The 72,089-nt window shown below is 36.7% G+C and overlaps 2 protein-coding genes and 1 pseudogene across 5 annotated transcripts; 1 reads left to right on the top strand and 2 right to left on the bottom strand.

Annotated features, from left to right (window-relative positions):
* Positions 1-5,198: 5,198 nt before the first annotated feature.
* On the bottom strand, positions 5,199-17,617 carry LOC104598676 (protein argonaute 10-like). 4 transcript variants are annotated; one of them, XM_019197973.2, is made up of 23 exons: positions 17,539-17,617; positions 16,219-16,256; positions 15,461-16,047; positions 14,928-15,136; positions 14,530-14,679; positions 14,297-14,430; positions 14,067-14,176; positions 13,278-13,384; positions 12,757-12,895; positions 12,524-12,640; positions 11,446-11,553; positions 11,278-11,349; positions 10,624-10,746; positions 10,330-10,489; positions 10,073-10,194; positions 9,847-9,984; positions 9,609-9,751; positions 9,459-9,521; positions 7,278-7,341; positions 7,070-7,205; positions 6,850-6,923; positions 6,054-6,180; positions 5,199-5,650 (listed from the first exon to the last, which is right to left on the bottom strand). In XM_019197973.2, exons 3-23 carry the CDS (start codon positions 15,950-15,952, stop codon positions 5,454-5,456), a joined length of 2,985 nt encoding a protein of 994 aa, XP_019053518.1. In that variant the 5' UTR covers positions 15,953-16,047; positions 16,219-16,256; positions 17,539-17,617; the 3' UTR covers positions 5,199-5,453. The 4 variants fall into 4 exon arrangements, with proteins under 4 accessions (XP_019053518.1, XP_010259156.1, XP_019053516.1 ...); XM_010260854.3 differs by lacking the exon at positions 17,539-17,617 and adding an exon at positions 16,993-17,243; XM_019197971.2 differs by lacking the exon at positions 17,539-17,617 and adding an exon at positions 16,340-16,459.
* Positions 17,618-52,606: 34,989 nt separating this feature from the next.
* On the top strand, positions 52,607-56,430 carry LOC104598677 (ATP sulfurylase 1, chloroplastic-like). Its single transcript, XM_010260857.3, has 6 exons — positions 52,607-53,349; positions 54,923-55,328; positions 55,453-55,713; positions 55,814-55,900; positions 56,036-56,189; positions 56,282-56,430. Exons 1-5 carry the CDS (start codon positions 52,835-52,837, stop codon positions 56,171-56,173), a joined length of 1,407 nt encoding a protein of 468 aa, XP_010259159.1. The 5' UTR covers positions 52,607-52,834; the 3' UTR covers positions 56,174-56,189; positions 56,282-56,430.
* Positions 56,431-60,429: 3,999 nt separating this feature from the next.
* On the bottom strand, positions 60,430-63,411 carry LOC104598724 (calcium-transporting ATPase 12, plasma membrane-type pseudogene; annotated as a pseudogene).
* Positions 63,412-72,089: the final 8,678 nt, after the last annotated feature.

The following is a 72,089-nucleotide window of genomic DNA, read 5'->3' as shown; positions in this document are numbered from 1 at the left end:
TATTAAGTATATTATGGAGAAAACAACACCGTTATAGATTATTTACGCGATCACCTGTAAAAACAGAAAAGGATCTTTCTTATAGAAAATTTAAATTCCATCTGATCTATTTATCCAGCTTTGTGAGGTCAATGACAATCATCCGTCCTAGTTTAAGTTATTAACAACTGTATTGTTGTTGTTGCAACCAGGCCCGTGTTTTAGATTATTTCCGTGGGAACTAGGCGTGATATAAAAACTAGGAAAAGAAAATGATAGGAGGTTGGACTGTATGAAACTGCTGTTTACCTTCTGAGAGCTGCAATGGCTGTTGGGAGCGTTTGTTGGAACTAGATCTGAACTAGGTCCGATTAGCTCACCACTCCCCAAGTTAACTTATAAGCCTGATTGGACTTGGGGCTTGAGCTCGCAAACTTTGCTTTCTCGGTGTGACCGACTGACCGGAGTGGAAAGGTTTGAGCCAATCAGCCGAGTTTGTTTGAGCAATACCAAACTGTACTTAATTCGGTTGACAATCTTTAGTTTTAGCTTATGTATTTGACAGGTTAGATGGTAAACTGTGGGCCTGTGGCTGTGGCTAAGCTCACCAAGCCTACTCAAATATGATACTAACTGGCCTATTCTGCTATTGTATAAGTCTAATTTTGATTTTCTGTCCAGCTTAAGGAAAATTTTATGGGCCTATTAAAGCCTACCGTCTCAGGTCCATAGTCCATGGTCTATAAGGGGTGTAATTGAGTCGAGTTGAGCCCAATATCAGGCTGCTCAAATTTGATAGAGTTTCACATTTCTAGCTCCAATTTAACTCAAATCAATATTCGCAAGAAATTTGAGCTCAGCTTGACTCGAGCCAATTATAAATGCTATAAATAAAATTTTATTTTTAAATCAATTATAAATTTATTTCTTTATATTATAAATAAGCTAATGTAAAAACTTAATACTTATTTATATTATAAATATAAATATATTGTAAAAAATATTATTATATCATGAGTTTAATTAGGCTCGCAAGCCACTCAAGTCGGATATTGTGAAGCTCAAATCCGGTTCGACCAACTACTTGGCTCGAGTCAAATTCGACTAAAACTTTATTACTTCAACCTGAGCCTGAGTAATTCCCAAGTAGGCTCAATTCACTTACACCCCTAATCTAGATTTTAGAGTACCGCTATTCGAACCCTTGATGAGTAGGGTAATAGGTTAACAGAACCTTTCTGCCACTCTTGCTAACCTCAAAGACAATTTCTTTCAATATCTACTGTATTAGTATACCAGTCACTTAATTATACTGCAAGATAAAATTTTATTTTCCTCGTATCTTAATGGATTAATCACTGAAAACATACTTAGATTAATTTATGAACTAGTCCATCTTAAACCTAACCAAACCCACACTAAAAACATACTAGATTAATTAATTGACACCCTAGCCCAAGACCACTTATGTAACATAAGTACTTGGTAGCTCGGGTATAAAACTGTCAAGGTTCAAAATATCGATATGCCCGATACATCAGTATGGACGTATCGGGCAAATTGATACAGCTTTTCATGTTTTTTATTTATATATTTTTTACAATCGGTTCAAGAGAGTTGGTTTAAGGCTCCTCCACCCCCTAAACCAATCAAATCTCAATACACCCACTGTAGGGCTATATCGGAGGGGTCCCAGAACAAAACGTATCGATACTTTGAACCTTACTTTAAACATGATTGATGGCACCAAAGAAAACCCGTTTGAGAGGGTTTCGGAGTTTGGGGTGTATTGTGTAAATTGAGCTGCATGGTTGAATACTGGTATTCGGAGAAGCTATTCAGGGTAGCTTCATATTTGAGCAGTAGTTTGGGCGTCAGCCAAATTGGTTAATTTCCAAAAAAAAAAAAAAAAAAAAAAGTTAAGAAAATTGATTAAGTATACATGGAGCCGCGTGAGGACTGGAAGAAGTTCAGGATAAGATGTCTGGTGATCATGAAAAGAAGCTTAATTCTGCAGGTTAGCATTAGAGGCATAGATAATCGATTAGAATGGTCACCCAAGGAGTGGTCAATCTATGATTATCGGTTCGGTTCTTGGGCATTGAACGGGTAGAATCAACCCGTTGATCAATTGCCATTATCCTTGTTACAGAATACAGATACTGAGATACATGACCAACTCATACTTAATCCAGGTCCACATTCTCATTTGAAACATCACTCCTTTAACCTATTGCAAGACAGCAAATATCATTTTGAAGGAAGAGCATCTCTTACCCAAGCTTTTTCATTACACTCAATTTGGGTGCAATTCGGGTTATCATGCATGACTATTCTAGAGCCTATCCAAAGACATCCTTGATGGACAACCAAATTCAAAAGTATTTAGTATGAGAAAGGGAGGGAAAATATCAAGAAAAAGAATGCCCGGAAAAATGAGACGATTATATCTCTAAAATGATTGGATGAATGGCAATAATTGAAAAGACTAACAAATGTTTACATGTTTTGTATATGGCAATTTTAGATAATGATGATAATATGTTTTCATTTTTTTACAATTTTATTATATTTCTATGTATAAAAATTGTTCTTTTTTATCAACTATCATGCTTATTATTGTTTAATATGATGACTATATGATATTAGAAATTCCACTTTAATACCCTGAACTTTGGGGGTAGTGTCAACTTAGTACCCAAACTTTCAAACGTGTCACTGCATTACCTAAACTTTCAAAAAGTGTTAAGTTGGTCCTTGCCGTTAACTAACCACCAATTATCCGTTGAAAATATCAAAACTACCCTTTAAAAGAAGACACCGTTCATTGTCTTCTACCCTGATACTGAAATGGTTATCTTCAAAGAAAAAGAGAAAAAAATATATATATGAAATATGACAGAGGGAAACAATAACCAAAAGCAAAGAAATAACTAGACAAGAATGTGTTTTAGATCTGAAGGTAGAAGACAATGAATTCACTAGTCTAAATTTTCAAACACCTCAACCTGTTTAGTCTCAAGGAAGAAGACAATGAATAGTGTCTTCTTTTGAATGGTAATTTTGACATTTTTCAACAAATAACTGACAATCGATTAACACTAGGGACCAACTTGACACTTTTTGAAAGTCTAGATAATGTAGTGATACATTTGAAAGTTTGGATATTAACTTGACACTATCTCCAAAGTTCAGGATACTAAAGTGAAAATTTCCTTTACTTTTATTATATAATCATAACATGAAGTTTGAACTATTGACCCAAGTCCAACAACAAATAGAAAAATAATTTAATTTTTGAGTTGATTTTAGATTTTAGATTTTGTCCGTTATCAATAAAAACAATCCCTTGTAATGGTTTATTTAGATGGTGAAAAATGGAGGCACAAATTTTTACCAAGGATATGTTTGTAGAAAATAATAGTGGAAAAGTACTTACCCTGAGATTAAGAGGCGGTGTGGCAAAGGTATAGGGCACATTGGATAATATGAATGATTCCGATAATTAATTACAGAATAATTGAAACCAAACCAAAATGGCAAAAAGCAACTTACATGTCCATTTTCTTAAAACATTTTAAAATTTGACTGTTCATTAATTCCTAGAATATTCTTCTTCTTAAAAACTACTTTTAGTGATTTTCAAATTGATTCCTGTTGCTCTATTTTGCTGATTAATGTGTCAAGCCCAATTTCAAAAGAAAAAAAAATAGAACAAAAATCTGAATCACTGTGACCCAATTTCTTGAAAAACACCCCAAAGGAAATGACCACATTGGCTAATACCCTTTAATCAAATAAGATTTAGGCCATGTTTGGAAGTGTTTACGTTAAAAATAAGTGTTTGTTCAAATAAGCACTTATTTGCATTTGGCACCTAACTTCTTCAAGTGCTTATCTTAAAAAATGATCACTTATTTCATATTGGACGTTTGATAGCTTTTTTCTCCAATAAGCACTTATATAAGCATTTACGACTATTTTGTCCTTCATTTTCTTTCAAATTTTCAAAATACACCCTTATGAAAGTACTTTTATTAAATTACTTTTATAAAATTCAACTAGGGATAAATTTGGAAGAAAACATTGAATAAGTGCTTATACAATAAGCACTTAAAAAACTGAAATTTGTGCTTAAAAAATAAGTCCTTATTTTTAAAATAAACACTTATTTTGGGCTTATTTCCCAAACACCAATAAGTGCTTAATGGTGTGGTCCCAGCCCAAATAAGCACTTATTTTTAAGCACTCCCAAACATGGCCTAAGATTTTCTTCATCAAGCTTTCCATGATAATCCTTTAGGCTGTGTTTGGTTTGAAAGAAAAGGCCCTTCCCTTTGTTTGCTTACCTTTTCTTTCAAACCAAACGCAGAGTTGGTGATTTTGACATATTGTAACTAGTATTTATTATTGCATAATAAACCAATTTAAAATTGGGATAACATGCTCAGTACGGCATGAACTATAAAATCAATGTTTCCCCATAGAAAGGCCTATGAAGTATGAATCTGATCAATCAATCATTCTTTGTGCTTAGAAAGCAGAAATGAGTATGTGTTTAAGCATAAGCATATACTTCTCTACCTGGGTCATATTTGTCATTTTTTTGCATGCATGTTCCCAGCAATTAATGGTAGGTCCAAATTCTCCCAATTCATTATCTGCCATATGATCTGTTATATAAGTAGGCAAAGACTCATAGCAATTATAGCTAACCAGTGTGGGTATAATGGTAGATGTCTGAGACCAAAATACTATTATTTCCTTTTCCAATCTCATGTGGAGATTCTCATTTTTCTTAAGAAATGCTTATAGCTAGAAGAGGATTTCTTTTTCCACCCCCCAGGAGGCCAGGACTATAACCAAGCATCCAGTTCCAATGCAAACAAAACTCAACCTTAAGCATTGTGTTTAGCCTGAAGAAGATGGCCAGTCTAAATCAAGATCAACTTGGGCTCATTTGGGTTGAGTGTGATGTGCACTTATTATTCTGGATGATGAAATGTTGCAGTCAGTGGCAGTGATAAAATCTTGGACTGTTAAGTGTGAGTAGCCCGCCCCATGTTCAAGTTTGAGAACAGCCACTTCATGCAAGAAAATGTGGAAGGTTAATTTTATAAAAATTCCACTTCTTAAGCTTGGGTTATGGCCCTGATTTAGTATCCAAGGCCTTGTGTGTTTCAGCAATACAACAACATTGTATATTCAGCCTTACCTTCTTTTAGTTACTTCATTTTCTTTCTTTTTCTTAATCTTCTTTTCAACTTCCTAATACAATTTTTTCAGCCCTGTAAATCTACATTTTGGCTTCCCATATTTTGATTTCACTAGATCACTAATTTAAAATTAGGGCCTTTTAACTAGACATCAATCATAATACATACAAGGAATTAGAGAGATGCAAGAGTGGAAATGGCTGCAGCACACAAACCACTCTTTTCCCTCTAGACCACATTACCTTTCTTTCCTTCCTCTCAACAATAGAACATTACCCTCTTAACATTCTCCTTGAGGGCTGGCAATTGCCGCACACTTGGCTCCCCTGTTGCCAGGATAGTGCAGGTTGATGCTTGACCAACACTACCAGCTGATGCACCTTTCTCCTGCACATTTGGCTCCATGTAGAATCGTGCTCGAAATGCTGCTAAATGTGCATAATAGGCAGGAGGAACTGCAGAAACACAGACAATGCCACTTAGTAACTTAGACTGGATAAGAAGAATTCTGATAGCCAAATGCTTATGGTTAATAGTCTTGCATCCATATATTGTATAAGCTAGAATATGTATGCAACTAATTATTACAAACATTTAATTTGCACTAGCAAAAAGATTGGCATATGGCCAATCTAGAGAAAATATAACGTTAGGATGAAATTGTCATGAAAATGATTACACCAGCACCATCAGTTTGTCCCCTCTTTCATCAAGGACAGTACAACATTTTCTAGCAGTCTTAAAACTTCTATGCTACTGGCTAGAATAATAATAACCAGAATAAAAGTGATGCAGAGTATACCAACTGGCAAAAGAAGAAGAAGAGAATAAAAAAACCAAAATTGTAGAAGAGTTTACCAACTGATACAGAGCGTGTACATCTTGCATATGTGTAACATAAATTATTTGTCAATGACTGAATTCCATCTGCTGTAAAATTGTTCTCATCCCATAGAACATGGTAATGAGCTGGTCGGCTTGTTCCCTGTTAGATATCCATGAAAGTAACTCATGAATGTGAAGATACAGGAGAGCTAGTAGAATGCGCTACTGTAGCAAACCACTTTAATGAGGTAAAGCGCAAAAAATCAGATTAACAATGGGATATTAACTTCTGATCTGGAGACTACTTGCACAAAAATCATCCATAAGAAAGGTATTGAAGATTGAAACATAAAATCAGTAGGCAGTCAGGTTCCAATTTGATTTTGAAGCTCTCAATTCTCATACAAGAAGGGCCTGCCAAATGAACATTCAGCTACATGCAGGACAGCACACCTAATCAGGTCTATTGCCAGAATACATTAGACCAATTGCATCAGAACCTATTGAACAGTCTTGAAATTTATTTACCCCAGTTGTATATTTAATATTTCCAACTCAAGAAACTGTTAGAGATCAGACATCATCCTAGGAGCTTAACTATGGATCAGGCATCAGACCAACCAAGACATCTAAACCATTTTTATAGCTACATTCTATCTTTTTTATGAGAGAACTTTCATAAGGTCCTTTGGTTGTGTCCACAAAAACTACTATTTGAAAATTCATGATTTGTTTTTCCTTTCTTCACTTTACCAACCTGGAACAACATACCTTGTTATGAAGAATGCTTTGTCAAATTGACGAAAGAATAAATCAAATAAATAAATACCTGAATCCCAGCATGGCTGCAGAGATAAAAATCAAATTCTGTAGGGTGACAAATTTTAGAATCAACCACTGTGCCTGATTAAAAAAATAAAAGAGAATGTTGTTAGACAGATGAGCACCAACATGATCCTTATTTCCTTTTCTCTTGTTGATACATACTTCCTTCTAACTTGTTGATATATGGGTATGTACATATAGTCATTGAAAAACTTGAACTTTACCAGGTAAAATGTTCCCACTCTTGTCTGTGCTACTCCGGTCCCTGTGGTTGTTAGCAAATAGTCTTGTGTGATGCCGTTTTTGGACTACAACAAAAGTCACTGGTGGTTGGTAGTTTGGTTCTAGTGAAGCACAAGCCTGTATGGACCAATTAGTAGTGTCATTTCAAATAATATGAATGAGAAAAATATGAGATTAAACAAGGCTGACCTTCCGGATTGCATCTAACTCATAGAGTAGAACTTGATAAAATTGCCCTTCACTCACACCATCCCTGCTCAAAATATTCCCATGTAAATAATGCAAACACGTTTATATGAAAACGAATGCATGTATATATATATGAAAATACATGCAAGCTATGATGCCTGAATACTGGTGTGGAGATGATATGGACCTGATACAACACCAGATACTGTATACCATTTGTAGAGCATGTACTACATGAAAACACATGCATATATGGTCTGAACGATTTATCCACATGGATAATTTACATGACAAAATCAGACTATCCAGCTGATGGGGGATCTGTGCATCTGCAACTTTAAATATCCTTTGTCAAAATGTGCTATTGAAGTGTTCACTTTCTTTACAATACATTACAGAACGAAGAAATCCCTTTCAGCAAAGCAGCACATGACCATTGGACAGAAACTTTCCAGCTTGCCACATGCCTAGAGGGTAAGCCAACAACCATATAGGGAGATTTTAGTTCACCACCTAATTTGTAACATTGGGAATATCTAGGCCATGAGAACTTTTTGGCCCTAGATATGCAGTTTAAAATTTGCTTCCTGTTATACTAATTACTAATCAAACTATTCTATGCATAATATTTTCAGTTTTTTTTTTAATTTGCAAATGTTTATCTAGATACATAATTTGCTTTATTCATGCTTATATCAGACAGTTAATATGCCTCTGTTTGGGAAGAGTGCAAATACAAACATGTAGAGTGCATTCCAGTTCATGCAAATGCAAAGTTGGTTTAGTTTTGCATTGACAAATTTACTTTCTTGCCAAATGATTTTTAGTTGTAATGGGCGCAAACATGAATTCCTAGATTGGAATCTACCTTTTTTTACATTGACCACCTTTGAGTGCAAAGTTTGCATCCGATTTGCTCTCATTGTGGATGCAAACATACCTTGAAATTTGTGAAATTTGTCACTTTTTAGTACATAAATGCATTCTTGACAAACACCAGCAAAACTGAACCAGTGTATATATGCATTGAACTGGCATTTGCACTCTTCCCAAACAAAGCCTATGGCTCAGTTTGAAAAGAGTACAAATACAAATATGTACAGTGAAAAATACATACACTCCTTCCAAACTGAGTCTATATAATGATTCATAATGATCCATACTTTAGGGTCCATTTCGTTCCCTAGAATAGTGCTTGGAATTGGTTGGAGTGGAGATTTCAACTACCATTCTTGGCAAAATGGGATTCCCATTCCATAGCCTATCAAGAAGTAAAGAACTCTTGACAGATAAAAAAAACCCAAACCCTAATATTAATAAAATATTATTAAAGTAATAATAAGATAATAATAAAACAATAATATATTAATAATTAAATATTAATAAAATATAATAATAAAGTACAAATGAAATATGGAATAATATAATTAAGGTAATAATAAAATAACAAAATGTTATTAAAATAGTAATACAATAATAGTACTATAATAAAATATTAATAAATTAATAATAAAAACCAAGATATTAATTATTAAAAAATAACAATAAATTAATATTAAAACAATAAAACAAAAAAATAATAGAATATTAATTAACTGGTAATAAAATATTAATAAAGTAATAACAAAATAATTATGTATTCATAAAATAATTAATAAAATACTAATAAAAACAATAATAATAAAATATTGATAAACTAATAGAAAATTGAAAATTTTCAGTTGCTTCCAATTCCGACTCCAAATGAACCAAATAGCAAAAATTGGAATGCGACTCCGATTCCTATATGGATCAAACAGGTATTGGGAATGGATGACTCCAACTCCAGTTCCAGGGGATTTTGATTCTGATTCAATTCCAATCCTGACCGTGAACCAAATGGACCCTTAATATGTTGAAACACTTGTGCTGGTTATGAGAGTTAATAGTAGCAATAGATCCAACATGAGTGACAATTTGTAAATTTGAAACATCATTTGATTTTTCTAACTAGATTCCAAAGATGCTTGTTAGTTTGAAATCCTTATTCGACAGTGAATAGTCCACTCTTATTAGGAGAATTAGGCTGAAGTATTCTATATTGATATTAGAGTGGAAAGGGTGAGATTAATTGTTTGTTTCTGCAGAGCATTAAAAAATATGGTATGACAAAATTACAATATGATGACAAAGTTTATTGACCTGTAGAATATAATCCTTAGTGGCTTTTGTCCAGTTGCTTTTCGAAAGGAAATTAGTAGATCCCTACATCAAAAGGGAGGGTGTATAATCAGAAAAATATGGTTTAGATTATGGAAGTTAAAACAATGCAATCTGAGACTGTCCCCATACCGAATCATGCCACCACTAACAGTACCATGCACTGGATCATGCCAAGTTTTGTACAAATCTTGAATGAGTTCCTGTCTATGAGCTTGGGCACAAACTAGACCAGCATATTTTGAAACTTCAGGCCAGTCCTGAGAAGCTACTACCTACAGTTAAAATGAAATCCATCAGCATTCAAGACCTTGTCCAATGCTGAAGAGAAAAACTTTGAGAACCATGAGTGTAAATTGACTGATCTTACAGCAGCAATTGAAGGGCTAGAGTCTTCTCCATTTTCTGGATGGGTCACATCTGCCCCAAATATTATGGTTGGTATGTCACTAACCAATGGTATTCTCCAGCTGATAGCATCCAAGAGTACAGTATTTCTTCCTCCCATCTGCAAAAAAAAAGTGCATAGGTCTATGTATGTAAAACAATATATATTCATCTTCACGAATTGATATGAATTTAGGAGTTGCTCACACCTTAACGTTGATTTTCAGGGCTACATTAGCCAGATACTGTTTGTTAATCTTGAAAACATGCTTTGTCAGACAGCATTGTGATATTAAACCTAGATCTGTTTCACATATCCGCTTAAGATCACCTAAAAAAAAAAACAGAATTCTGGAAACTTTTAAATGATACAAAAAAACTTGGCCTTGTTTTAGTTATGAAAATCAATCCCAAACCTTAGTTCAGTGAAGTATAGCCAATAAATACACTATAGCATATAGAATACCATATAGGGAACCATTGTTGTCAGGCAGAATGACTAAGAGTAGCTCCAACTCTTTCCCTTTGAGTTTGTTCATAGCTGCATGATAAACATGCTTCAGAGCCTTCTCTACTTGTTCAGGCCTTGTTGTGTATATTGGGATCACAGGTTCTGGATTGAATTCCTACATAAGAACATAAAACAAAATATGTTTAAATTTATACGTAAATCAAGAAGTTGAGTATTCTATGAAAAGATGCACAAGAAGCACCACAAAACACTTCTCAAAACATGAAAGCTAAGAAGTGAGAGTACTACCATGCCAGATATTTGACACATTTGAGCCAGCCCATTACAAAATCCACGAGCAACACTCTCTTGAACACTTCTTGAGAAATTGATACATGCCCACCGGCTTACAGTGCTCCCATTGATCATTTTCTATTTTACATAGGCAGGAGGTCAAACTTGTGCTATGTGTGGAAGTGGAGACTAGGAAAAGCTAAAAATGAACTTGAAATTGAAAATAAATTAAATATAATAATTGAATCATAACCTTTCAAGTTTATTTATGCTGGTTCAATAGGATACATACAAAACCAAGAATAATATAATTTCAAGGGAGTAAATTTGAGGGGTAAAAAAGGAGCAATTCAACTCAACTAAGCCTTGTCCCAAACTATATGGGGTCGGGTACGTGAACCCTGTTCTGCTCTATTCAATGTCATGTCCATTGTTAAATTAGAATAATATAATTTGATATGTAGAAACTATGTAACTATTCTGATGGAAAATTTGAACCACTATATGAGACTGAACTCTAGTGACTGGGTAATGAAGAAAAAGTGCTACATGGGAGGGGGTGAGCTCTTGAAAAGAGTTACTGATTCCTACAGTTGTCAGACATGAAAACTTGAGGAAAATGTGGACTTACATGAGATAAAAAAACAATCAAAGTGCAAAGAGATATACCTTGTTCATCATATTCCACTGACCAACATGAGGCAAACAATCTTTTTCCTTCCCAGTATCATGATATTTCAGCTGCAGAAATAGGTAGATTCATACTGTGATTACAAAGTAAAAAATCTCTATCTTTACTTAAACCTAGAAATGATGTTTTATAAGCTGCACTATTACCCAAGGAGCAGGCAGAATCCGAGCCTCAACAGAAGCTAGCTTTTCACTGATTTTGATCCCAAACTCCTTTGCATATGGATCTTGGCCATAAGAATTATGTTGAACTGTCTGTGGAAGCATTTGAGAGGTTATGAAAGGTAAAGCATGCTATTTTCTCAACATTTAGATTGCATCACGACAGAATAGTGCAGCTAAAGTGTCACCTAGGAAACAAGAAATGCCTAGGCAATCAACTTACCTACTCAAGTAGACTCCATTAGAGGCCAAGACTGTTGATAGCTACTAGAAATCTATGCTAGCTAGATATAATCAAATACCATCAGTACTAGTACTTAGATTTTATTTAGATGTGAAAGAATATCCCACATTTGACATTCCCCATAGATAGGGATGTGGAACCAGTACAAGAACACAGCTACAGGCTGGTCTATGCCCATGATACCTAACAAAGAGTCTGTATACTGAAGTAGATTCTAGACAACCATTTGGTCCCCATGATAGATGTAGAAATTCTTAAAGGAAAATGGTTCTGCTAGGATGAGCCTTATTTGTGGGATTAGGATGGGAGCTTCAGGGACCATTAGCAACTTGTAGAGATTCATCCAAATCCAACTCCATTGTCTCAGTTAGCTACCATAATTTGGTCCAAGCTAGTGGATTTCATGTAGGTGCTAGTTCAAACAGATAAAGCATGTAGGCCCAACACATTATGACCCCCCCCTCTAGCAAACGTGCATATATACACAGAGGTTTAGATGCTCCATGGGATTCTTTCCCTATTTAAGTTTGGTTCTTAATCACAGATAACATTGATTTGAGAAGCATAATGTTTCAGCATAAAGGACTTGGGGGAAAATGTAATAGTGCAGATCTCCTTTTTTATCAATATGCAGATCTCCATTTTCTCTTCATAAATTTAAATATGACAACTTATTTCATATTATAAACTTCCCATCATTAACCATGATAGCCTATTTATTAAAAATAATTATGTCACACATCTAAGTTGCAAAAAAAAAAGAATTGAAAGATATTAAAAAAAAAAAGAAACAGAAGAGAGAAGTTAGACAAGAAATACCTGCAAGATGTCATTTTCCCGATTCCTAGGTCTTTGGCATGTAACTTTAAGAAGAGCAGTTATCTGCCTCTCATTCAGTCTTTTTGTATATCGTTGTCCCTCAACAATTTTGCATGCCTAGAAAACCACAATCATGTAAATAGGGTATTAAATATGGTTCTGGATTTGTAAGCATTCTCTCACAAAGTAAATATGTAACACGGATATATCCATAAAAGAACACTACTCCTTACTTCCATTGGCAAATAATTTGCCTTCTTATCGTTTCCAACTTGAAGGCAAGGAAGATGTGAATGCTGAATTGTGAAGCTATACATTTCTTGAAAATATTCAACAACTGACTTCATTGTTGATTTGTCATCAACAGGAAACCTGCCAGATTTCACATAATCATGAACAGAATCACCATGGAGTCAGGTTGCTTGTTCTTGGAGATTGACATGCATATATCCTTGAATGAAAAGGAGAAAAAAACAAACTAATGAAGTTCATTTACAACTGAGGCCCTACAAACCAACCCAAATTATAAAATGTCCATATTTATGAGTACAAAGTCAAATCTTGATAAAATAATTGGTTTCTCACTAGTTTTCCCCTTATCCTCTTTCCATGATGCAAATTTCATCTCAATATCCCTCTGCCAAATGACAAAAAGAGCTAGTTCCTCGGATCTTTTCTTATTTGAAAATAGTAGATAGTATTATAGTTTATATCAGATAGGTAAGAATGTGCGTGAGAGATAGAAGCATCTTACACCAGTTCTCTTGTAGGTTGTGTCGTTAATCCTGATACTCGATATTTTCTTCGCACATTTCCTCTATGAGTCACTTCAACTTTCACTCCCCTAAGGGTTTTCTTGATCTGGTATATATTTTCCAAATGAAAAGTTACAAGTTCATTAAAAAAGGTTATGAATGATCAATTCCTAAGAATTTGTTGCAACATAAAATGGACAGAAAATTTTTCAAGCTGAGACATTTAAGTATATTTTTACTCCTTTTACAATCAAAATTTTGTTTTCCTTGTATTTACATAAAATCAAATTAAAGGGGCTGAAAACAAAGTTTCATGGAAAAAGAGGTGGAAATGATAGCTCCAATGTTTCAGTTTACAATTTTCTCCATCTGTTTTATAGAGAAACAAACACAAAGTTTTAGCTGTAAAAATTACAGAAATAATAGCTGAAATATTTCAATTTGAAGAAAAAATTACATTCATTTTGTGGAGAAAAAATGCAGCTGCATTTTCATAAAAGATGAAATAGCTGTGTTTATTTCTCCATAAAATGAATGAAAATTTTCTCAGACTGAAATGTTTCAACTATCATTTCTGCGTCTTTTGCACAAAAAACAGTCTTTGGCCCTTTTATTTTTCATGCAAGTGAATGACAAAGACGAATGAAGTTTTTTATCATAAAAGAGGTAAAAATAAAGCTTAATATTTCAGCATGAAAAAACCTGTCCATTTTACATTGAAACAAAGGAAACCTAAAATGAAAATGAAATATGGAATTCAGTACCCATTGGTGAAAAAAAAGCAGTACCTTTACACAATCAGAATCAGATAAGGGCCTTGACAGCACATTCTTGCCTAGAAGTTGAGCAATAAACTCAACTACAGGCAGAGGTTCAATAAATGCTGCTGAAGACATATCTATATAAAAGGAATGGTATAAAAAACATAATCAGGAACAGGAGTAAAACAATGATGGAAAAGAAAAGACAAGTTTATCGTGCTTTAACCAATGATACTAACTAATTAAAGTTCACTGACCAATATTTAGGGACAAACCCATCTGTGTAGGTCTTATACTCTGGTAGAATCCACACCATGACTCCAGCCCTTCACCAAGCTGCTGTGGATTTCTTATATTAGGAGAAAAGAATGATCTCCCAACAGGGCAGTACCTTAAAATGAAGGAATCGTAGGACTTATTAGGACTCAGTTGGTAGTTTTCATTGAATGTGCACAAATTGATAGAGATAGTAAGTTGCAATAAATAATACCTTCTGGTTGAGAGTTCTCTTAATACAATGTCAAGAATCTGAAGAGCTTCCTGTGAAGAATCAGCACGTTTACCGGCTAAAAACTGACCCAAGTGGTGCAAGTCTACTTGAGCAACAAACTTGATTGCCACGTTATATTCTCTCTCCCTTCTAAAATGACAAAAGGTATATAATTTGAAATGTGAATGAAAACACCTCTAGAGAGAACAAACAAATGGAAGTAACACAAAGTCCAAATCGGGATAACAGTCAAAAGAGGGGACAATTCTTCATTTTCTTTATTTATTTCGAGTAAAATCACATTATAGTTGAGAAGCTTTAAACAGATAGCAGGAAGACCACTGAGAGAAAAGAAAAACAAAGCAAGGGAAAAGCGATGGATAATAATGAATCCTTACTTAGGACCACTGATTCCATCATCTTCATCCACAAGTTTGATCTTGAACTCCTTGGCAGTGAAGGGGAGCTCTCCCGCTGTGTATAGACTCTTTCGGCCATCATATGCAGGCAGTCTCATTCCCAAGCCCGACTCTCTGTAGAGCTTCACAAGCTCTGCCATGATAGCTCTATTTATGGTTTTTGAAACCACTTCAGGAGTAATAGTAACCTGCAAGAAACATGTAAATATAATAAAATAACAAGGGCAAACAAAGAACAAGAAGAACAAGATTTGAGCCAATATTAAATATATCATAATGCTAGCACAGGAAAGACAAGAAGAGTAGTAAATAGGAAATCTCCAATTTAGGTGCCTCTACAATTCAGTTTGCAGTAGACTGTAAGAAGAAACTCACGTGAAAGAAGAAAAATAAATAAAGGCCAGAAAAGAGACCCCAGTTATGGTGCCAGAGAAGAAAAACCATAGCCCATTTCTTCCGCAATTCAATTAACAGACTTGTGAGAAGGAAACCCAACAAGACAGATAACTTACATCATACTGGATTAAGTCCTTATCTGGTAACTCCGCCAAGAAATGGTTGGCCTTCACGATGCACTTCGTCCCTACTTGCCCATACCCAGGCCTTGGAGCAAACCTCAAAGCTTTGCTTGAAGAAGGGAAACCCATATCCATTTCATGTACATGACCTCCATCGGAAGACACACTGGCAATTTCAGATGACAGAGTTTCAACAGAGTGGCCTGCAATCGGCTTATCGGCAATGGTACAGGGCCTGGAAGTTGGTCGCATAACAACATCACCTTGGTCGGACTTTCGGCCACCTCTTCCTCTCCTCCTACCTCTGTTCCTTGAAAGAGGTGAAGGGTGCTGTTCACCATTAGTAATCTGAGGTTCTTCACGAGGTGGACCTCTCTCACTCTGAACAGTTTTTGGGACCTCCAGAACCGGATTCACGGATCCCTGTATTTGGGGTTTGATCACAAGATGCTGCTCTGAGCTCTCTTTCATTTGTCTCATGGGCATGGCGGCACAAACTAATGTACTTAGCGTCCTTCAGGCAAAAACGCTTCACCAAATACACAACTCTGCCTTACCTTATCTCACAGATTTCAAACAATCTGTACTCAGAATCCAAAAACAGAGTGAAGAAAGACATGTTAGCGAGATTATTTCAATTGAAAAATAAGTAAATAAATGGAAATTATGATGATAATGCATCAAAGTTTTTAGCAAAGAGGAAAAGAGGGAATGGAGAGAACGTAATCTTTGTTGCAGACTGCGAGCATTACCATTCCCTTGCAAAACTCGATACCCAAAACTTGCACCTCTGTTTCAGCCAAAAAAAATAATAATAATTAAATTAAAATCCAAAACAGAAAAATTTACTCAAAGTTTCTATGTGGTGATTACTGAAACATGAAAGAGGAAGGCGAAAGATGCTCAAAACATAAATAGTGGACTTGATGACCAGCCGGGTGGCCAGGTATCGCCCCCAAAACTCAAATACCCATAAAAAACGAAGTCCTAAAACACAAAACCCATAACACAGAGTTGTAGCTTGGTTTCAATCCTGAGACTCGAGAATCATAACACTGGGTCTAATGCAATGCCAACTGTTGTATAAGATTTACAACTTCTCCCTTCTCTCGGTGAGCAAAGTGAACGTGGTCTAGAAGGAAAGAAAATCAAGGCAGGAGAATAGCCATGAGCTAGCCATTCTTTGAACGCAATTTTCAGCGTATTATATTGTAAAGATCAACAAAGTATAAAATTTCAGTCTCCCTCCTAAAACCGAACAGAAGGCCAGATAGCAGAAAAATGAAAGTCCAATCTTTGACCCAATTTCTAACTTTAACGTCTCAAAAGCCATAGTAGAAAACACACACGAGGAAAAGAAAAAAGCTGAAGTGATGAACAGATAAAGGGAAAAGTGACGAAGAAAATTTGAAAAAAAAAAAAAATCCAGTAATCTAAACTACTTAAAGTTGCTAGTAATCCAACAAAAGAAAGACCCAGTAAAAGAACTGCAAGAAACTCAGAAGAAGAGAAACATTGGGACTTACCGCACCAACCCAACAAGTATGAGAGGCGCAGAAAATGCAGTAGTTTTCGTTTCGTTCGCTAAAGCCAACGGCCTCTTCAATAAAAAAACCGCGAAACTTGAAAGAGAGCTGCGAAAGAGATAGAAACTGAAGCAAAAGTGGAAAGAAACAAGAGTTGCGGGGGATTCAGAGAAAGAAAAAGAGAGCGCGCGTTAATGAAACTCATAGACGGATGACGCATGCAATTGATTTTGGCTTTTCTTTATCACGTTAAAAGGCTTGAGGGGGCCTGGTTTGCCTTTTAATGCTCTCTCTCTCTCCTCCCTGTTTTGGTTTGGTCTGACCGCGCAGCCTCGTGGACGTAACATGGATTCATGGAGATAAAAAAAAATAAAGAAAAACTATTTTTAAAATTAAAAACGAAACAGAAAGATAGTCCAAAAGAACTACCAAGGATGAAAAACAATGTTCATACATCGAACAAGAAAAATTCGAACTTGCAGTGTCCAGAGTCCAGACCTCCTCCCCATCCCCATTCATCATACTGCCAAGACTCTACCTACTCACCTTGACAAATGATGTAACGGTAGATTCTGATAGAGATATGAAATGAAATCCTCTGTTTTGTCGGAGTTTGCTGTGTCGGAGTTTGCTAAGCCAGCTAGGCTGTGTTTCATCTATCTATTATCACTATCAATTTATCACAGCTCACAGCTCACAGCTCACAACCATTGTTGGACCCATCGGGGAATATGTTAAAAAGAGAGGTTCTGATCTGATCAGCCTCCACCCTCTAAAGGTACCTTTGAAGATTCAACACCATGGGCCCCACATCCTGAGCTAAGATGTTCAATCTCTGCAAAGGTAAATTACATGTGAGTGCAGAGTGCTGACTGTCTGCTAGAGGTGTATTATAATGCATAGAGTGCATGAAGATGAGGAGTGAAGACATGTATCGACTAATAAATACATAAAATCATTACTTCTGGAAAAAATTGAGGTGAGAGAGAGGGAGGGTAGAGAGTATGGGCTCGTTTTGTTTTGATTTGGGTTTTGTAATTTTTATTTATAAACAAAAAAAAAGAGAAAGGTTACGTGGGCTTGTTTTGTTTTGATTTGATTTGGTTTAAGCTTTGTATTAATATATAGAGATAATGGACAAGAGAGGGGGATACTGGAAGGGAATTTCAAGAAGAGACTCGTTTTCCCAAATGATGAGAGTGCTTGTAGTGGAACCCCACATACCTATTTTCAATGGCATTGTTTTATTGAAAAAAAAAAGAAGAAAACAGGAAAAAAGAGGGGATTTTGAAAAGAATCCCCTTTCTCAAAATTCTGATGGAGGCCCATCACAAGGCCCATCTCATCAGTAGGGGCGTTAACTCATAGGATAAGGATAAGAGTCCAAGATAAGTCAAGAAAGGATAATTCAAGATCCGTCAAGACTTAATCCAAGATTTCAAGATTTATCAAGAATTCCAGACTTCAAGAATCATCAAGAATTCTAGAGTCAAGATAACCTAGATTTCCGAGACTTCCAAGATTCATGCATAGATGAGTTCCAGGGAGATCGGACGGTGGAAGATCAAGCCCAAGAATGTTCGATCTTATCAAGGTCAAGATCAAGAATAGATTAGGATCTATCACAATTCTCTTTCCTAATTACTTTACAATTTCCAGATGTATTATAAATACTGTTATTGTTTTCAGTAATAGACACTTCAGAATTTCTTCAGATTTCCTCTTCAATTTTCGCCACATTTTCTCTCTCCTAGAGAAATCGTGTAGTTTCGCTAGCAACTAGTGTTCGCCCGGTGCTTGCATAGCTAGCTCTGGTTTTCCATTACTTCCACGCTGCATCAGGTGGTATTAGAGTAGGGAGTTCGCCCAGTCAGATGGCCAACCAAGACGGTAGCAGTCGCATCCCGCCCGGTGACGGTGATCAGGAGTTACAAGCTGTTTGGAGAGCAATCGAAGAGCAGCGCACGGCCACACGTAACATCGAACAGCAGTTGGCAGAGGTGACTGAACAACTGCGAACCTTGTTACGGGAGGTTGTTCCACGGAACCGGGAACATCCACATCAGATCGAAGGAGATGACCATGACAGACCACCCGTCAATACTGCGTCCCGACGTCCAATTCTTGACGACGATAGTGATGATGATTTAGAATTTGGTGGTGCTCCAGTTCTTCCTGGCAACGACATAAACGACAGAAATTGGCACAATCAAGGTAATTTCAATCCCCGTAGGAATATTGATGAATTTAAACTCAAGGTAGATATTCCTACTTTTAGTGGAGATCTTGGCATAGAGGGACTTCTAGATTGGATCACAGAAGTCGATCGATTCTTTGAGTACATGGAGATACCAGAGGAACGAAGGGTAAAACTAGTAGCTTTTCGGCTAAAGGGAGGTGCATCTGTTTGGTGGGAACGCCTAAGAGAGACCGGGATCAGAGAAGGAATGGGTCTTGTTCGAACTTGGAGGTGCATGAAACAGCTTATAAGAGGTAGATTTTTACCCCCAAATTATGAACAGTACATGTTTGAATCTTACCAACGGTGTGCGTAGGGTTCCCATAGTGTTAATGAGTATACATCTGAATTTTTGAGATTAGCTTAAAGAAATCAATTATCTGAAAGTGATAACCAGCAGGCAGCCCGTTATCTGAGTGGTTTGAGACCGTCCATTAGAGATAAAATTGGTGTACAGATGGTTCTTAGTGTGCAGGAAGCAAGGAACCTAGCCTTGAAAGCAGAATTGATGTTCCAAGACAAGGCACGTAGTGATAATTATCGCCGGTACAGCGGAAGCGACAACAGACCAGCAACTGTCGACAGGAACAAATCAGTCCTGGCAATTCAGCCTTCCCACCCGGCAAGTACAGCTAACGCTGGTAAGGTTACTACAGGATGACATACTCGAGGTAACTCTTCCAACCCTCCTAAACCCAGTAATCCCTATGCAAAACCTGCTCCTATTAAATGCTTTAAATGTAATGAGATGGGACATAGGTCCAGTAACTATTATAGGAGGAAGGCAGTTAATATGGTAGAAAGGGAGGAGGAAGTATACTGTGGTCCTGATGGGGAAGATGAAGAGGGTCCATACGAACATGAGGAGTATACTTGTGTTGTGAGAAAATTAATGTTGTCCCAGAAAAATAAAGATACTTCTCAAAGGCACAGATTATTCCGTACCAGATGTATTGTCAAGGGTAAATTATTTGATTTAATTATTGATAGTGGCAGTCATGAAAATATTATTTGCAGGGATGTAATACAAAAATTACAACTACTTCCTGATAAACATCCCAACCCATACACAATTGGGTGGATCAAGGAAGGAGGCGGCGTATGGGTGGAGGAACGCTACAAGGTACCTTTTTCTATTGGTAAGTACCATGATGAAGTATATTGTGATATTGTAGATATGGATGCCTGCCATATTTTATTAGGGAGGCCTTGGTAGTTTGATACAGATGCAAGGCACATGGGTAGGAAGAATACCTACCAACTTGAAAAGGAAGGTATACGCTACACCTTGTTACCCATGGCTGAAAGGAATATTCCTAAGGCCTTAAAAGCACATGAGAAAATTTTCCTTACCATTACCCATCGTCATGCTGAATTTGTAAAAGAATGCAAGGATACTCGTGAGGTACATTTGTTAGTAGTAAAGGGAGAAAATGTTAGTGATGAAAATAAAATTCCAGTGGAAGTATAGGGACTACTTGATGAATTCCATGATGTAGTTCTAGAGGAATTACCAAATGAACTCCCTCCCATGAGGGATATACAGCACCATATTGATTTTGTTCCAGGTGCCAACCTACCTAACCTCCCACATTACAGGATGAATCCCAAGGAGAATGAAATTTTATAGGAGAAGGTTGAAGAATTGTTGAAAAATGGACACATTCAAGTCAGTATGAGTCACTGTGCAGTACCAGCTTTGCTAACGCCCAAAAAGGATGGTAGTTGGAGAATGTGTGTTGGCAGCAGGGCTATCAACAAAATTACTATTGGATATAAATTCCCTATTCCCAGACTGGCATGCTAAATCAACTTAATGGGGCTATGGTTTTCTCAAAAATCGATCTCAGGAGTGGATACCATCAGATCAGGATCCGCCCTGGAGATGAGTGGAAGACAACCTTCAAGACTAGAGATGGCCTGTTCAAATGGTTAGTCATGCTCTTTGGACTAACCAACGCACCCAGCACATTCATGAGGCTGATGAACTAGGTACTGCATCCCTTTACTAGTAAATTTGTTGTGGTATATTTTGATGACATTTTAATTTACAGCAAATCTATCACTGATCATATGGGACATATTAGGGAGGTCTCTACATGCCCCTACTCGTTCCTACTGCTATTTGGGAAGACCTGTCCATGGATTTTGTGCTAGGCTTGCCAAAAACCCAAAAGAACATGGACTCCGTCTTCGTGGTGGTTGACAGGTTCTCTAAGATGGCTCACTTTCTCCCATGCAAGAAAACAACAAATGCGTCAGCAACAGCCAAATTATTTTTCAGGGAGATTGTCCGTCTACATGGGGTACCAAAGACCATCACATCAGATCGTGACACAAGGTTTTTAAGTCACTTTTGGATGACCCTGTGGAGGTTGTTTGACTCATAACTAAATTTCAGCAGCACAGCCCATCCGCAGACAGATGAACAAACCGAGGTGGTAAACCGGACCCTTGGTAACTTAATTCATAGCATATGTCGGGAGAAATCAAAACAATAGGACTTTGCCATTGTGCAAGCCGAGTTCGCCTATAACAATGCAGTGCACAGTTCTACGGGTAGATCCCCATTCTCCATCATGTACATGAAGGTTCCTAATCATGCATTGGATTTAGTGAAGCTACCCAGAATACCCGGTGCTAGTACCTCCACAGAACAGATGGCCGACCAGATCCAGTCCGTCCAAGAAATTGTGAAGCAGAAGCTAGAGCAAAGCAACGCCAAGTACAAGTTGGCAGCAGACAAGCACCGCCGGCCCCAAGTATTTGATGTCGGTGACGAAGTTATGGTTTTATTAAGGAAGGAAAGGGTTCCCATGGGAAAATACAAGAAGTTGTAGCCTCGTAAGTATGGCCCATACAAGATCGTGAAGAAAATCAATGACAATGCATATGTCGTGGACCTACCAAATCATATGGGTATCTCCAAGACCTTCAATATTGCTAACCTTCACCGCTACCTGCCAGAAATGCCACTTGCCTATCTTAGTCATGACTCGGGGTCGAGTTCTTTCCAAGTGGGGGAGAATGATGGAAGCCCATCATAAGGCCCATCTCATCAGTAGGGGCGGCAACTCATAGGATAAGGATAAGAGTCCAAGATAAGTCAAGAAAGGATAATTCAAGATCCATCAAGACTTAATCCAAGACTCCAAGACTTATCAATAATTCCAGACTTCAAGAATCATCAAGAATTCTAGAGTCAAGATAACCAAGATATCCGAGACTTCCAAGATTCATGCATAGATGAGTTCCAGGGAGATCAGACGGTGGAAGATCAAGCCCAAGAATGTTCGATCTTATCAAGACAGCCCAAGAAGGTTCGATCTTATCAAGGTCAAGATCAAGATCAAGAATAGATTAGGATCTATCACAATTCTCTTTCCTAATTACTTTACAATTTCTAGATGTATTATAAATACTGCTATTGTTTTTAATAATAGACGCTTCAGAATTTTTCAGATTTCCTCTTCAATTTTCGCCACCTTTTCTCTCTCCTAGAGAAATTGTGTAGTTTCGCTAGCAACTAATGTTCGCCCGATGCTTGCATAGCCAGCTCCGGTTTTCCATTGCTTCCACGCTGTGTCAAATTCTCTCCATTTCTCCCTCTTCTCTCCTCCAATGAGAAAGAGAATGGGTATTAGCGAAGATACAAATTGGGTTCATGAATGTTTCGTTGAAACAACAATAAATGAAGTCTCGGGACCATTTTACTGATCGAAGGTCCTCTTTTTAGATTTTCTTTGTTTTTTCTTGTTTCTTTTGTTTTGTAGTCCCCTATATATCAAAAAAATGAAGTTAAAATGAATAAGTATTATTGCATTAAAAGAGACATTTTACCAGCAAAGTAGGGTAGGGCCAAAGGAGAAAGTTCTATAAGCAAAACTGCAATAGTGATTTTTCCTTCTTGTGTTTTCTCTTATTTTTCTTGACAATTTGACTAGTTTAGTTCCATGTTCAAATAGTGGTGTTTGGTCCCTATTGTTTGATTATTGCATGCCCTCCTCATACGGGTGACAAATGAATGGATTGGACTGGGATGAAAATGGATTGAAAACCAACTCATCCATCAACCACCCTACGACCCATATATTTTTTTATGTACATGGGTTGCAACCCAAATTAACCCACACTCAACCTAACCCACCCATGTTGATCCATTGGAACAAGATGACCAGCACGGTGTAAAGGACATAACTAGCTGCTAAGAGACAAGTTATCACTACCTTATTAACTAGTTAGTTGCCATAAATTGAATTGGAATAATGGCACTTGCATCCACCATTATTCAAATTGGCTCTAGAAGTTCAATATTAATTGCTAGACAACATGGCAAATAATTAAGACACTCTACACCTATTAATGTATTTTCCCTTCATTTAAAGAAAAAGGGGGAAATTCTTGATTAATACCCTGTACTTTGGGCCTAGTGTCATTTTGGTCCCTGAATTTTAAAATATGGCATTTCACTATCAGAATTTTCAAAACATGTTAGTCCAATACCTATTGTTAACCAGTTGTTAATCAGCCATTAAATGTTTTTGAAAAAGACAAAATTGCCCTTTGAGTGTCATCTAATTTTCTTTATCAACCATCCAAACATTGACAAAAATTAACAGCCCTAAATCTTTGCCTCTTTTATTCAAGAAAGTTAAGGTCCAGAAGAATACCCATTGAGACATGCCCCCAAATTTCTTGAATAAAAGAAGCAAGAATTTGGAATTGTTAATTTTTTTTGTCAATGTTTGGTTGATTGATAAAGAAAATTAGATGACACTCGAAGGGCATTTGTGTTTTTTTCAAATGCCACTTAACGGCTAATTAACAACTAATTAACAGTAGATATTGAATTGACACGTTTTGAAAGTTCAGGTACTGAATATTATTGCAACCGCTATTATCAAACTCAGACCGGCCAAACCCAGACTGAATATTTGGATTCTTAGAATCAGAAACCAGGGGCCATTTTCAAAAAAAAAAAAAAAAAATCTGTAATACCTAAATGTGTTTTACCTCTTACAATGTTTATTGTCTTAACCTTATTTTTAGATAAAAAGTTCTTTGAAAAATGTGTTGTATGTCTGGTCCAAATTTGACAATACTGCTTGCAACTTCTATCCATGCATTGCTAAACTACAAGTAAATGAAATCCTTGTAGAAATGCAAATCATTTCTTTAGAGTTAGGAACAATAAGCATTTATTTCTCCTTTTTTATCTCTACTGAAACATTTATCTCTTCTTGTAGTACTTTAGGGTAAATTACAAATTTCCACCTGTGCTTAGGGGGTAATAACAATATTTAGCCCCTTGAACTTTGTTTTGTGACTAAGACCCCAACGAGCCTCTAGATTTCAATAGTTTGCCCTCATACCAACGAGCCTCTAGGCCCCGAGCCTGGCCTGACCATCAGGCCTAAATTTTGAACCCAAGTTTGGTTTGGACATAAAAATCCATACCTATGATGTAATTTAATAAATTGATATTATATAATGATTTAATAAATTAATATATAATATATTTTTATTATATTTAAAAATATCGAGTCAGGTTTATTTGGGAAATCTTGGCCCAAGCTTGTAGACCTAAAATTTTGTCCAAACCAAATAAAGAACGAGCCAGGCCAAGCAAGCCCGTTGGACTACCCAGCCCACAAATAGGTCTACCCACAAGCAAGGTCAATTGTGAGAGTAAAATTACTAAATTACCCAATTTGAGTTCTCTATGAACTAACAACAACAAATATAAAACATATTGAAATAACCATTCTAAAGCATAAATTGTTCAAGATGTTGATGATCCCATCACTTGGAGGCTTTCATTTTTTAGGGAAATTGTGTAAAACTCACCATGAGTTTTCAACATTTATCTTAAACTCACTGCAACTTTTCAAAATGTCTAAAACTCACCATGTCACTAACTTTGACGTTAAACAGACTAACGAGTGTTAATATATTACCATTTTAATATTTAGACATGAAAAAGGAAAAAGTTCAAAAAAATATTTTTAAATATAAAATACATAAAAACATAGAAATTACAAAAAAATATAGAGATTGCAAACAAAATAAAAAAATTATTTTCAAATTATAGAAACTATAGAAATTGAAAAACAAGATCAGAAAATAAAAATTGTAGAAAAGACACCAAAAGTTATAGAAAAACACAGAACTTGCAAATAAAAAAAAATACAGGAAAATTTATAGATTGTAGAAAATAGAAAAATATAAAAAAAAAACAGAAATTATAAAAAACATTGAAAATTATAACAAAACACTAAAAATGCAAAAAAAAACAAGAAAATTGAAAATTGAAAAAGACCACTTTTCCTCTAACTCACCATTCAAGGGTAATTTGATCATGAAAATTGTTATTTATGCTGACAATGACACTTCTGTTAAGAAGCATTAACGGTGCACGAATGGAAGGTGAGTTTTGGAAAATAAAAACTTTTTGACATGGTGAATTTTAGACATTTTAAAATGTTGTGGTGAGTTTTAGAGAAATATTAAAAACTCATGGTGAGTTTTAGACAATTTCCCTATTTTTTAACCTGCCTCTTGATTGAGATGTCATTGTATTGGATCGTATCTGTTTTTCCTCCAAACTGTAGCAGATTTTTGCAGCGTTGCATGCTGTTAGCGCTGATCATCCATCTTTATCTTCACCCTCTTGTCTGATTGTCTCCCCCTTCTGCTTGTTTTCATGGAGAAATAGAAAGACAGCATGTTTTAGATTATTCTGACGTACAAGCTTTGAATTGATATTAGAACAAGAAACTTGACCCGCAAAAAAAAAAAGAAAGAAATAATTAAAATTAATGTATTGGATATCAGTTGCAGCCCTAATCAAGACATCCCACGTTTCGTGATGCTTGTTTGACAAGTACGTCTTTCTCTGCCGGAAAATTTTCATATGGGGCCTCCACAACTCCAGGTCGACCAGGTGTTATTAGTTGGAACTGGACTTACCTTCTGGTAGTTAGGGTTTTCAAATGGGTCGGGACAATGTCGTCTTAGTCCCCGAATACATAATCATCTCGGTTAATAGTTGGGTTTATCGGATTTAGCTCCCGAATTAAATGATTCGATCGCCTGGGTTAATGGATTATTGATTAAGTCAACGATTTTTATAAGATTTTAGTTTTGAGGTAAAATGAAATCAGTTGATTGGACAGACCTGATACTTCGGATGAATGACGGATAAAAAACCATGTGTGAAATAGAAGATCAAAAAATGGATCCACTCCTGTTCGAGGGGCAATATTGATATTTTCTATTCTGGGTTATTCCCATTTGGAAGTCTGAAGACGTTAACAAAGAGTGAAATAATTTTTGTTTGGCGTGAAAGTTGTGATTATGGGCATGAGCTGCAGTAGTAGTAATTAGTGCTGTCTTGACTCTTGATCGGGTGACAGGACAGGTGCCAACCCTGAAAAACTCTGTACTTAGTATACATGCATTATGGATAGTCCGGACCCACAATATTATGGAAAATGCAACACCATTGGCCAATGGCCAGGAGTCCCAGGACTCTCATGATATGGGTCGGGATTTTTTCTGGTTCAAGCATGTACACGTCCAGGTCCGTCCAACTTATTGTGGGCCATTCAAATGCTCTTAAATGAAATAAGGGTTCATTTGGTTTATAGGAATATAGGTTTGGTATTTCATTCCAATTTTAATCTCGATCGGACAGAATCAAAATCTTATTTCTATTCTTGGAGGAATGACACTCCCATTTAATGGAATGGCCATTCCTATCCCTCCATTTTGATTCTCGGTTGAACTAAACAGGTAAAAAAAATAAAACCATTCTAATTCTAATTCTGATTGCAAATCAAACGGACCCTAAATTTAAAGGGACAAAGATATAATTATATAATTGAATTGATTTTTGGGTTGTGCTACTAAGCACAACTTATTACACGAAACTGAGTCCAGCATAGGCCTAGAATTGCCAAATGGTTGGGTCTATTCAATAGAACTAAACTGATTATGTTAGTTCTGGTTCAGTGGTTGTTTTTTTATGTCGTCCAAAAGTGGTGGTCTTTGGACAAGCTCGGAAGATATCCTGTGAGAAGGAAACTTAGTTAGAGGACCTGGGGTAATATCCTGGGCATGTAGCTTCGATGGTCAAGTCAGTACTGAGTAATCCAGAGGGTGGCTGAGAATGTAGTATGTCATAAAATATGAATTGAATGTTAACTTGCCTCTTAAATAGGATTCGGGATACTTGGCAGAGTGTATACGTGTTGGGCAGATGAAGAACACCTATCGTAGCTTGAGACACCTAGAGCTTGCTTTGCCTTGGTGAAACTCAGATAAGACACCTGGGACTCTATCAGGACACCTATTACTCGAGCTCGACCATATAGTACTCATTCTGGACATCTATGGCCTGGCTCAAGCCAACTGGTATTCGGCTGAGACACTTGGGATCTGGCTCAAGCACCTAGAGCCTAATCAATACTACCTGTTTTGCCACCTGAAACATGCATTAGCCACCTGGTGCATGGTTGTGACATGCAATGGTGATATGTCCTTCATGTCTTAAATGCATGAAGTGGGCCCGAGATCGGTTACCTGGCAGATTCACCTTATGTGTTGATAATCTTGTTACCTGTGCTACTAGATGGTCACTTGATGGGCAAATGTCGGAGTATGGAGCTCTTCTAAAAGGAACTTGTCATGCTAAGAAGGAGCTCTCCTGGGTGGGAGCTCGTCTCAGCAAAGGGATCTCCTTGAAGGTTAGAGGTCAGTGAAGCCCATATTTATGAGTTGAGCTAAGTCTGAGATGAACTTATATGTCACCGAGGTGATTTCTATCGTTTGAGGCAACGGTAAGATGATGTACTCTGAGTTGATGGCAAGGTCGTCAGTTCACCAAAACATGCCACATATTCGGTAATTTGGTGGTCAGATTTATATTCATCATTTTCTAAATTGATTAATAATTGAATCAGGACCGGTACTTGCTATTCCAAATTTATTAATAAACGAATAAATTTTATGATTAATAATATATATTCTTGTAATTTTTGTTATATTTTATGATGAAAAGGGTAAATTTCATAATCAAATGTAATCAGATCAGACCCGACTATCCCAATTAATAATTTGTCTGCCCAAACCAGATTCAACCACGTGGGCCCAAAAAGCCCACAGGTGATACTACAATACTTTGATTTTGATGTTTAGGGCTTGCTTTATTTCTGCCAGTCCACTTTGTCCGAAGACGACCCATCCAACTTTAGACCCCTGGCCCATATTTAACGTCATACCCTAGAAGCTAAAACCCACAAAGCACTTCCATTTCTTTTAAAAGCAAAATGGTCAGTCGCCTGTCGCCCGACCGTTTCCTTTTCAGCCCCCTTTAATCATCATCGGCGTTCAGTTTTCCCATACTGTTTGAAGGGCATTTCTGTCCAACGGGAGGTATCCAATAATCCAAAATCTATTCTTACTATTCCTTCTCGGTTGAGACTCAAGCCGGTGGCCCTCAACTTCGGATTGGAGATGTTAATGTAGCTGCGTCGGGCCCATAAAATCCACAGTGATTCGTGCACTGACATGTTAACCGTAGTATCGCTGCAAATGGATCGGGTTGGATTCGAATATTGAATATTAATAAAATAAATTACACGAAAAAGTAGTCCTAAATATTACTGCATCAGATTGGGTGGATCTTATATATGACAAAGTGATACCATTTTCATCTCCAATCGTAGGCAGAGAGATTCCAATACATGTAAGCTGATATTTGGGGATTTTCTCAACCAGCTAAAGCAAAGGGACCAGTCTGAACGTGACCCGATCTTTTTTCCCTCTTATGTGTTTGATGGAAAGCCTCAATCATGGATGGATGTCAAATTGGCTGCAAAAGAAAAGCGGATTATTCTCTTTCTTTATTGGCTCCAAGTGAACATCACAAAAACAAAAGGAGCCAAGGTTCTGTCCCTGACCAGCTGACGTGACCTGTATGTGCATGAGCAAAAGTTTCCTTTTCTATGATGCGTTAAGCATTCACTTAATTTGGTATCCGGGCAAAGTGATTGGTTGTTAACAGTTTTTTAATCAGTGTGTGTTGATTGGGAGAAAATAGGAACGTGATTGGTACTTTTTTCTTATTCACAGGTACGGGCGGCAATTTCCTCATCCCCGACGGGTGCCCAGGCTCTCCGACCCGACGGTGTCGGGTATGGGGAGTACTTTGGCGGGGTCGGGGATGGGGCTATCCCTGAATCCCTAATCGAGTTTGGGATGGGGATGGGGATGGGGATGGGAAATGCAATCCCCGCCCCGCCCTATATATAATTAATATTATATAATATTTATATTATTATATTATTATATTATATATTATTCATTTTTTTAAAGATTAAAACTTAAAAACAAAAACTAATACTATTCACTAAAAAACTCTAGAATCGAGACTCAATTCTACCACTCGACAGTTGACACATAGAGAACCCTAGTTCTTCACTTCTTTTTCTTCCTTCGTCTTCGTCACTATCGCCACTCGCCTATCGGACATCAGACGTTGGACATCTATCGTCGCCGACTACCACTCAACAGAGGACAGAGAGACTCAAAGAAAAAAGAACTAAAAACTAAAACCCAGTTCTTCAATCTTCCTTCTTTTATCATCCTCGTCGCCGTCGCCGTCACCCGTCGGACTCTATCTCTCTTTGCTGACCTCAACTCGCAATGGTCTTCTCTCTCTCTCTCTCTCAACTTTAACTCGTTTCGATTATATTGTAGTTGTAGAAAACAACCACATCATGCTCCTTTGGACAAAGAGGCTCCAATGGGTGTCCACTCTTCATCTAATGTGCCGCAACAAGCACCATTCATTACATAGGTAATCTCTTCTTGCCTTTTTATTTGTAAGATTAAACCTATAAAAAGAAAAGAAATGGGAAGATAATTATCATTGGGTGTTCTATTAGTGCTATCTATAGAAACCATCCAAAGTAGGCCTTGGATTTTCTCCATGGAAAATTTGAACTGCAAATGCAAAATCCAACTTCCTATTTGTGGGATTAGTGGCCACATTGGGGAATCGGGTCTCCGATGGGGATGAATTCCCCATCAGGGTCGGGGATAGAGGAGAATTCCTTTCCCAGATGGGGATCGGGGATGGGGATGGGGTGATTTGAGGGTCAGGGTCAGGGATGGAGGAGAATTCCTTTCCCCGATGGGGATGGTGTGATTTGGGGGTCGGGGTCGGGGATGGGGAATGTAATCCCTGCCCCAAACCCGCCCTGTTGTCATTCTTATTTACATGCAATTTTGGAAGGTGAATTGATGAGATCTCAGCACAGAAGGTTGCTTGTTTGCCAACCGCCCGGTCCATTTCACTGTCAAGGTTGGGAGTTGGGACATATCACATTTGAGGCAAGGTGAAATCAATGGGTCCTTCCTAGTGGCAAATCAGACAGAACAGGGTCAGGTCCGTCTTAGGTTGTGTTTGGTTCTGTTGGCGTTTATTGAAAAAATACCACCACATCTATGCCACATAGGTATTGGCGTTTATTGCAGATGAAGCAAAATGAAACAACTGTTTGGTTTCACTATTTATTAAACAAATGGTAGAAAACTTAAACGCTTTAATTTTTGTGCATGGGGCATTTGGGGAAACGTCAAAGTATGTGTTTGGTTTTGTTTACATTTATTGAATAAACGTTTGTACTTTATTTATTGGTAAAACCGAGAAAGGTAATAATTACAACCGCTTATGACAACTAGGCGCCACTAAGCGCCACTAGGCTCCACATCAGCATAATAGTGAAAAAACGCTTGACCATTTGTGGAAGCTTTAAAAAATAACTTCCACAAACAGTTGGCGTGCACAAAAACTAAAGTCCACTTTTGTCATTCTCGATGAATACGGAAGAGCAAGAGAGAGAAATTGTTGAAGTGGTGCCTATATGATAGCGTTTATTGAATAAATGCCCATGGAACCAAACACCCTAAAATTCTTGTTTCCCCTAACTCCCCAGTGTTTATTGAAACCAAATGCTGATGTGACACACTTTAATGAGTATTAATTTGAGGTGGAGAATAAAAAATGTTTAAAGTGAAGTCCAACCAAACAGCAAAAACATGAAATGTTTAAAGTGAAAAAGTACAAATAAATTGTCTACCACAAACGCCCACGGGACCAAACACATACTTAATCATCTTTTCCAAATCCGATCCGTTCACTAAAAACTTTTTCTTTTTCTTTCCAAAGAAAATTATATCGATATTGGGGATGTTTGGAAGTGTGGCCATTTTTATGAAAAATGATGCCATGTCAGATCCACAAGTGATTCTACAAACACCCACATACATGATTGTTTGGTTCAAGCATTTTTTGAAAAAATGCTGAAAAACGGGCATGCATCATAAATCGAGACACAACCGTTTTATGCATTGGTGAACCATTGCCCCGACGGTTGACTGATATGGCGATTACGTGTATCCTATGTGGTGCTTACTTGTTAGATGAGTTATCACTAGTTAGAATGTTCCGGTGCTTCTCGGCCCACCGAAACATTCTGACCAAATAAGTGGGAGGGGCTTTACCTCTACTCATTTTCTTCTTGTTGCTGAAAGTTTTCTCTCCTCATGGTTGATGCTCTGTAACCTCTACTCATTTTCTTCGTCACTGTTGTTGCCAGAGGAGGTTGGTCGTCACTAGAGGTGGTTTGTTTTTATACTTTTTTTCCTCTCACAGTTGATGCTCTGTAATATCTGAGTAAACTCGTTTTATCATTTATGTTTTTTGGTGGATTATCATTCAAAAGGAAATAGCTCTAAGAACAATATTTTAGGGAATAGAAGCATTTCATTTATGTTGTTTGGTGGATTATCATTTCTATGTAAACTTGTTTTATCATTTTTGGATTAATGCTCTAGATTGTAAACTTGTTTTTATCATTCAGGCATTTGTTTTCACTTATAAAAGGAGTTCTTAAGTTGTCCTTATTACTCTATAATCAGTTAGCAGTAACTCGGTTTATAGACATAAAGAATAAAAATGAAATAACTGATCGAGCAATAAGATAAAGAAACTACCTTGTGTAGTTGTTGAAACTGCGACCTGGGTATTAGAAGAGGTAGTCCAAGTAAATTTGTTTTGCTTCCATGAAATTTTCTGCAAATGGGTTTTCAATCTCAAATTCTCGTTTTGATGGGGCAATGGGGTTACAGGTAGTGACAAAAGAAGTATTGGAGGAGGTAGAGGAAGAAGGCCTGGAAATGCTTGGTACCGATTCTAGTAGGAAAACCCATTACGATAAGAATGTTGTAGTAGGTGATGTTGATATTGATATTGATTAGGTTTTGTGCTCCCTTTGAACCTCTTGGCCTTAGAAGAACATTTCCTATCATTTTTTGTCTCTTCCTTTTCTTCCATTATTTGGTCAAGAGAGAAACAGAATGAGTGCTAGATAGTGTATGCCCTTAGCTCCAATTAGCTTGATGTACATTATGACATTTATTGTAAATGAATAAAGTACATATTTGATTCATGTTATATTGGTGTGTTTCTGTGTAATACCCTTAAACTGGACACTTATGAAACTCGTGTTAGTTTAGAATCTTCACAGTTGTTGGATAGATCTGGGGAGATTTATCTTGCCAAGGCTGACACTGATGTGCCGCCAAGTTGGTTGGGGTGGCTTGTCTTAGCTGCTAGGGTGATACTTGAGGTACATACAGTGTGAGTTTTCTTGAAACCTTGAATCGGACCAAATTCTAGTATTATCTTGGACCTTGGAGATAGATGGGAAAAACTGGAGTGTTACACCTGACCCCTAAACTCGATTATGGTACTGCATTAGGTGTTGGATTGAGTTGTCTTTGATATGCCAATTAGTGAGATCCTTAGAGGGGGTCAAAACTTGGGTATGTTGGGGCAGTTCGAGAATTCACCTGAGTAGGTGATCATAGTGACAGGATCAACCCCTTTGTTCGACAAAGTGAATGATCAGGGAGTGCACTCTCTCTGATGAAAACCTAAACTGCCGGTAGTTGATTTCAAACTTGTTGCAATTTGTTTTGCAAAATATATTTATATAGGGATATACATATATATATATATATATATATATATATATATATATATATATATTACGGTTTCACAAAATATTTGCAAAATGATTTTAATTCCTGAGATCCATGTGATTAGAGAGTGCAACACTGTACCTTGTAGCCGAGGGAAATGTTCTCTCTTGTCGGGCAGTATTTGATCATTATGGATTGAGAGGTTAAGTGTAAAACCATTTAGGGATAATAAACCTGATGGACTAATCTCACATTTTCCCACAATCCTTGGGCCTTCATAAGATGGCTGGACCCAATGACCATTTAGTGTAAATGTTGGGCCCATTAAGAGCCCATACCGATGGACTCAAGGGTTCATTGTATTGATCAATGAATTCAACCAGGCCTTGTAACAGAGGCTACGCTAAACCCATGTGGCTTATGTGGAGATCAATGATAGGGTCCCATGCTATATAAAGAGAGCCAAGCTAGCCAGCATTAGAAGGAATTGAGCCTGAAAGCCTAATGAACCTAAAGCCCATTTCATATTGAGTTAATTGGATTAATTAAATAGGGGGCAAATTTGGGTATGGATCGGAAGATAAGGATAAGACGATAACTCTTATCCACTTAAAGAGTCCAGATCCAAATAGAGATTTGGATCAGGAAACTTCTAATTTGATTAGAAGTAGATGATCTTGATCTATAGATAAGATAAGTAATTATCCTTATCGCTTAAAGAGTTCAAATCCAAATAAAGATTTGGATTAAGAAACTCCTAATCGTATTAGGAGATTGAATCATTGAGGTTTATATAAAGGAGGAGGGTGAACTGGAATAGACATCTATAGTTTGACTGATTTCTGCTTCCAGTTCTCTTTCTCTCTTTGCTCTTGCCGCCATATCCTGTTCGATCTCCACCTCTTGGAGTGATCAAGATTTGATCTTGATATTATTTCTTGGTGGAAGAAACAATTTTGAAGCTGTGCTCACTACCCTGTTTGATTCTTGTTGAAGAATCTAAGGTTCTTACTGAAGAACCACTTGCTGATCCTACCTCGCCCTAATTTGTGTCATCTTCAGTGGAGGAAGGATTTGGTAGTCTCTTTGGGTGTGAACACCTACGCTGGGAGGAGTTTTTTGCGTGGATTCTGTAGTAGGTATTCCTTTCCCTAATCTTGGTTTCAGATTTGATCCGGTATGTTTTAAGAACGAACCTTGAAAAATGTAGTTTTTCTAAATCAGGGAATAGGATTCCCAGATGGGAGAAAGACATTTTTGAAATTTTGCCCAGCAACCCTGCATGGTTTGGCCATCCATATGATGGATCTCCCATCCCTTCAATGAGAGTAATAGGCATGATGACCATGAGAGATAGAAAGAGAAATGGGGTTTAAGCTGTTGATCTTGTTTGTGGAAAAGGCTTTTGAGTTCTGAGGCTGAGTAGCAGGACAATAGTAATTGAATCACAGAGAAAGAAAGTTGGTTTGAGTTTTAGAGGTTGAGTTTTCCTTTTGTCTAGTTCTTTAAAGTGGGATATGCTGTCAAAAAAAAAGGAGCAGCAATAACCTCTCACAAGGAAAGAAGTAGTTTGTTCATCACCTCACTATTGTTGTATCAAGAACTTTGCATTTTCAATTTCATGAAATAAAACATTTGAAAAGTACATACTTCTTTTAATACAGATCATTAATATAAAAACACCTTAACCAAAAGGTGGAATGAGGCATTGGTTCAATCAAGTGCAGTTGATTCACATAAAGAATGAATGAAAGAGTTAAAAAAGTTGTTAAGACCTCACATTAATTTGTTCTCACAAAGGCATTTGTTAATTGCTACCTTGTAATTCTCCTTTTTATCATTGAGATTGGGTCAGTGTTCAATTCTCTATTTCGTGATAACATTTATACTATGAGAGAAGATAGTTGCTACTCCTCAACTAAATGGCACATTAACTTTTATAACCATATCATTAATTTAATGCTATCATAATTATTATTTTTCTAAGTTTCATACTGCAATGGATAATTAATTATATTTTAGAAGATGAATTTTTCAAAAAAAAAAAAGATATTTCAAGGATTTAGTTAATACATGCTTGAAGGAGTAATCGGGATTTGGGGGTCACCATTTAGGAATCAACTAATTGATCGAATAGTAGCAATGGACATACTAAAATTAGATTTAAGACTTTTAAGGTCATAAGGCCAATTTTCAATATCAGATCTAGACCTCAGTTTAAATGCATGTCAGAGTTTCATACTTTTGGCTTATCATATATTTAAGCTATGATGCCCTGATTAATATGGGGTGTATTATATAATGTGTGTTATAGTCTCTACACATAGATTATTATAATGTGTGTTATTTTCTTTTCCCATGAAAGCAAATACCAAGTTGTCCAAAGTCTAAATTGTTTTTTTTTTCCAGAAAATCAAATACTTGTCCACCTCTGTTTATTATGTTTGTATCTATAGTTATCAGTAGCAATTTATATATATTATGTTTGTTATGCGATTTAGCTATGACAAATTATATTAGTAGAAAGATCATATAGTTACCTTTGACAAACAGTGCCTGATAGCATAAACACATTAGATATGACACAAATAAGTACAGAAACACATCTTTGTCTTAATAGCCAAAAATCTGATATTGTGAAATTTTAATTGAGGACTTGTTTGCTATGTTAGCATTAGAAATTGTTGGTTGATAAATTGCATAATCCCATTAAAGTCTTTAGAGCACTATTCACAATAACAAAATTAAGCTTAGCGGGTTTGATAGCAAGATGGCAACTGAGTTAGATAGTGAAGAACTCAAACTAGGTCCCGATAGTATGTAGTGGTCTGATACAGAGGAAGGGACCTTCATTAATCTTATGGTGGACCAAGTTAGGGCAAATAATAGGCTTTCATCTTCCTTTAACATGAAAGGGTGGAAGTATATATGTCAGAAATTTAATGAGAAACATAACACGAGTTATGTCCATGCTCAGCTCAAAAACAAGTATAATGCACTTAGACAGCGTCGGAAGCGGTACTTAACCTTCCTTAACCACACAGGTGTGATTGTAAATCCATTAACGAAAAATCCTACTGCAAATGAAGTCTGGCAAAGCCTGATAAAGGTAATTTGCCTTAAACCCACTCATTTACTTTTGATTTAGAATGGTATAAAACCTAATCAATTCCTTATACTGTGTAGACTCATCATTGGGTACGATCATTTAAGACACAAGTTTATCATCATTAAGATGAGTTAGAATACATTTTCGGAGGAACACATGCAACCGGAGACATGGGATACTCTCTTGAAATGGGTCTTGATGATCATGTCTCAATTTCAAATAGCCCACCACCAGATCTCTTGCTAGTCCATACATTATTGACCCCACCAATGGTGTATTAGAAATGCTAGACTATAAGAAGAGAGTTGGCAACCCACCCACTAGCATGAAGAAAGGAAAGAAACAATGTCTTCCACTCAGACTTGATTTAATGATTAATTCATGAGTAGAGTCCAACAAGAAGAAACTTGAACTATTAGAAAAGAAAAGCTCATGGGATATCAATAAGCAGCAACAAATGGAAATGGAGAAGGAGATTGTAGTACAGAAGGAAAGATTGATAAAATAAGAGAAGTCAAAGATTCGAGAAATGGAGAAAGAAAAAAATCTATAAAGGGATAGACTTGACAAGGCTAATGAGAATGAGGAAATAGAGGAATACATTGAAATCCTTAATTTCATATTTTAGGTTGAGAAATTATCTCCAACATGCTATTTCAAGGCAACCAAGTTGTTTATGGAAGAGAAGTGGATGAACACTTTCATTGCTATGCCTACAAATGTTAGGAGTTTTTGATTCCATGGATTGAGCGATGAACCATCAAACCCATGATTTCTACAAGACTTTTCCTTTCTTTTTGTACTTGGTTGAATCTAAACACTTTTTGGAATGATGGTATTTTTTTATTTTCATTTTTGGTAATGGGTGATGACCTCTAATGCTTATATGCATTCCCATTTGGACTGATGAAACTTTTTGTTACTTGTTGGTATTTACATGATTATATGCTAGTTATAACCATGGTTTCAGATGTTTATTTTGATTTCATTAATTATAATGTTGTATTTTGTCATATAACAATATTCTATGGATCCTTATCAGTATCGATGAAAAATGCATACCATTGATTCAGATGATGATGATGAGGAAATGATAAACTTTATTATGACTTTCTGCATACTACACTTGTATTGTCCACAAACAAGAAGGCAATGTTGCATGACTTCTTCTTTGACCGAACATGCTTATGTGTGGATAAAAGTCCTTAATGACTTAGAACATGCAGATAGATGCTACAATTCATTTAGGATGGAACGACATGCTTTTAAAAACCTGGCCTCCCTACTTATGGTGAGAGGAGTTTTGAAGAACACTAGGAATACTACCATCGAGGAGTCACTTGCATTCTTCCTCCTCACAATTGGTCATAATGAGAGGAATCACCTGATGGGTGAGCGATTCCAACATTCTTCATGTACCATCAATACACATGTACAGTATACAATTTTCAAAATAAGGAAAGAGCTCATAAGGCCACCTGCATTCATAGAAGTTCAACCATTTATGAAGAAATCTAAGAGATATTACCCAATGTTCAAGGTAACTACACTTCATAGTGTATATTAATTCTCTCCACATTTGTTGTTCTAACTATGTTCATAATTGTGATTAGGATTGTGTGGGGGTTATAGATGGTACACATGTATCAACTAGTGTCTCAGTTGCTGAACAAATAATGTATAGAGGAAGGAAGAAGGTTTGTATGACAAATGTTTTGGCTGTTTGTGATTTTGATATGTTCTTTATCTTTGTATATATGGGATGTGAAGGATCAACACACAATTTAAGGATATTGGCAGAAGCATTTGGTAGGCCCAATGTAGGGTTTCCCAAACCACCACCAGATGTAGTAGACATTCCTCAGAGTTGACCTTTATCAGTTGTCTTCATCATTTGTGTGTCTTCACATATGGAATTCAATGTAGGAAAGTACTACATTGTTGATTCTAGATATGCTAATGCTCCCAATTTCCTTGCCCCATACTCTGGTGAACGGTACTACTTTAGTGAGTTTAAGAGACATTTTGGTAGATTTATATCCAAGGAAGACCTTTTCAACTATACTCATTTTTCACTGCGTAATGTCATTGAACGTTGCTTTGGGATTTTGAAGAATAAATTTCCCATCTTGAAAAACATGTCATACTACTAATTAGAGTTCCAACGACTTTTTGTAATGTCATGTTTTATAATATACAACTTCATAAAACAAGAGGCGCGTGAGGATAAACACATAGATGAGTGTGTAGAGGGTTATGAAAATGACTCAGATGATGATGGTGAAGAGCACGCTGCAACTGCACCGGGTTTGAATAGAGATATAGACATGGTTAGAGACCAAATGCTTTTGAGATATGAGAGAAGTACCAAAGGTCTACTCGACAAGTTACATAGATTTGTGGCTTATGCCAAAACATGTGAAACCTGATGTTAGGATTCAAATTAAGATGTTGGAATTCAAACTGTGATGAATTTTATGTTTGTTATGGATTGAACTTCTTTATTACTTCATATATTTTAAGTTTATGTATTTTTATGCTCACTTGTTGATCATCATTGGGTGTTTACTATACAAGTTATTCATGCAGAAATGATTGATGGGATATTCTTATCAAACTGCTTTTGTGGTAAAGAGGAGATGACACTACATATGGCAATGACGGAAACTAATTATGGGTGATGGTTTTTATGTTTCCCATTAAGGGGTAACCATAGGGGTTCACTTGTATGGATAGATGAATATGGTAGAATCCACCATAGAGCACTTAAGGCTGAAGTTATCCAACATATTTCATCTACTAGACAACCACAATAAAACAAAGGATATTTTGCACTCTTCACTTGTTGTAGTTGTAGCTTAGTTTGTGTTCTAATTTGGGTTGGCTAATAATTATCTTACTAGTCTTGAAGCTCATTAAATAGGATGAATATGTTATTATCAAACTTGATGGACAAATGGAGACATTGTTAGACATTTTAACTGATACTTATTGATTATCTGAAATTTCTTTTTGAAGCATTTAACTATTGTTTGTAGTAATAGGTGATTGGATCACTCACAACCATTGAATATGATGCCATTATTCATGTTGATGTTGTTGATCTAATCCAACAACATCATACGGAGTAATGTGTGCACATACATGAAAAACGATGGTGAAAATTACCTTACCAAACAACATTAGTGTTGTTCATTGCCTACGTGACAGAAACACTCCCAAACATATCAAGGCTTTTTTTTTTGTGTGTGAAAAATGGGTCTAGCAATCATGGGCGTTTTTTTTTGAAAATCAGTCCCAAAAAACGCCCACGCTTTCAAACAACATCATTGATAATGAGGAAGGCTCATGGGCCAAGATATAGAGATCATCAACCACAACCTGTTTAAGAGCCCTTTTGGGAGTGATTGAATTCTAGGCAAGGTCTAAAATATCGATACGTCTTTGTGTATTGGCAAAGGTGTATCATACATATGGAAATATATATTTTTTATTTTTTTTTTCAAAATTTAGTTTTTGGGGAGTTAAATATAGGTATTTTTTTATTAAAAAAGAGTGGGTCCCAAAACACCTATAAACAAACATATCAGGACCCAAAAGATACGATACAATATGCCTGGTATGGAGTGTATTATATCAAAATTTTAAAACTTGATTCTAATTTCAAAATTTCGTCATGCATCAGCCCGTATGCCTTGTCAGCTGATACAAAATATATTAGTGTTTTGGGGTTTTGACCTATTTCAGGGTGTAGACAGGCCTAAGACTTATTCCTAATTTATTTTTGAAAAAAAAAAGAGTAGTCCCAAGGTTCAAAGTACTGATATGCCCCTTGTATTGTATCAGGGTGTATGCAAATTTTGAACCTTGATTGAGCTGTGTTGACAGGGTTACTTCTGAGGAGCAACCTATTGTAACTTCATGAAAAATCGATTTTTGGGCTCATCTAAGGTTATTTCTAGCTTTTCAGATTTTTGGCCTGAATACAGAGTCACTATTTGTGTGACTGGTCGGATCAGATTTGATATCCTCCATTCCAGTTAGTTGGGTCGGATTGGAGTGGCTTCGGTGAGGTTAGGGTTGAGCAGACCCAGTGCTGAACGCAGCCCGTTGACATCCCTATTCCCTAGGTGGAAGGACAATTACTAAACTAAAGAGAGAAACTATCAGCTTCCGTAATTGCTTTGGTTTGGTGCTGTTCTTGGTTGTTTTCTTTCTTTCTTAGTTTAGGGTGAACTAATCAGCCATTCAGACTAGCTGCCCAAGTGGATCATTTCATCTTCTTTATAGTGTTTGAAAAATTGAAATTGGAACCTCATTTGGTAGACGCCTCTCGCAGCTTAGAACTCACATTTTGCCATGAAAGATGGATTAGAAAACATGTCTTCTTTCTCTGCTGGATAGTTTATATTTACATATTGACAGACAGCAGAAGATAAGTATAAAATCAGCACGGATTCTATATGTGCACATTAGTGTGCCATTAATTAAAAATGTTTTTCAATTAATACTACTAACTTGGCTACTCCTAATGCCTGGTTCATTGATGAATTAACTGATATTCTTAGGGAAACACGTTGGGAATTGGGAAATGTGGGTAGTCCCAAAGGTAGGAATATTGCATTTTGAAGCTTGAAAGCAGCTGGTTTGTTGGTCTGGTCTAAGTTCTTCAGATGGTAGATACAGCCTGTGTTTCTTATCGAACTTGGCTTCTACATGAGCCGCGCAAGTAAGGCTCAATTTAGAAAGAATATGAATACAAATATTTATTTGTACTCTATTTGTACTCCTTTCAAAGAGTGTAAATGCAAATATATATAAAATAATACAAAGGCCCTGTTTGCTTTTTGGTAATTTATTTACTCAGGTAAATGCATTTACCTGGGCAAGTATTTCTTAGGAAAGACTTACTTGGGTAAGTGCATTTACCCATATTCTTTTATTTCCCAAATAAATAAGACAATGACCATTTTAGTCATAAAAAATCATTATTAAAATGGAGTATTTTTGTCTCATTCAAGTGTTAGTGACCTCCCCAACGCCCCCAGGTGGGAAAGTTATTTACCCACCTAGGAGATGGGTATAAACTTTCTCTGGTCCCCATATAAATTTGAAAAAAAAGAATATGGGTTTTCCCATTGACCAACTTTCCCCCATCTCAAAATCCATAAAAAAGAACACCCCCAAAATACAAAGTTTTACACTATATATTTATATTTGTCCTCTTTTCTTAAGAATATAAATACAAATATATACAATACAAATACATATAAAATAATACAAAATACATGCTTCAAGCCTTCAAACTCAGCTCAATTGCTGCTCAACAAAAGTGGTTAGTGGCAAATAAAATTTAAAGCCCAGCTCAATTGTCTGTTGGGCTCGTTCAAATGGAAGGTACAAGAACAGCGTATATTTTGATTGCTCCTTATAGGACCAATTGCTTTTGATGGTTTTATCTTGGTCATGATTTTGGATGGGAATAAAAAATTGAAAACAGGTTTAGAGAAAAATAAAAAATAACATAATAAAGGTTTAGATGGTATTTACTCTCATGATAAGAATTTAGGGTCTATTTGATTCATGCTCTAATCGGAAGCTTTCCAATCCGACATTTCAGTTTCAATTTTACTCCTATTCCCACAACCCAAACAGGCCCTTGATTTCTTTCCTTAACGGTCATATATAATCTTTCTCCTTTCTTTAATGTTGGATTCATTCAATATTTTGAATTAATGTTCGATAAAATGTTACTCGCTTACACAGATTCTATCTCTGAACCATATAGGTCAGAGATTCGGAATGCGTTTCATGAGGTTCATGGCAACTTGCCTATACAAAGGCCTCACCTCTAACCTTACTAGGTACGTGCAATTTAGCCACTACAGGAAAAATCAACTTTAGCAATGAACAAAACCCTTGTAAAAAGATACAAAAAACCGTTGCTAAAGGCTATAGCCATGGTTTTTTGTCGGTGGAAGATATTGGCGTGGCTAAAACCTATAGCCATGGCTATTATACATCGTGGCTACAAATGCATGTATAGCCACGGTTTTACCCATTGCTAATTAAAAATTTTATTGCAACGGATTTATTTTATACCGTTTCTACAAATTGCTATAGCAATGATTTTAGCCGTGGCTATAGAATATGCTCTATTGATGAATAAGTAGAAATAGCGACGAGTATTAGCTATTCTTTTGTATTGCCACAGTTTTTTGCATTAATGGTTGCTATAAAATTCTTATAGCAACTGTTAGGGTCAAATGTGCTAGAGTGGTCGTTAGAAAATATAATCGTTTCTAAAATTGTTGCTGTATGGATTTTTTAGCAACGGTTTTACCAAACCGTTGCTAAAAGTTTATTTCTCATTTAAATTTTGAAGGAATGCCATTACAAAAAAAAAAAAAAAAAAAAAAATTAATTTCACCTGTTCTTGTATGATAAAACCTGTATAAAATTACACAAAATATCTGTATTATTTGTTCAATACACATTTAATAAATTTTTTTCATCACCAAAAAAGAAAACAGAATTAACAAAATTATCCTCGTTGCATCTGAACAGTAGCTTATATGCACATGCATCATACTCAAGACTTTTGCTTTGGATCATAACTTCAGTCTTCAACAAAAATGTATGCATAAGCATTGATGTAAATAATTAGCTATATAAATTAAATAATATAAGATTTTTATATGCATTGTACACTTACCATTGATTTAACCAATGTGATGTGAGATCCAAATGCATCTCCAAGAGTTACCCTAGAAAAAAAAATCCAAGGGAATCAAAATCAAGATGAGGCAAAGAAGAAAACAATTCATGTTGGAGAAAACTCCCTATAGTTGTCGTAAAATCTTAACATTCTTCACCTTCTCAAGGGGGCCCGCTAACCCCAAATAAACCCTTTTAGAGGTTCACATGATAACAAGTGTCTTATCATCCATTCCAAATTTATTATTTATTACTACTTCAAATCCCTTTTTGGATGCAAAGCAACTAGAAAAGAAGATGAGAACCTTCCTAAGGGCTGGTTGGAAAAATGATAACAAGTTTCCAAACCTTCCAACATTATATGCATGCATCAGGGTGTGCCTATCCTACTTTCAAGATATGCTCTGTTGCATCATATTTTCCTACCCTCTTGTACAGATTTTGGTAAGCATGACCCTAACATGAATAAGGAAATGGAGAAAGATGATGAACTAAATCCATCAAGACATGTGACCAATCACATGATGGACACAGTAGAGGCAAAGAAGTCATCTTATTATTACCGAACAGAAGTAGAAAAATGCAATTCAGGATTGGAAGTGTGTAAAGAAGCAAGAGAAAAGGCTGGAAATTATCCATAAAATGATTGCTCTTCCTCATGCAAAATTTACACTACATGACCATTGGAAAATTATCAGATTGATAAAGAAACATAGACATATCCAATTTCAATGGATAGTGGAACAGATTGGTTCATGACCTCTGCTGATTCAGAAAACAAGTTCTTTTTAAACATCAATATGAAAATCATGAAAGAGCATTTTAATATTAATAAGAAAGTATCAAAATTATATAGCAATAGCAAAGAATTTTGGGTTAGGTAAGGGGAAGGTTATTCTAAATCATAACTATCAAATCTGAACCCTTCTGTAAAGGATCCAAGAATTGTCATCTCTTTAAAGGTAAGGGGAAAGTTATTCTTTTCCATTCACTACTTTAACAGGTAAGCACACAGTACAGTGCAAGATCAACATAGTTAAGCCAAAAGTTTGATACATATTACCAATAGGGGTGCTACTGTTTGAGATTGTTTTGATTTTCAGAGGCAGGCATCTCCCGGTGTCCTCAATTCAGGTGCAACTTAAACAATTGGGAGGTGGAGGCTTGTTTACAGTTGTTGAGACTCCTATGTGGGGTTCATGTTCAACCTTCTATGCCTAACCATAGAATATGAATTGGTATCAGATATTGTTCACATCTACTCAAGTGTTAGTTTCCTTTTTTGATGTTTGTTTTTTAGATAAGAACCAATAAAAACCAAATTCAGGACTGAACTTGCTTCTAGATGGGCCATGTTCCATATGTCCCATTCATAGTTCATACATGCATTGGGTCCACCATGGCTATCTTATCTACAAATCTTCAACTTTTGACCAAATGGCCCAACAATGCCATGGATCCCTTTCAGAATTAAAGGTTGTTTTATTTAGGGGTCCTAAATGTGTTCTTTCATCATAACCCAACACTACCATTAATGATTGTACCCTTCACCTTGCCCCATTAGTCTAATACTGGGGAGAGAGAGATTTATTGCAAAGATCCCTGTTCAGATGCAATTATAGAGCTTTGGACCATGCACTGTGGGTGAGATCAGAGTAAAATCTTGAGGGAAAACAATGGTGTGATTGTATAAGAGTAAAACCTTATGAATTGACAATGGCATCACTGAATTGTCATTTGGTCCCACCAAATGCTGAACCCTTCTCTCAAACAGATCAAGCAATTGAGTAAGAAGTGGTCCTTGTTATACATGAATTCCCTCCAAGTCCAAGTTGATGGATGGCAACACAATTTTGGGTAGGCGCATTCTTTTGAATCATGTTCAATTTGAATGAATGTTTCATTGATGATTAGACCTGTTCAAGGCCTAGGTTTAGGCTGGGTTGGGGATGGGCTTTACCACTTAGTAACAAAAAATGCCCAAACCTGAGTTCATGAAACCCAGTATACATGATGCAATTATAGAGCTCTGGACCATGGACTGGGGTGAGATGGGAGTAAAATCTTGTGAGAAAACAATGGTGTGATTGCATCAGAGTAAAACCATATGAATTGACAATGGCATCATTGAATTATTTCAATTCTAATAACACCCACATTCACTGCACTTATTGTCATTTGGTCCTACCAAATACTAAACCCTCAGCTCAAGTAGATCCAACAATTGAGTAAGAAGTTATTGCTGCCCAATATACACTTATACACTTAAGTTCAAAAAAAAATCATACACAAAATATGAAAGACAATAATAATTTAAGTTATCTTGAAAATAACATTTTTAATGATCTATTAAACCACAACACTGAAAACATGTTTGGTTACAGTTTTTGGCACTAAGGCATGCATCCAATCAAAATTCACTGTATTTTTGGCACTAAAGCCGCCCTAAAGGATTGTCCGAAAACCGCTGAAGTGCCTGAACTGAATGACTTGTGTTTGTGACTATTGTCTTTTAATGGATAAAATGGCCATATGATAAAATAACTCCCAATGAAGAGGGGTGCATCTCATATCAGGGTTTATAGACCAATAAATTTGCACTGAATGTGGGGTTAACGCAGTCCCTAATTTCCCTTTCACACAATTCCTACTCTATCTTTCACAAAGTCCCCTCAAAATCTGTCTACATAGTACACATCGTACCTTTCCAAACTAAATCCCCCTATCTTACACATTCTATAAGCTCATTACTAGTTTTAATGGTACTATAGATATAAATATAGTTTACATGAGATTGAAATTCTAATTGCTAGCTTTCTTTTATCAGCTTTAGGTATAGCCCTAGCTCACTAGCTCTAGGGAAAAGTTAACAAAATCTGTTTTTTTGTCAACTTATATGATTTGGTTTTTATATATAAAAAGACTACTACCCCCTCCTTTGGATGCATTGTCAACATTACATGAGATTGATGGCCTGGCTATTGGCTTTTCTTTTACCATCTTTAGATATAGCCCTAGATCTAGCCTCTAGGGAACCAACAAAGTTGCTATTGGAAAAACTTTGACTGTTTATATAAAACAACATTGGTTGTTTTAAGAAGCTGTTGTGATTGACATTTCATAATGAGTGAGGGTAAAAATGTATTTATATTCAAATATTTTTCTTAGTTGAAAAGACAAATTAGGACCTGAATTAGCTAAGGTGACATGTGCAGAGACTTCCAAAACAATCCTGGCTATTTTTAAAAAACAACCATAAGTGAACTCCCTATTATTGCCTTCACAGTTTCCTTGTGACCTAACCTAAAATGTTAGGGGATGTAGGCCCTTGGTTAAACCAACAAGACTATGTCTTAGTCCAAGTTGTGAAGGACTTATCTTATTTGTACAAGGCTGATTTTACATGATTCTAGTATTATGAAAGATAGCCAAAAATGAATAGATTAAACAAAAAAGTTGTCACTTACATCATTCTCCAAAGGTATCTAAATTCACTGAATCCATGTAGAACACCTTGTGAATGTAAGTCCTATAAATTGACATCAATCAACATAAGTAAATAATATTAAGGAAAGCAAGACAACCAGATGTTCCATCCGTCTACCATCTTAGATTTTTTTTAGATAAATAACTATAAAAAGTAAATTAATGCAATAAATCAATCCAAACCAATCAAATTGTTATAATTATTGTAAAACAGTTGCAAGTCCAGCAATACTTATGGAGCAGAGTATTGGACAATCACGGAGCAACATATCCAAAAAAAAAAACAAGTGTAGTAGAAACACATGCACCAAGATGGATGAGACAATGAGTGGAAAACTAGAAAGATAGGATTGGAGCTGAAGTCATTAGAAGGGATCTAAGAATAACTCAAATAGATGATAAAATGAGAAAATTGGACTAAGATGGTTTGATCACATGCATAGAAGGCTGGCTCTCTCTACCAGATAAATAAATAAATAAAAATGACTAGCTCCAACAACTATTAGAAGTGATTTTTCCAAGCTAAAAAGAATAGAGGGATCAGGGACAAACCAAAAAGTGCATTAATTAATTAAAGTAATAAGAGCCTAAGAACTGATTTAAGCACTCATAAGTTAACAATTGATAACACACTGAACAGAATAAATAGTGAAGTTATATTCATAGCTAACACCTTGTTGGGAGTTGGGTAAAGATGCATAGCATTAGGGTTTCAAAATTGATTATACCAAAAAACATCATAATTATATTCATATCCTTGTTGAATGATTCCTATTGCTTAGCCACATGGTTCCCCATCTTATACTACCTTCATCTAGGACGTGAGCTACTTTTATTGTATTGGAATCACAATATTTTACCTTATTACCATATGAAAGATCTTTTCCTATATCATATGCATACACATTTGACGCGTGTGAAGGGTTTCCATAAAGCTTTGCAAATTATAAAAATCTACCACTTGAAAATTACCATGGAATCCCAATAAACAGTAACATTACTAATACTAGAAGAACCACAGAATTGAGCATATCTAATTGCATTTCTCAAGGAAAAAACAATATCTTAATCATTCTTATTTAAAAGACTATATTCTTGTATTCCATTATTTGTTGTTAAAGGTGACTACAATAGAGCTAGATAAGAGACTTTTCTTTTAAACAAGGCCAAACAAGGTTTATCCAAGGTTCAAAATATCGATACAATCCAATATGCCATATGGGACGTATCGGCCTACACCGGAGCTCTCTATTTTTTTTAGTTCTTTTTCTTTGAAACTGGTTCAGAGGGTTGGTTTAAGGTCGGCCTACCCCCTAAAATAGGTTGGACCCTGAAACACTAAGTGTAGGGGCATATCAAAGGGGCCCTGATTTGACATGTATTGGCCAATACACCCCCCTCAATACATGACAAAATTATAATCCTTGGGTTTACCATGATAGTTCTTTTTGAATAAGTTAGTTCTTGATGTTGAATATCTCCATATCTCCATATTGATAAAAAAAATCTCCATATCTCTCCATGCAACTGATTAAATGGTGCTACTATTTGTACCAAACTTCTAGAATGTATGATTATGAAAATAAAATTGTACCATGAACTAGATTACATGTCACATACAAGAACCAGATTTGTAGAATGTTAAGGACTTAAGTGTACAAGGGGATTAGTTATAGGGACAATTGACCAAAGTGTTCTGTTCATTTTTTTATTGGTTGTTCTCTTCACTATTATAGAGTTCAATGTTCATAGTCCATATGAAATTTGCCTTTTGTTCAACAAGAAAACATAAGAATTCTTCTTTCCCTTTTCTTAAAAAAATCTCAAATTTACCAAGCTTTTTATCCTATTTATTAGGCATAATTATGCTGAGCAACCAAATAAGAGATTTCCTACCTAAGCTTTAGGTCCTACTTATCATGAACTGGCTTGCAAACTAGTACAAAACATACCAGCTCATAGGCCTTATAGTACAATCGAGCAATTTAGGCTAGCTAGTGTGTGCCAAACCTGCAAAACAAATTCTATAGTGTAAAGAACTAAGGACTAACATAGTGTTTATGATGTGTTCTAAGCAGTGTAAAGAATTAAGGAGTAAGAATTGGCAAGACCATTTAAAGCTGATCAGCTGATAGGTTTGGTAGTCAAGGCCTAGGCAGTATAGCACTAACAAAACCCAAGACCTGGTCAGCTATCTAGTTTACCATTTCACTAGTTCAACTACCAGGATTAACAATAGTGTACAACCACTGATTGTAACTGTTAATGTGATCTCAATGTAACTTGATATATTATAACTGGTTCACAAGAGTAATTTGATACCTAAGTATGTACTTAACAACAAAAGAAAAAATAAAAGATCATAGGAAAGAATATGTACCTAACTCTAACTGTCATAAAAATGGGAGCGATGCCTTCGGACTTGCAACACAATAATAACAGAGTCAAAAGATTAAAATAAATGGAAACGATAGAACTATCTACCACTACATTAGAACATACAACCTAGTCATTTGAGACCCCTTGCATTTTTTCTCCTTTGTTTTTTCATAAGCTCCCATTTTCTAGACATGGTGGGACTATGTGTCCCCCATCACTAGTACACCGTTGGGGATTTAAAGCTTGGTAGGGGACCATAGTAATAAGATTCCAAAAATGTTGTCTTTCCCAAAATAATTAGACATGTGAAAAAGAAACAAATAGATCAACTAAACTAAAGGGGAACAAATTCCCTCACATTAGTTCCAATTACTTTGGATAGATAAGTAGATATTCAACCTGGTCTGGCCTATTTAAGCACAATGTTCTAATTAATAGATTTTAAATAATAACAAGCAACACAAAAGAACATGATAACTCAATGACTCGACATACCTTTGTCTAAAAAATGTTAGAGTTGATGCATGCCCTACTATACATTGAGTCATTGGCATAGTTTTGTCATTGATTGGCATATGAAACCAAAAAAGAAAATCCTAAATAATTAGAATTTGTAAGGTGATAACAAGTGTTTAGTGGTTGTCATCTAACCTGATTCTTTTATGCAACAATGGTGTTGCTATGCCTCTATGGTTTTCCTTCTTAGATGATAAGATAGATAATAGAGGCTTGGCACCAAATGAAGATTTCTTCTCCAACGAGGACGGTTTGGCACCAAATGGAGGTGCCTGTTATCTTCCACAAACCTGCTTTGTTCTTTACCAAAGCAATTACTACCTCTGAATGTCATTCAGTCTGCAAACATTTATAGTTGAGAGATTTAGCCAGCCTTAGATCATGCAACACTGCTCATTATTCTGCTCCAAAAGAGTCATATATGTCCTTCCTAATTTCTAAATACTCCTAATTTCAGATAGTCCTAGGTTCCCTAGGCTCCACTCAATCACCCATCAAAGATATCATATTTTATTCACGTTAGGTGTTTGCAATATTGTTGCTTATTTGATTCTTGCCGATGATGAGAAAGATTGTTTGGCCATGAAAAACCTCCACAATTCTAAACCAATGGAAAATTTGTTGATGCCAAAAGGCATTGATTGTAATGGACTTTCCATTTGTTTAGCCATGAATAGCTTAGAAACATAGGTGGTGCTAGACATGGATGTCATCTATTGGATAGAACGGTTCCCACTAATCCAACATTCTAAATTTTTTTGTTTAGAATGTTGATGAGCTGTTACCTTGGTCTTGGTCTCGATGCAGACATTGAGAGAACAAATCCCGGTTGTCAGAACGCTAGCGTACCATTCACCAGCAAAAGGGTTAAAGAAATGGAAGGCAGGAGGTGCCAATCTCTCGAAAGGACCCTATTGGGAGTTTCTTGCTCACAAGGTAAAGATTAGCTGCCCCGTAATGGACGTTGTTGATGATGAATCCTAATTTTTTCAGAGAGAGTGAGAATGAGTTCAAATGGTAGAGAGTTGGAGCAAGTTCAGATGTGTAAGAGAGAGAGAGAATGAAGATGATAGCTGAGAGAGACGCGGGAGTAAGAATGCACGCAAGCCAAAATTTTTAGATTTTAGAACCTGCGCAAATCAAATTGCTACGGTTTAATGCTCTCTTAATAAAAAATGAGAATGTGTAGCATCGATTAAATTAAAAAACGTCTGAATAAATTATATTTAAGCCACGGCCAGGAAACGGGAATATTGCCATGGATGGTATACTCCGTTGCTATATATAGTATTTTAGCCACGGTTTTTGGTCCGTTGCTGAAAAAACCGTGGTTAAAATGGTTTTTCTTGTAATGAGTTCTCGCAATTCTCTAGCTCTTTTGCTTTCTTGCAAACAACTACCAGCTCGTTAACTTAAGCATCGAAATGCTGTCCCGGGTCAAACTACCCAAACACTCTGATAATCACTTTCTTGCAACTCGACCAAGTGACCTACTCAATCCAGCGTCCGAACTGTTTACCAACAAATAGCACCAGATCGCGCATCATCAATCTCAAATAAAAATAACAAAATATGTTTTTTAAAAAAACAACATACCAATACAGCACCGTTTTTTCAAAGAACACATCTCAGAAAACAACATTAATTCCAAACATGGCCCAAGTTAATTAGGAAGGTGAGAGGGCGGGGTGCATGCACACGCCCACTAGCAATCAGAACATGGAGGCCTGCGCTGCCCTTCCATGAATTTGAAGCTCTGACTCCTTAAATGAAGGGATGCCAACTGACCAACTATTGGGTGCATTGGCAATTCATTTAACTTTCAAGATACCAATCTTCTCCCAATATCATGACATGGCTTACTCTATCTAATCCATTTGAAAGGATGATATGGCCAATCGGATCTATATGTAAGCCAAGCTATATCCCACGGTGGTTTGGATTTCCCATCCCAACTAGTGATAAAATTTGAGTTTATAAATATCTAATTCAAAAGATGCTTTAGGGGAAAAAGAAAAGATTCCCTTTGTCACAAATAAGCCAAAGTTGAAACCAGTAAGGCACAACTAAGTTGAAACGAGTCCAGATCTCTTGAAATAAAAAATGTCTAAACATTGTATTAGATTTTTCTTATACTTGTATGTTAAATTTATGGGGAAGAATCATTTTTCTTAAACTTGTATGCTTTAGGAGATATTCTTGATGTGTGACTTGATACTGTACTCTCAAAGTGTTTACACCATTTTTGTTTTCAGGAGATCCTTTCTCTAAGCACACTCGGGTGTAAGCTTACACCGACTAAGCACTCATAAGAATGCTGCTGACACCTATCCCATAAACACCTCAGCCCATGTATTTGATCATATTTACTCTTTGAATGTTATTCAATGTGCCTATAGAATGTTCCTACAACATCCAGTCTCAATAAAGAAAAGGATGACGTGACAAAAAAGGGTAGAAGAGTCCCAATTGTTGTCTTTTTTTAATGTCCTAAAAAGTAGGACTGTTGGGTGAGATCTTTGGCCAACTTGTACTTACACCGTCCCAACAGCCTCTTGCAACCTTGCATTGGGAATATCTTCCCATGAAATAAAACACGAGTATAGAGATATTCTCAATACAAGACTGTAAAGACTACTCAAACAGGCATTACCCTGATAGAAGCGAAATCGATTTCAGTCAGTGCAAGGCCTGTTGGAACAGCCTTTACAACCTTGCATTAAAAACATCTTCGCACTTCTGTTCTTTATTTCATGGGGAGATAATCCCAATGCAATGCTATATAATGTGTTGGAACGGGATTCTGTTGGATGGTGAATATCATGATTTCCATGGCTTTGGCTCTTGGTAATATGTCCTATTAGTGCCTCGATCCAAATGAAAGAGAAGAGAATGAACCTAGCCAATAAAGGGGCCATGTTCACTGGGGTCAACATTGGTTGCGCCGGCCTTTCTCCTTTCTATTTTCCGACCAACCTAACACATGATGGTTACTGTTATCTTTTTGAATTCAAATCCAATCAATTGTTCTATCAAAAAAAAAAAAAAAAATTCCAAACAGTTAAAGGAAGTAAGGACCATCCTAATACGTATTTGCATCGTTTCAGCCATGAACTAAAATTTTATAAAGTAACAGAAGAGAAGAGTGTCCAGGTTCATCCTCTCAACATTTCCATGACTTTCCGTATAAAATCCACGCAGAATCTATCGTCTCATGCATCAAGATTCTCGACACCATATTCCATAATTCCCAAAATACCCTTACCCTCGGCGTCTCCACTCTCCAGGCCTCCGACCAGCTCTCAGAAAACCAGGCAAGCCAAAAGGCTTGGTTTCCAGCTTTCATGGCGTCCATGGCCGCTCTCTTGGTCAAAGCATCAAGCCCATTTTACTCATTCCCCAAAATGCAGAATGCCCGGTTTGATATCGAGCCAAAGCTCTCAGTCTCTACTCTACATTTCCGAAAGGAAAAGAAGAATAGCCAGAAGCTTCGCGTCTTCTGCGGTTTGATTGAACCAGACGGAGGAAGGCTTGTTCAACTCTTTGCCAAGGAGTCTCAGAGAAATGAGAGGAGGAAAGAAGCGCTGTCGATGCCGAGGGTTGTGCTGTCTCGTATCGATCTTCAATGGGTTCATGTTCTCAGCGAGGGGTGGGCAAGTCCACTTCGTGGATTCATGAGAGAATCCGAGTTCCTCCAAACCCTTCATTTCAATTCGCTCCGACTGGACGACGGGTCCGTCGTCAACATGTCCGTGCCCATTGTGCTGGCCATTAATGACGAACAGAAGCATCGGATCGGTGGGTCAAGCCAGGTCGCTCTCGTCGACTCAGGCAATAACCCGGTTGCAATTTTAAGCAAGTAAGGGAATTGGGTCTTTTCTACTCCGAGTCAATGATATTATTTTGCTTCGCATTAAACACTTCTACTGCAACTTGTGGAATTTTAAAGGATGTAAAACTCTGAATGCATTTGAGGTTTTTGTTGAATTGTTGATGTGGGATTACTTCATTTGGGGATTTAGTTCAGTTGTTGATGCCGAGTTGCTTCATATATCTTTTTAGTTGTTGAGTATAAAATGCTGGTCTAGTTAGTAAGAACTTAAATTTATATCTGTGCAACTCCTCACTGCAACACCATATCTTTCAAGGTTTCTGTTTTGTTGGAAAATTATGAAATAAAGGCTTCCCAAGGATCTGAAAAATTAGTGCTTTACAACCGTTGTAATTGACCTGATGACTGAGATGTAACCGTTTACAACTACTGTTGCAACTCCGACTGTGATTGTTTTACCTTTTCCCTAATTTTTAGTAGACATATACCTATAGATTGATTTTTATTGTATTTTATTTCTATAGTTTATTACTAAATTAAAATTTTCATTTTATTCAATTTAAATGGGAAGAGTTGTAATGATTCTTTCAAACAACATGGCCTAGCTCCCATTACTGATGTCCCAATTGGAGGAAGAAGCTTTCCCTTGGAAGAATGACTAGATTTGGGAAGCTCTCAATCATCTAAGCTGGGTAGAAAGCTCATATAATACCAATACTTTTGGGATGGATTACGTAAACAGTCTCACGAGAGTCTACTTTCATATTTATATCAATACAAACCCAAGAAGGCTTGGCCATGTAAAATTGTCGGGCAACCAACTGCTGCACCCTGGACTAACTCACCATGGAAAACATGGTATGGGGATAATTAATTTGATATGAAAAAAATAAATTAATGTTTGTTGAAAACGTCTGACATTTCAGCATCTCTTCTTCTACAAAAGGAGCATTGCAGTATAACAAAACCTTTTCTGAATTCTGATTCATACTGCTTGAAGAGTTAATTTCTTGTTAATTAGAAGGTCAAAAAATGTTTGCCATGTAAATTTCTCAGCTTTCTAAGTATCTAAAATAGAAGAGTATTATATTTGAAAATATTTGATGCTAAAAGTTATGAATAAAAGAACATAAATCGGGATTCTGCATGGAATTGGATTAGTTGTGCTTAGACGTTCCTTATCAATTTCAGATCATCATAATTGATTGGAAGGGATGGGTAGTACTTTTTCTTATGGTTTATTTATTGAAAGACCTTTTATACTTAGGTTGTCAAAATACAAAGTTTGATTTCTTTTATTTCATAATTATTGTCTTTTGTCAGAATTAACTTGTTTGTGTAGCTGGGGCCTTTCCACCATGTGTGTGATCCCTCTCTGATATCCTTGATTTTTGTTAGAATCTCTGCTCACCTGTTTACTGGTTATGGAATCCCAACATCTTTGTTGATGAAACCATATTTATGCATGAAGATAGTTTACCATGTTCAATATAGTATCCTGTAGTTCCTCTGTTGAGATTGATTAATATAAACTAATTTGACGAATAACCTGCTCATTGATTGCTCATGTTTCCTTTGTCTTCCCTTTTGATGATTCCAGTATTGAGATCTACAAGCACCCCAAAGAGGAGCGAATAGCCAGAACCTGGGGAACCACTGCCCCTGGACTACCATATGTCAATGAAACTATAACTAATGCTGGAAACTGGCTCATTGGAGGTGACTTGGAGGTTATAGAGCCAATCAAGTACAATGATGGTCTCGATAGGTTTCGCCTATCTCCGGCAGAACTCCGCAAGGAATTTATAAAACGTGATGCTGATGCAGTGTTTGCTTTCCAACTCAGAAACCCTGTACACAATGGCCATGCTCTGCTCATGACTGACACCCACCGACGGCTTCTGGAAATGGGATACAAAAATCCTGTTCTTTTGCTACACCCATTGGGTGGGTACACAAAGGCAGATGATGTACCTCTTAGTTGGAGAATGAAGCAGCATGAGAAGGTCCTTTTTTCTCATTGACTCATCCTTACTATTTACCAGGACCTGTAGATGAGATATTCTTATATAAAAATTGACTGCCTATAAAACAAGACCATTCTCTTAACAGTGAAAAATGTTTCTTCAGGTGCTTGAAGATGGTGTTCTTGATCCAGAGACAACGGTGGTTGCAATTTTCCCATCTCCCATGCATTATGCTGGCCCAACTGAAGTGCAATGGCATGCAAAGGCCCGCATAAATGCTGGAGCCAATTTTTATATTGTGGGTCGAGATCCAGCGGGCATGGGACACCCTGTTGAGAAAAGAGACCTCTATGATGCTGATCATGGAAAGAAGGTACTGAGTATGGCTCCTGGACTTGAGCGGCTCAACATCCTTCCATTCAAGGTACACCAAAGAGCCAATTTCTTTTCAGAATTTTAATCTTTCAGCTTTGTATATCCTTAAGAAATACACCATAAGATTCATTGTTCAACTACAACTGCAGGTAGCTGCCTATGATAAAACTCAGAGGAAAATGGCTTTCTTTGATCCATCAAGGCCACAAGATTTCCTTTTCATATCTGGCACTAAGGTAACTTCTTAAGTCCTAACCCAAGGTCAGGCCAATCAGATGTACCGAGACCATTCAAATCTGTATCATTCTTTTATACAGTTGGGGTAAGTTCTCATGTGTATTTGCTGAACAAGGGCTACTTTTGTTTTGCAGATGCGAACACTTGCAAAGAACAGAGAGAACCCACCGGATGGCTTCATGTGCCCTGGTGGATGGAAAGTCTTGGTGGAATACTATGACAGTTTGGTTTCATCTGATAATAGAAAACTCCCTCAATCTGTCCCAGCTTAACCATTTGCACTCTCATGTACTGTCATCTGTTTGCGAAAACCCTAAAACTTATTTACTTCCTGTGCAGTTTGTTCAAAGTCTCATGCTTGTAAGATTATCTCTGTTCAGATTTCACATAAAGCATCCAAGGCACTGGCACAGAGAGAGACATTACATAAAGCTAGCCTTGGTCTGTAAATAGTATGCAGTCCTTTCCACACCTTGAAGTGACACAAGTAAGCATTCTATAGTATATTGCTTCTCTGCAATTTTGAAGGACAAAATCAGTAGAGTGCCTTCAAATCATTGTGGCCTGTAGATGTCAACTGTATTTTTGCCCTACAGCAATTTTTGAAGGATCTCACGTATTGCTATTTTGTTGGTCCAAACAACCTTCTTAGTCAATGAAAATAAAGAACTATAAACCTATGGGGTTGTTTGGATAAACTTTTGATCGGCATGAAATGCAAAATGCATTACCAACTTGGAAAACGAATGTAATGGAGTTCCCCCTTTCTTCAATTTATTTTTCTGAATTGGAATATACAAAATTTCACTCTGCTTTGTAAAGCATATTCTCATGGATGCATTACCAAATTTGCTTTCTGAGTTTTTTTCCTATCAAAATTTTCTGATAGAATGGTGGAACGGTGCTTGATTGTACTTAATTGACCATGGAAAACACATTGATTCCAAATAAGGAAAAAAATAGCAACCTCAGCCAGTTAGCTTTGTAGGGAAATGTCATTCCTTATAATTTCTAAGAGTAGGGTCTGCCTTTGGATTCAATTCTTGTGATATTCATATACTTAACCATGTAACTTGCTTTTCAAGTTACAGGAGGTACCTATAAAAAAGTAGTCAAATACAGGAAAATTAGGAAATGATCTGTTTTCCTATTGACCATGAAAAACACATTGTTCCAGCAACCTCATCCAGCCATTATGTTGGAAAAAATAGAGAAGTAAAACCTAGAAAATGTTTAAATAGGAGACAATTCGATTCTCTTGTTGGAGCTAACTCGCTAAGCGGTAGGAGATTGTTGGTTTCAGGCTTTCGGCTGCTTCTCTCATATTCCGGTTTGTAGAATCAAGATTCAGGTGGGACTGTAAAAATGCCAACCCAAACCATGGCTTTAATTAATATTGTTAGCTAAACATGATGAAAAAAAGTACAGAAGCCATTATCCATATTCAAAACGACATTTGTTCAAGAATTTGGGGACAAAAACTGGGGTTGAGAAAACAGAAAACTTACCTCAAGGAAATGATCACATTGGGTTAAAAGAAATGTAGATTTATGATCTATCGCATACTCAGATAATATAAGCTTGTAGACAAATATTCTCGTTAATTAATTGTTTATATACATGTATAAAAGGATGGAAGCTATAGTAAGAAAAGCCATAACTTAGGAATTCTGTGATTGGAGTCATTATTCTAAACCTTGGAGAAAATCAGAAAGGCATATTCACTATGGCAACAATTGTTTGTGGTGATCTACCCCAAGGCAGAAATTACTGGTTTACTATAAAAATGGGAAAGTTAAAACAATCAGGAAGAAATTAAGGCTAGCAGTCGACAAAACTTCTGTGAAGAGGAGTAATTCCTTCATGTGAGAAGAAAAATATGGCTTCTGAAAGTGCAGAATTTTCTGGTTGATATGGAATTTCTAAAACAGAAAAAGCCCTCAAGATCAATGCCTGAGATTAGTTGCCCATCAAATTTATCTCATCCTAATCCCATGAAATTTCCTTGTTAGAGTCAACCTCTAAGTCTCTAACAAGTTCACATATCCTCACAAGCTCACATGTATCAACCCAGTATTTGTTTTATAGAATAAAAATAAAAAATAATCCTAAAGTTGAAAAAAAAACAACAAGAATTATATCCGGTTGAGACCTTGTAGGTTGTTGTTTTTAGTAAGGTTCCCTCTCATGCCCAAAATGCTATCTGCCAAGTCACAGAATACCATATCCAGAAACAAGATTCACTTGTACATTTTTGGGAGAAACAATACTTTGCATTTGGCAAATATTTATCACATTTAAACCTCTTATTCTGTATGCATAGCTGATAGCCCAGTTATGGTTCAAAATATCAGCAACACAAAGTGTATCACTAAGGTAAGAAATGGATACGTGTCATGATACACTTGGAATGCACATGAATAGAGTGGAAAGATCTGTATATGCCCAGAACCCACAAATCTATAAATAACATAAATATAAGGTTGAAGTAAATATGAATAAGGTGAAAAAAAGTTTCATCAATCAGAGGCCCTTTCAAGAGTAGGGGTGACATCAAGGGGTGATTGGCGAGAGTAGGGCGATGCTACACTAGTTAACCTTGAAATAGATTCTCATGTGGTTGTTTAAACTTTTCTAAATCCCTTAACAATCCTTTTTCCAATGATTTTTTAGAGGTTTTTTTTTCCAATTTTCATTTGTTATTGGTTTTAGTTGATATTAATTGCACATTGTGTTTGTTGCAATTCTAGGTTTTCATAGAAGTTTTTCTTTCTTTTTTTTTGCAATTTCTATTTTATAGAAATTTTTTAAGAGGGTATTTTGGTAAATTAACTTCTTCTGTTACTCAACTTAACAGAGAGGGGGTCTGTCAAAATCTCAAAATTCAAGGGATCTTTGTCGCAAATGAAAGTTAAGGAGGCTAATTCCCAGTACCACTCCCAAAGTATGATATACCCAAAAAAAATTTTTTTTGGTTGATATGAAATGGGTTCATGTTGGGCCCGAGGCCCAACAGATCCAATCCCACAATATATTGTGATATCAATTTTTGTTTGTATGCACATAGTTATAGACCGGGATCACCTATTTATACAAACTTGTATGAACTGAATTTACAGACTTCAGAACCGTTTGTTGCTCTAATGGTTTGGTTTGGTCCTTCAACCTTGACTTGTGCTGGGTACTCATTGAGCTTTTATATGAAGATCTGTACAGCCCGAAGCTAGTTTAGCAGTATCATGTCTTTCTGTACATTTTTCTGTGTCTTTCCATATGAGAATAAAATGCGAAAGACGCGAAAAGCTTTAGTAGACGCCAAAATGGGCTTTTCAGGTCTTTTTGGTGCTCCGGCTTTTGACGATTAGATCTTCTGTGAACCAAGCTGGAATAGACCAAAAATCAGTCTGCCCAACTTATAAACAGTTGAAAGACCCTACAGAAAGACGTGCCAAACAAACCCTTAATTTCCTTTCACAGTTTCACTGCCAATATAATATCAAAAAACATACGTGGCGGTAGCGACTGGAGGTCAACGTACCAAGACTCTCAAGTCATCCAAATTGGCTCAGGCCTCAGCGCGCGATGGACAGCCACAGAACAGTTATTAGAGGAATCCGGCCAGTGAGAGAGATTTCCAGTCTTGCAAATGATTTCCACTTCTTCTTGATGGAATTGCCAGAGGGAAATAGTTGTAGTAGAGTCAGTGGGTGAGACTGTGTGCCGGAGCAGCAGCAAGCTAGCAACTAGCCTCCGGTAGAAGAATGTGGTGGTTACTGGTAAGTGAAAACTTTCACCGGAGCTTAGTCCGTCGTCTGTTTCTCTACTATTTCCTTTACTCGTGTACTTTTTCCGACAACTCTTTTATAAAGTATCAACTACCATACGGCGTATATACGGGATATGCTTTAATTTTCAGTTTTCATATGTATATTTCCTCTTTGACATGAAAAAGGAAGCTCCCTGGCCTAATTATAAAGGGCATTTCCTTTTAAATATCATATATAGTGCTTAATTTGCAATTCAGTTTGATAAAAACCTGTTTTGAAATTGGGAGAATTTCCCTGAAGAACCAAAAGGAGAATTTGGCTCTGGATCTGTTCATGGTTTTTGTTTGTTTCAAGGAATTGGGTGATTATGGTTTTAAGTATTTGAACATGTTATTTTCGGTTCTCTTTCCAGTAAGATAAGATTGTACCATGATATAGTCATCAATGGATTATTTTGATTACTTGGATGAAGATAAATATGGTTCTATTTGCAGTTCCATTCCTAATAACTTCATGTGTAGGATCGCCTGAGATTCTCAAACATTTGAGAGTACATCCATATATGAAAAGGTGGTGTCAAATATTCTATGGATGAGATCAGTGAAGGATGCAATCCAAACACCAAAATCCAAATCCGTTTGCCGACCCCCTTTTGGGTATTATTTACACCATTTTTTTTAACAAGACGAACGAAGGCTGAAAGAACAACGCAACCCTGATCTACAAACCTTTCTACCCTGCTGTGCATTCCAATATTTCTTTTAGGCTTCCTTTTCATGAGAAGCATCATCTCGGGTATTGTAGAACAGTTTAGCAACTGGGATGCATTTGACGGCCCAATCAATCGGCCAGGACAAAGCTGCAAGTCCGATGCATAAAACCCATTGCTCCAAATTCAATCTCTTAGTGTTGGCGAAGCTATTCAGGAACTCCACCATCACCACTTGAAGAACAACAGTTATCATCACAATGCCAAGGAAAAATTGGTTCTCTTCGTGTATCCCTCCGAGTACGTTCTTCTTCTCTAGCTTCCTTGCATTGAAAAGATTAAAGATTTGGCAGAGGACAAAAGTATTGAACATCAGGGTGTCGTTGATCTCCTCACTCACCTCAAAGATAGAGCTTCCACTGAAATGTAGCACCATCAAGACTGCCACCTGATACAGAGCCTGACCAATGAGGTTCCTATACATGAAGCCATTGATAAGATCAGACTTGCTTCGACCTACTGGAGGCTTTTCCATGAGCTCCTCGGTAGGCTGCTCTGCAGCTAGTGCCAAGGCACCGAATACATCCATGATCAGGTTCACCCACAGTAGCTGGATTGCCGTTAAAGGGACTCTGCTAGAAGAAACAGCTGCAATGAAGTTGATCACTAGGGTAGCAACATTCACTGTGAGATGGAACTGGATGAACTTTTGAATGTTGCTGTAAATGCACCTTCCCCACTTCAAAACAGTTATTACGGAATCGAAGTTACCTTCTGCAATGATGATGTCTGATGTTTCCATTTCCATTTGAGTGTATTGGGTCCTCATATATATCCCAATATCAGCTTCTTTGATTGCTCGCATATCATTTCTATCGTCCCCAATGACCACCACGACTTGGTTTTTTCGCTTTAGGCACTGTACAATCATGTATTTGTCAGAGGAGCAGCACCTTGCCATTACCTTGATTTTATCAGCCTTCTCCATCATTTCTCTATTTGAATATTTTCGGAAGTCTTCTCCTTCCACCACTGTTTCTTCAATCTTCAAGTCCTCATCAGGTCCAAGTATCCCAAAATCAATAGCTATAGATCTTGCCTGGAGAACATCGTCTCTTGTGAGCATTTTGATCTTAACTCCAGCACGTTCACAGGCCTTCACCATCTGTACTGGATCCTTCAGACCCAGAAGGCCTAACAAAGTCAGGGAATTTTCTTCGATCTCTGGACGTTCCACTCCTTCGTCACTGTGTTCTAAATCTGATGATGAGATTTGTTTGTGGGCCAAAGCGATGCATGTGAGGCTTTTCTCTTTCATACCCTTGATTATTTTCTCCAACTTATTCCTTCTGCCTTCGTCCATGGTTTTTATGGTTCCATTACTCTCGTAATAACTCGTACACATTGTCATTATCATCTCGGCATCTCCCATCCAGTGTACATAAATCATTTGATCATTGTTCTTGATGGGTTTTATTCTGCATTTCTTCATCAATTTTGAATCCAAGGCTGGAACAGGGAGGACCTTGTAACTCTGGTTAACCTCTTTCTGATCCATACCCAACTTCGACACAGCCCAAGCCAGAAGAGCTTTTTTAGTCGGGCTGCCGTTGGGCAAGTTACCCGAAGAATGGCTGTGGTTATCACTGGTTGAGCAACTACAAACTCCTTGTTGTAGTAACTCGAAAATATCTGGAGCCATTCCCTGTCCCAACAAGGTCTCGTCCTTCATTGGTTCTTCCCCGAGCCAAAACTCACTGACCACTGAGTTCAAAGTCAGCACACAGATGGTGGCTGAACCCATGGTCTCAGTAGCAGAAAGTCTCTGAACCATTATTGGTAGAGCCATGATTTTCTTCATGGAACAAGCTAGAGCGTTTGTGGTCACCAGTGGCAAGCCTTCCGGAATTGCCACCACCACTATAGCGACTGCAGCGTTTACAGACACAAACCCCCGCACACCTGACAAGGCATTCACTAGATTGTTCATTTTGGTGTCGCATCCGTCTAATTCATGGTGGTTCTTGATGAAGTCATGCACCCCCATTCCCACGAGAGCAAGGAAAGGAAATAGCAGAAGAACCTTGCACAAGAAAGAAGCTAGTTCGTCGAGCTGAGCTTGTAATGGGGTTCGCTGATCTGGGTCATGGCCGATAGAGCTCATCATCTGTCCCCACTCCGTGTTGATGCCAACGGAGGTGACGAGCATGTTACCGTGGCCGGCCACTACCTTAGCACCTGACAGGAGGAATGGGTTGCTATTGGCATCGACATCCACAAACTTGCTTTCCCCAGTCATGCTCCATTCGTCGACCCGTAATAACTGGCCATCCAAGAGCAAACCATCACCAGGGATTTGATCTCCAAAGTTTAGACGTATGATATCTCCAACAACGATGTCGAAAATGGAGATATTTTGAGGTTGCCCACCTCTGACGACCTCAATCTGTATATTGCTGTTGATGCTCGATGACTTCTGAACATGTCTTGATAGTCTGAATTTGCTCGCTGAGGACGCAGCAACAACTAGAAAGACGGCAAACAGTAAGCTCCCACCATCGCACCACCCCTCTTTCCACCCATGTGTCTTGATTCCGAAGAAAAGAGATAGGATAGCAGAGCTCAGAAGAACGAGAATGGTGGTACCTTTGAAAGCTTGGCGCACAAAATGGAAGAAACCCTTTTGATTTTTGGGTGGTTGGCACCTGTTGGAGCCAAACACGTTAAGGCGGCTATCAACATCGCCGGGGGTACCCGGGATTCCTTGAACAAGATCGGCGTCAAGAACCTTAGCAACTCCTTGGATACCGCCATACTGTTTTAATTGTTCCAAGTTCCTCTCTTTGACCATTTTGGCCAGGGCTGTTTTGTTAACGTCGGTGGTTTCAATAGGAATGATGATCCGAGACTGCAAGCGTAACATGGGGAAGAGCCGATATATTCTCGTGACGACACCTGAAGAAAGAGAAGAAGATTTTGTTGAGACAGCAAAGCTCAATCGGTTATGGGGTGATTCACTTGGGTCGGTAGACATTTGGACACCCAGCGACCTGACCTCAACTCAAGATTTCAAGAAGGAATCAAGGAATAACCGGAGTTCGGCGAAGAAAACCAGAAATATGACACACACAAGACACAGCACGAGACTAGAAGCGGATGGGAACCATGGAGAGAATATACTATAGTTCTTTAGAGGGTGGAAGGAACCGTAAAGGAATATAGTTTTTTATAATAGTGGTTGGCGCGGCGCGGGGGAAACTTCGCTTTAGTGGACTGCTTCTTCGAAGTTTCGAAGGAACGCAGAAAGCGTAGTCAAAGTGTGACGTCATCTGGACGACCAAAAATTGGTACATCCTATTGCCTGAGATAAGAAGCAATTAGCTCAACAGCCTTGTGCAACCCTGCAGCTCCCTGTATCTCAACAACTCTGTCATCTTCTAGTGCAAAAATTGGTAGATCTTATTTCAAATCCTTGCATGGTAACTCCACTCAACATGTATCTTATCCTCTCATGCATGTATATATGCACAGATTCCTGGTAGTTTTCTAGCGTCTTTAGTTAGATGTGATTAGTAGGTTAGGTTCCTACTATAAATGAGTCTCCTATTCTTAAAATTTAGGTATAGATTGTATATATATATGATTGTACTTTGCATAATAAGACACATAATTCTGTACAATGATTTTCACATGGTATCAGAGCCTCTTGGGAATTCGTCCTTGGTGTACTGTGGAATCAAGCCGATTCTAGATACCTTCGCGGGGTCTGAACCCACTGGAGACCCGCTTCCCATGATCATCTCCATTGGGTTTGATGGTTGATAATGATAGTAACAGCAAATACTGTAAAAAAAAAAATAAGATAGAAAAAAACAGAGTAGAACTTGGTTGAACGAGAGAAAGGTTTTGTAGTATTTTGATTTTTCTCTCTAATGTATCGAACCAGTACAGAGGTCTATTTATACTAGATGAAGTCGGTTGAAGGTGAACCGACTTACATTGGACTTGGGCTGACATTAATTACCTTGGGAGAAGAATTGACAGACCTTGGGAATTAACTAGATTTGGAAGATGCAATGAGTTACATTGGAATGAAACAAAAACATTGAAAATAGATTATCTTTACTGATCTTCGAGAGAGTTCATTTAACGACTTCTGAAAAATGTGTACCAACATTTAATACTCCTCCTTGGTGCACATTTCAGCAACTCCAATCATGTCTCGTAGCAATTCGAACTTTCCTTTTGGTAGAGCCTTTGTGAATACGTCAGCTAACTGTTCTTCAGTTTTGCAATGTTTGAGCTCTATTTCTTTGTTTCCTTCTGCTTCTCTGATAAAGTGATACTTGATGCCAATATGTTTGGTTCTGCTGTGAAATATGGGATTCTTTGCCATTGCAATAGCAGATTTGCTATCGTAGTAGATTTCAGTAGCACCATCTTGTGGTTCTCCCATGTCATCAAATATTCTTTTGAGCCATATAGCTTGGCTCGTTGTTATTACTGTTGCAATATATTCTGCTTCAGCTGATGATTGGGCAACAGTTGCTTGCTTCTTTGAAGCCCAAGAAAATATCCCTGATCCAAGTGTGAAAGCATAACCAGATGTGCTTTTCATGTCATCAACCGAACCTGCCCAGTCACTGTCGGTGTAGCCAATGAGCTTAGAGTCATGTGTGACTCTGTACCAAATTCCATAGCTCTTTGTACCTTGCAAATACCTTAGTATTCTTTTAGCTGCTCCATGGTGGACTTGACTTGGATTCTGCATGAATCTTGATAGTAGACTAACTGCATACATGATGTCTGGTCTTGTAGCAGTTAAATAGAGAAGACTTCCAATCATACTTCGAAATTGTGATTCATTTGCCTTAGGTGAGCCATCTTCCTTTTTGTATGCTTTAGTGTTGTCTAATGGAGTGGAGACTGTTTTGCACTCCTCCATTTTGAATTTCTTCAAAAGAGTTTCTGTATACTTCTTTTGTGAGATGAATGTCCCTTCTTCTTCTTGAGATATTTCAATTCCAAGAAAGTAGTGCATTAGGCCTAAATCAGTCATCTCAAAAGTCTTCATCATGTCTTCTTTAAACTTCTTGACCATCTTCTCATTATTTCTAGTATAAATGAGATCATCAACATATAAAGAAACAATGAGAGTGTCATTTGTACCTTGAGTCTTGATGTAGAGTGTTGGCTCACTATAGCTCCTCTTGAATCCTTGCTCCAAGAAGTAATTGTCGATTTTGTTGTACCAAGCTCGCGGAGCTTGTTTTAAGCCATATGATGCCTTCTTTAATCTGAGAACTTTGTCTTCTTGTCCTTGCACCATGAACCCTTGAGGTTGCTCCACATAGATTTCCTCCTTAAGATAGACATTGAGGAATGCAGATTTCACATCAAGTAGAAAAGTTTTCCATTTCTTCTGTGTAGCAAGTGCTATCAATGCCCTGATTGTGTCAAGGCGAGCAACTGGAGCAAATGTCTCATTGTAGTCGATACCGTATTGTTGTGAGTATCCTTTGACAACTAGCCTTGCTTAAGCTTCTGGATTGAGCCATCTGAGTTAAGTTTTGTCTTGTAGATCCACTTAACTCCAATAGTGTCTTTGTCTTGTGGACGATCCACAAGTTCCCAAGTCTCATTTTTTTCAATCATTTTTATCTCTTCATTCATAGCTTTTCTCCATTTTTCTTCCTTAAAAGCTTATTCAAAGCTTTCTGGTTCTATGATCATCAAGTTGCATGTCTCATATATTTCTGTTAAGGATTTAGTTCGCCTTGGTGGTGAGTCCAGAGTAGACTGTGAAGCTTGTTCCGGTTCTGATTGTGTTGGCGAACTGATTTGATCACGATCTTCTTCAATTCTTTGACTTGGTAATAGAGGCAAGTTGATAGTCTTTCTTTCAACTTCTTTTGTCTCCCAATTGTATGCAGTATCTTCGTCAAAGCTTATGTCTCGACTGATTATGAGTTTTTCTTTCCTTAAGCTATAGGCTCGATAGCCTTTTGATTGAGTGCTATAGCCTAAGAAAATTCCTTTCTCAGTCTTCTCATCCAGTTTGCCTCTTTTCTCTTGTGGGACATGTGTGTAGCATATGCATCCGAAAACTCTGAGATGCTTTGCTGATGGTTTTTGCCCACTCCAAGCTTCAATTGGTGTCCTATCTTGCACAGCTTTAGTAGGACATCTATTGAGCAGATAGACAGCAGTGCTTACTGCCTCTGCCGAGAAAATTTTGGGAAGACCTTTTTCCATGAGCATGGCTCTTGCAGTTTCCATAACAATCCTGTTTTTTCTTTCGGATACTCCATTCTGTTCTGGAGTGTACCCGACTGTAAGTTGATCCTCCATGCCTTCATCTTCACAGAACTTGTTGAATTCATTAGAGGTATATTCTTTGCCTCTGTCACTTCTTATGGTATTGATGTTGTGACCACTTTGCTTCTGAACACGGGCTTTGAATTTTTTAAAAATATCGAAAACTTGCAATTTTTCTCGCAAGAAATAAACCCATGTCATTCTAGTATAGTCATTTAAATACATGGATTCTACATTTTTACAGTGAGCCTATGAATTTATTACTGATATGGAACTTCATCATTTAGCTAATCCAAATTCATAATGTAGGGGGGCCAGGCCGGGTTATAGCGGGCTGTGCTTGACTAACACAAATTCCCCAAAAGGGGAGCCCAGCACGGCCATGGCTATGGGCCAAGTTGCGAGTTATCACCTTTTTTTTCAAATTTTTATGAAAATTTGTAAAAAAAATGAAAAATAAAAATTACGAATTTACATAAAATTTAAGCAAGACAAGAACAAATTGAAAAAAAATTAAAATTTTATTCCATATGAATAATCATTCATACAAAAATTAATTAAATGAAATTGAAAAAAAAAAGTTACAATGAAATTGGAAAAAAATACCATAACAAAATTGAAGAAAAAACAATGGAGTTGGAAAAAAAACACATAACTTATAAGTTACAGATAAAATTAAAAATCTTAAAATTTACAACAATTTCAAATTTTACCATAATCTCAAATAACTTACAAGTTGCATTGGATGATGTGTCATGTCCTCATTTATCTTGCAACATATCTTCATGATCTGCATCCAACCAATCTTTTAATTTAATGCATATCTTCAGCGTTGTGTTTCATCTTTCATCTAACTTTCTTCTCTTCTAGCACATTGTTTCCTATACTAAAAATAAGATTTTGATGTTATTATGGATATCAGAGGGGTTAGTAGATCATGTGACATGGTGGCAAGTGCAGAACAATTATTTTTTTCTTGCTTTTCACCAAGCTAAAATATCAAAATTATCTATTTCCTCATATGAGAGGAAACTTAAAAAATTATTTTACATAAAAAATAGAGGAAAAAGATAATGAAACAAATGCATCTATTTATTAAGGGTAAATTACTAAAACCTCCCTTGAATTTTAATAGTTGCAATAATCTCCCCTTAATTTTCTGATATAGTTTCGATTAAACCCCTTCTATTAAAATCCTCTAACAAAAGGCATGAAAATGTTCAAATACCCATGCAATTATAATTGAGGTTGGTATCCACAGAAAGTAAACAACAAAAATATAGAGATTATTTTTTTATACAATAAAAAATAGATATTTTAAGCTTGTAATTTTACGTTAACGAGTGATCTGAAGGAAAAATTTAGAAAATAAATCAAGTTCGGAAAAATGATTGGAAGGGTTCGGGGTGGTGATGAAGGAAAGTTTTGAAAAATAAATATTAATTTTAGTCAAAAGTAACTATACGAGTATTTTGGACATTTTGATGTCTCATGTTAGAGGGTTCTAGGAAAAGGTGTCTACTAGCAATGTTTATAAGAAACAAATTAAGAGGGATTTTATTTACAATTGTACCAAAAAGTTCAGGGGAGCTGATTGAAATTATACCAAACTTTAGGGAAGGTTTCAGCCATCATGTTTTAAGACTTCACATGGGAGGTTTTAACAACACTTCACCCATTTAATTAAACGGTGTGACTCTGCATCAGATTAGTGCCACATACTTAAAGCGTTAAGTAGTAATAGTAGGTAGTAGTACCACATTAGGTAGAGCTAAATATCATATTTAATAAAGGGTGAATGCATACTAGTACGTACTATTACTAGTTACTAACTTACTACTAGCTTTAAGTATGTGGCACAGTCACACTGTTTATGGCCTTATGGTAGACATTCGAGCAGGGGTACGTACGGCGGCTTCACCGGAAACCGTTCATTGACGCTGGTCTTATAGGATGAATGTATGGGAAGGAGCAGGGAGTAGGGGCCAAACGGAAGAAAAGACCGTGATCAATTAATTACATTGTTAAACAGTAATTATTTACTCAATATTAGTTGTTTAATTTATATGTAAAGCACCTAATTTAATTAAAATTATAATTACCAGTGAGTTCCAATTGCATGTAGTTAGTTCCCAATCCTTTCCTGGGAATGAAGCTCCGAGACGAGGGTAAACCCATAAACCCCCCAACCCAACTGCAGGCCTCCTTCCACCTTCCTTTCCCGGGTCTCTCTTGACCGAATAACGCGTTTTCCGTTCCATGCATGAAATGAATGTATCCACTTCGCTGTGATCGTTGCCATAGACCCAATAAATATACAGATCATTCAAAACTATGTGAAAAGTTAAAAATTTAAAACATACAGAAAAATCTTCCTTTTTTATATTTCTTTAATTGGAAACCGTGTGCATCCCTCATTTTATTAACCAATTAAACAATCCTTCATTTCTTTGCTTTTTATTTTTGGTATCCACTCACTCTCCTCTGCTGGTGAATGTCATGGTGATATTGATTGAATGAACATTTTGAAGGTGGGAAAATTTTTTAAGTTGATTGTTTAAAACTATATAATTCTATAGAAGAAGACCAAAACAGAGGGTCTAGTTAATAGTTCCCATAATAAAGAATAACCAAGGAGAAATTGAATGAAATCGACATCCTTCTTCATTAAACAACTAATTAAGAAAAGGGAGATCGGATTCACACCGTGCTCATAGTTGTAAATTTCCATATTTCTATGTTTTTATTCATGGACAGGAGATATTTCCATGGACGATTCTATAAGGACCAAATTCAATTTCAAGAAAAGGTTCTAAAAAAGATAGATCTATTGCTCAACAAGGAAAGAGAAACAGAGTATGCCCGGATGCTAATTGCAAACATTTTAGATGTTATTTATGAAAGATACCACAATCATATGATCATCAGTTTGCTGCCAATTTGAATCTCTTCATTGATTTGTTATTATTGATCCATTTTATTCCGACTACTAATTAATACATGTGTTTTACATGGTAATTTAGAATGAGAACAATAACAAAAATAACAATAGTAATATGATAATTTTAATTTTTTTTGTCAAAACCATGTAACAATTAAAGATAAGTAATTGAAGCATGGTGTGTATTGCTGAGTAAATGACCTATTTGACTAGGTCAATGGGTTATGGAGGAGACATTTATTTTCTTTTTTCTTTTAGTTATTTTCATCATTAATTATAATAAGTGTCATTTTTTAAAGTATTTTTGTTTAATATGATGAATATATATAATATTAAACACATGCTTAATTTTTTATAATGTTTTTAGTTTAATATCTTTTTTGTTCGATTTTTAGAACATTGATGACCTTTTATTAGTGTTTTTTATCTCTTGGTTAAATCAACGACCCGTTAGACCTGTATTTTGGATTCATTTATCATCAAATTAATTACTTTCTTTAAAAAAAAAGAAAAAGAAAAAACATTATCTCGATTAGCAATAAGATGACCTAACTATTTGAACCATTGAACGGTGTGACCTCATTAGTGGGTCACAATTTTGCCATTAATTCTCATTTTTAATTGTTTTTTTTTTTTGTATTTCAATTCTATTATTAATAAAAATAATTTTTATTTATTACATATATACTCATAATATGACTAATACATAAAATGATTTTTATTTCACAATGTTTTACAATTGACTATATTTCTATCTAATTTTTATTATTTAAATTTGACATCATGGTCTATATCCATTTGACCTACATTGTTGAACCATCTATGGATACAAAAACTAGTTTAGTCTTAGGTCAATTTTATTGTATTCCACTTTCATTGTTATTAAAAGCAAATCTTATTTTTCATATTTATTTTTCTTTAATATGATGAATATATAATATCAAAGACATGCTCAAATGTTTTCTACAAAATTTTTATACTTCTTTTTCTATTTTGTGTATTTCTACCTTTTTAAATATTTATTATTTAATTATGGCATCATAGGTTGATCTATTTGATCCAAAAGGTTGGAATCGACTCACCATCTAGATAGGAAAATAGTTTAATTTTTAGATTAAATTTAAATTTTGTATTTTATTTACATTATTAATAAAGATAATTATTATTTATCACACTTATTTTTGTTTAATATGATTAATACATAATACTAAAGATGTATCTAAATTTTTTATTTTTGTATTTTATATATTTTAATATATAATATTAGTTATGTTATAATGGGTTGACCTATTTGACTCAAATGGTTGAAATGTTATAATGGTACACGCTAGTATCCAGTGGTGTCCTTGAGATTCCTGAAAAAAAATAAAAAAAAAAAGTTGTTTCTTGGTGAGGATTTCTAGGCCCTTCTCACTCATGTGACCAAGCCTTGAATGCCATGCATCTATTGATAATGTTCACCTTGTTTCTATATAAGGAGCTTGGGTCTTGTAGAGGGTGCAACACTTTCTTCCTTAGCCACCACTAATGATTCTTTCCGGAGCTCCCAACAACCATTACTAAATATACTCACAAATCCTTTTTCATCCAACTTTTCTACTAGGATTAGATCAAGATGGGGGTTTGGGACATATCTCACATCTTTGAGAACCAATGTGCACACAACAGTGGTCTTCAAATGTACGTTATCGATCCATGTGATCTTTGAAGTGTCGTTATTGCCCATCTTCACCACTTCAAAGTTACTTGACTTTAGGTAAAGAAATCCTTCATAACAGTTGCATGGTGTGATGCACCTATGTCCACTATTTGGTCAATGTCTTGGCACATGACATTTATCTAGGCATCTTCATAGCCCAAGAAAATGATTGCCTCTTCATCAAAGACAACCATAGTAGTCTCCTTGTCCTCTTTATCTTTTCCATCCTCCTTTTGGTCTTATTTAAGCTTTCTACACTCTTTCTTTACATGCCCATTGATGGTGCATGATTTGGTGCTCCTTGTTGACAGACAGCTCAGGCGTAGGACTAGGTAGGTTGCATGGCCGAATTGCGAAAAGACAGATATCAGAGTGTCCGGGTAGCTTGACACGGGATGGGCACTTCGATGCTTAAGTCAGCGAACCAGTACTTGTTGCAAGAAAGCAAGAAAGTTAGAGTGCTTAGAGAGCTAAATCATGCATACCTTTTATGTGAACGGGGATGCCTTTATATAGGTTAGCTGCTATGAGGCTTACGAAGCACAACTGAGATCTCTGGCACGTCTGGTTCGGAGGTGGTTTCATGCCCAAAGATGGACTCCATGTGAGTGGGTAATGTCTTCCTAGTTGTGTCTGAAGTGGGTAGGGTGATAATCGGCTCTTCCGATGTGGCATAGTGATCCCAGGGAAGTCGAAGATGATAACCTACTCATGGTGTAGGTCGCTCGGTATGTCAGTCAGGTTGCAAGTTGAA

This window comes from Nelumbo nucifera, chromosome 6 (assembly GCF_055504915.1).
Source record: "Nelumbo nucifera cultivar China Antique chromosome 6, China Antique-T2T, whole genome shotgun sequence".
NCBI classification, from domain to species: Eukaryota; Viridiplantae; Streptophyta; class Magnoliopsida; order Proteales; family Nelumbonaceae; genus Nelumbo; species Nelumbo nucifera.
The sequence above is the reverse complement of the archived record's forward strand: the minus strand, read 5'-3'. Positions and strand labels throughout refer to the sequence as shown.

Coding starts and splice junctions, on each gene's coding strand:
- LOC104598677 (XM_010260857.3), top strand. CDS start 52,835: ATGGCGTCCATGGCCGCTCTCTTGGTCAAAGCATCAAGCCCATTTTAC. Junction 53,350..54,922: donor CCGGTTGCAATTTTAAGCAA/GTAAGGGAATTG, acceptor TGATGATTCCAG/TATTGAGATCTACAAGCACC. Junction 55,901..56,035: donor TTTTCATATCTGGCACTAAG/GTAACTTCTTAA, acceptor TTTGTTTTGCAG/ATGCGAACACTTGCAAAGAA.
- LOC104598676 (XM_019197973.2), bottom strand. CDS start 15,952: ATGCCCATGAGACAAATGAAAGAGAGCTCAGAGCAGCATCTTGTGATC. Junction 12,896..13,277: donor CAACCTACAAGAGAACTGGT/GTAAGATGCTTC, acceptor GAAATCTGGCAG/GTTTCCTGTTGATGACAAAT. Junction 11,554..12,523: donor GGGAAAATGACATCTTGCAG/GTATTTCTTGTC, acceptor ATGCTTCCACAG/ACAGTTCAACATAATTCTTA.